General features: G+C 35.0%; 1 pseudogene; it reads right to left on the bottom strand.

The window, feature by feature from the left end:
* Positions 1–45,689: 45,689 nt before the first annotated feature.
* Positions 45,690–48,852, bottom strand: LOC140608543 (thioredoxin-dependent peroxide reductase, mitochondrial pseudogene; annotated as a pseudogene).
* Positions 48,853–72,089: the final 23,237 nt, after the last annotated feature.

Raw genomic sequence — 72,089 nt, 5'->3', positions numbered from 1 at the left:
TCAGGTGTACAATATAATGGTTCAGCAGTTCTGTACATTATTTAATGCTCATCATGATAAGTGTACTCTTAATCCTCTTCACATATTTCACCTACCTTCCCACCTACCTTTCTCCTGGCAACCACCAGTTTGTTCTCTGTATTTAAGAGTCTTTTTTATCTCTTCTTTTATTTGTTTGTTTTATCAAAATTCCACATGACTAAAATCATATGGTATTTGTCTTTCTCTGACTTATTTCACTTATCGTTATATCATGAAGGTGTATGCACATTGTTGCAAGTGGCAAGATCTAATTATTTTTTTGTGATTAATATTCCATTGTGTATGTGTACCATATACAATATCTTTGTACATTCACATATTATTGGACACTTGTATTGCTTTCATATCTTTGCTATTGTAGATAATACTGCAATAAGCATAAAAGTGAATATATCTATTCAAATTAGTGTTGGTTTTGAGTACACACTAATAGGATTACTGGGTCATATGATAATTTTATTTATTTTTAGTTTTTTGAGGAACTTACCTAGTCTTTCCATAGTGACTGCTTCAGTTACCGCCAAGAGTGCACAAGGGTTTCTTTTTCTCCACATCCTTGCCGACACTTGTTTCTTGTGCCCTTCTGACAGGTTTGAAGTGATATCTCATTGTGGTTTTGGTTTGCATTTCCCTGGTGATTAGTGATGTTTTTAAGCTGGAAAATGTATATATAATACTTACTATGGACTAAATGTGTCCCTCTCAAATTCAAATGTTGAAGCCCTAAGCCCCACTGTGATGGTAGAGATGGGCCTTTGGGAGATAATTAGATTAGGTTATGAATGTAGAGCCTTTATGATGGATTAAGTGCTCTTATAAGAAGAGATACCAGAAACTATTAGAAATAACAAATAAACTCAGTAAAACTGCAGGATACAAAATTAATACATAGAACTGTTTCTATATGCCAGTAATGAAACAGTAGACAGAAATTAAGAAAGAAAGAAATTAAGAAAACAGAAGAAAATAGAAGAAATTAAGAAAACAGTTCTATTTACAGTTGTAATGAAAGAATAAAATAGCAAAGAATAAAATAGCAAAGAATAAGCTTAACCAAGGTGGTTAAAAACCTTACCCTGAAAACTAAAACAGTGGTAAAGAAATTGATGATGACACAATAAATGGAAAGATATTCCATGCTCATGAATTGGAAGAATTAATATTGCTAAAATGTCTATACTACCGAAAGCAATCTATAGATTCAGTGCAATTCCTGTCAAAATATGAATAGCATTTTTCACAATACTAGAACAAATAATCTTGAAATTTGTATGAAACCACAAATGACCCTCAATAGCCAAAGCAATCTTGAGAAAGAGGAAGAAAGCTGGAGGTATTGCAATCCTAGATTTTGATATATTACAAAGCTACAGTAGTCAAAACAGTGTAGTACTGGCACAAAAAATAGACACAGAGATCAATGGAACAGAATAGAGAGCCCAGAAATAAACCTACAATTATGTGGTCAGTTAATCTACAACGAAGGAGGCAAGAATATTTAGTGGGGAAAAGAAAGTCTGGATAGCTACCCATAAAAGAATGAAACTGAATCACTTTTTTACACCGTGCACAAAAATAACCCCAAATGGAACAAAGTCCTAAGTGTGAGACCTGAAGTCATAAAATTTTTAGGAGAAAACATAGGCAGTAATATCTTTTTGGGTGGGGGGGAGTAATGTCTTTGACATTGGCCTTTGAAACATTTTTCTAGATATATCTCTTCAGGCAATGGAAACAAAAGCAATAATAATGTATTGGGATTACAGCAAAATAAAAAAAGTTTTGCACAATGAAGGAAACTATCAGCAAAACAAAAGGCAACCTATTGAAAGGGAGAAAATATTTGCAAATGATATATCTTTTAAGGAGTTGATAGCCAAAATATATAAAGAACTTGTACAGAGGGATCCCTGGGTGGCGCAGCGGTTTGGCGCCTGCCTTTGGCCCAGGGCGCGATCCTGGAGACCCGGGATCGAATCCCACGTCGGGCTCCCGGTGCATGGAGCCTGCTTCTCCCTTTGCCTGTGTCTCTGCCTCTCTCTCTCTCTCTCTCTCTCTGACTATCATAAATAAATAAATTAAAAAAAATTAAAAGAACTTGTACAGAACCCCCCAAATAATCTAATTTAAAAAGGGGAGAGGGATGCCTGGGTGGCTCAGCGATTGAGTGTCTGCCTTGGGCTCGGGGCATAATCCCAGGGCCCAGGATCAAGTCCCACATCTAGCTCCTGCAGGGAGCCTGCTTCTCCCTCTGTCTGTGTCTCTGACTCTCTGTCTCTTATAAATAAATAAAATCTTTAAAAAAAATAAAAAGGACCTAAATAGTCATTTTTCTAGAGAAGACATACAGATGGCCAACAGATGAAAAGATGCTCAACATCACTAATCATCTGGGAAATGCAAATCTCAGTGAGCTTATGATCTCACACTTAGAAGAATGGCTAATCCAAAAGATAAGAAATAGCAAATGTTGATAAAGATGTAGAGGAAAGGGAACCCTTCTGCTTTGTTGGTGAAATGTAAATTGGTGCAACCACTGTGGGAACAATATGGAAGTTCCTCAAAAAATTAAAAATAGAAATACCATGTTTCAGTTATTCCACTATTGGGTATTTACCCAAAGAAAATGAATACACTAATTTGAAAAGATACATGCACCCCATATTTATTTCAGCATTATATTACAATAGCCAAGCAACCTAAGTGTCCATTGATAGATGAATGGATACTGAAGATATGTATACATGTGTGTGTATAAGCACACACACAGAGGAATATTACTCAATCATAAAAAGGATGAGATATTGCCATTTGTAACAATGTGGATGGAATTAGAGGTTATTATCCTAAGTGAAATAAGTCAGAGAAAGACAAATACCCTGTGATTTCACTTACATGTGGAATAAAATAAATGAACAAACAAAAAAACCCAGAAACAGATCCATAAATACATAGAATAAACTGGTGGTTGCCAGAGAAGAGGGAGTGATGGATGGGCAAAAAGAGGTGAAGGGGAGTATGAGGTACAGACTTCCATTTATGGAATCAGTAAGTCACAGGATGAAAGGTACAGCATAAGCAATATAATCAATTGTATTGTAATAGTTGTATGGTGACAGATGATAGCTACAGTTGTTGACTCACTATGTTATACACTTAAGAGTAGTGTAACATTGTGTGTCAGCTATACGTCATTAAAAAATTAATTAATTAAAAAAAAAGACACTGGAGAGCTTGCTTTCTCTTTCCTTGAGTGCTCACAAAGGAGAGGTCATGTGAGCATACAAGGAGATGGTGGGACCCATAAACCAAGAGAAGATGTCTCAGAATTATATGGGCCCTGCTGGCATCTCGATCTTGGACTTACCAGTCTTCAGAACTGTGAGAAATAAATTTCTGTTGTTTAAATCATCTCGTCCTTGGTATCCTGTTACAGTACAAGCTGATTTATGCAGCAGCGAGCACACATCATATGAGAGTTAGGCTTAATATCTAAGCCTTAGAGATAGTAATTTCTTTTAAATACCTACGTTTATATTGAAAATTGTTACTTCTCACATCTAGTGAAGATTGTAACAGATCCATTGTACTAGATAGGCTAGACATTACCAAATTCATTACCTAGGTGAATAATTGTCAGCCTTTCTCCCTATTATCTGTCTGACATCTTTACCAGCCTTTCCCTCCCCCCTCGACTTTGTATTCATAATGAGAAATGTTAGCAATAATAGCTTTAATAATGGCAACACTGTCTTGAATTTTTATAGCACATTTCCTCTGAGAGGTTTAAAGGGATTCAGATGAATTTCCTAGTTTTCACTGGCAAGTTTCCAATAAGAGTGTCAGAATGAATGCTACCTCAGCTTCATAGCTCTCGCTGTCATCCCCTTCATGTGACTATTTGCTTCTGTCTTACACAAACCTACTCTTTCCCTTACCCTATCTCCAGAGTCACAGGAACCTATTATTCCTTAATAGGAATTCTTAAGTGTATGTGTGTTGCTTTTCACACTCCTCTCCTCCTACCTCACGCACATCTGGGGGGTTTACAATGCTCTGAACTAAAGGATATAAGATAGACATGAAATATGAAATGCAAGAAGCTTGCCAGAAGCAACACTTAACAAAAGTGCCAATTCTATATATCAGAAATCTGACTATTTTAACCTTAGCTCATGGCATAAGACAATTTTTGCATCTAGGCAAGAATAGGAGGGAATAGGATTCACTAAAACCTGTATTCATTTTTGGAATGTGTTGGATTAAGAACTCTAAAACCGGCAGTGAAGGCTAGGAGATACAGAATAATACTTACATGCTAAGAGCAGTTGATTAACTAACATCCCCCAGTGGTTTCCTTGTTAACACTTAGTCACTGGTGTCAGTGCTGCTCATGTGATTGTGAGTCTTGGGGATGATACTGGAGTAATAGAGATTGAAAAAAAGAAGAGGAACTCTTCTTTACATTTAAAAAACATATGGAAAACTAAGAATCTCAATTCAACCATATTTTTACATCTCAAAATCTTAAAAATTATGCTGGAAAAATCAGTGCAAAACAAAATACAGAATCATGAAAACGGTCATATTTTAGTCAAACTTGAAAAATTGTAATATGAGTAAGAAATGGTGCTAAAGGAATTTATTGTTATGAGATAATAAATATTTAAATGTATATATAATTCACTTAGACAATATTCAATAATTTTGATTCCTTTTCTAAAGTGAAAGTTGGATATAATTTTTTTCTATGATGCCCTAGTAGCTAATAATTCTTCATTTTTATAACAATCTTTTTGTTTTTAAGAGAGAAAGGGGATAGGGGCAGAGGGAGAGAGAGAATCTTAAGGAGGCTCCACTCCCAGCATGGAGCCTCACACGGGGCTTGATCTCACAACCTTGAGATCATGACTTGAGCCAAAATCAGGTGAGCCATCAGGTGCCCCATAACAAACTTTTGATTTAAATATCATAATTTTTTTGTAGTTAAGATGTAGATTAGAAGATAAAGAGCTGAACATTTAGGTTACTCTATAGATTTGCAGAAATAAACATTTTAAAACATTTCAAAAAATTATTAAGAAAATATTACCAATATTCCTATATACAATATTATATTTTTTTCTAGGGAATAATGCCATAGAATCAATGAAAACCATGTGGCATATATGCTCTCAAATTCTAAAATTAATTGATTAAAATATTCTAACTTCAGTACATATACTAGTTAGACCCTTATGACCAACCACTTTATTTTGACTGGTGATGTTAGTGTTATTCGTTGCATCTCTCTGATATTGCCTGAATTCAACCTATGATCTTATAGTCTGTTTATTATGTCAACTTGGCTAGGGTATAGTCCCAAGTTATTCAAACAATCATTTAGATATTGTTTTTGAAGGTATTTTGTGAGTGTGATTAACATTCATAATCAGTTGTAGGGAAGATTATCTTGATGATCTGTTTCAATCAATTGAAAGCCCTTATGAGCAGACCTGAGATTTTTTTGGAGAGAAAAGAAATTCCTTTTTTTTTTTTTTTTTTTTTTTTTACAGACTTTATTTACCCATTTGAGAGAGAGGGAGAAAAAGAGAGAGAGAGAGAGCACAAGTGAGAGAAAGCACAAGTAGGGGGGCAGTTTGTGGTGGGGGAGAGGAGCAGAGAAAGAAGGAAAAGCAGACTCCCTGCTGAGCAGAGAGCCATACGTGGGGCTCCATCCCAGGACCCTGGGATCATGACCTGAACTGAAGGCAGAAGCTTAACCAACTGCGCCACAGAAAGAAGAAATTCTGCTTGTGTATGGCAGCTTCAGCTCATGCCTTAGAGTTTCCAGGCTGCCCTCCCTAACAGTCTGTTGTAGAAATTTCAGAGTTGCCTAGTTAGCCCCACCAAATGCAGTAAACCAATTTCTTGCAATAAATCCTTTAATATATATCTTCTATATTTTCTGTTTCTGTGTTCAAACTCTGATATAACCTATAAATGGTCAAGTTTGACCTCCAGTTGCCTTTCTTTGAATAGTTTTGCCAGAACCACCTTTTAGAAATCACTATAGAGAATTACTGAGTTGTTGCTAAGAGAATTGCAATAGGAACTCCATAATTTTAATATAAAGTATCTGGAGATTTTCCTTGCTTTACACCAGCTCTGCTTCCTATGGTGGTGTACCTTGCAGCTTCTTTTGCCATCGTCCTCTTTCTGTCTACTAACCAACATAGCCTTAATGTCCCCTCACCTTGATTAAACTTTAGCCAGGTTTTCTTCCTATCATCTCCTGGCCTCCCTTTCTTAGAACATTTACTTTAAACTTGTAATTGTAAATTTTTTGTTTCTTTAAGATATAAATCTTCTCCCAATCTCTTGCCAGTTTTAGAACCCAGAAATGGCTTTCTCAGGGAGTCATCCCTTTGAAAAGTAATCATTAAGGAAGACAGAGCCCCTTTCTCGAAGTCTCTGTGGGAGGGCAGGAGTCTAACCTCTATAATCAATCAGCACACATAAATGGCCTAATTACATTGACAGCCTTCCCACAAAAATCCTTTGGTACTTTTTTACCCTCACCCCAGACTTAAAAACTGTTCCACCTTTTGTTTTAGAGAAGTAGATTTAAATCTTTCTCCCCTACTGCAATAGTCTTGACCTCTATTGCATTATACTTAAAGAAAGCCTTTCTTGTCTGTTTAAATACTTTAAGTGTTATTTTTCTTTGACATTGCATAGTTAAGATTAGAGTGTGCATTTCTCTGTTATTTGATAATTTGGGGAAGTATGAATTCCTTTATATGATACTATGATGATATTGACTTTGACATAAATATTGATATTTTAACTGTATATACTATTTATCAAAATATATTTTAGGAGTTGTATACAATATTTTGTATATACAAAAAATACATACAAATTGTTATCAGATACCTATTCTAAATGAGGACTAGAAGTAGTATATGTAATGCTATAACTACTATGATAATTTAGGAAGATATCAACTTGCTAATTTCACTGTTATTTCCCTTCAGGCTTTTTAGCCCCTACTTTCCTTTTTTTAAATTTTTTTTTATTTTTCTCTAAATTCCTACCCTGAAAACTAAGAACACAAGAAAATAGTGGCTAATAGTATTTTTTTGTGACTACATGCAGTTTTTTGTTGCTATCCTAAACAGAAAACATTTGATTGCAAAATTCTAACCCACATCACGTTGCTCTTCAGCTTTTGAAAACAGAACTTAAAGTAGAAATTGTGAAAAGCCATGAAAAGTTCTATTTGAAATTCCTGTATTTGGGAAAGTACTAAAAGAATACCCCATCTCTTTCTACCATCCAAAGAATATAATCATTTCCCTGAAATCACAAGGCTAGTTTATGGCCAGTATTGATTGTTAGCTCAATATTAACCAAACCAAGGTGGCCACTGATCAGTATAATCAGAGTTTATATAATCAATATAATTGAAAGAAATATATGTAGGACCCTAGGCCCTCACCTGTATTTTTAGAGGCAAAGCTTTCCAAACATAAACAGCTTCTTTTTACCATATGCTTATCTTAAATTTTAAGAGCCTTCTTGAAGCAAGGGACTATATGTCAATTATTATGTTATAGACATTATTTATTTTGGAATTTAACAATAGATACTGAGAATGATCTCTAAGATTTTGGATTTATAGGCTGTTTTTTGAATACCTTGTGTAAAAAGAAACTCTCACTAATTTCTCTGTGAGGCAAATACCTTTTGAAATTTTTTTCTTCATTAAATATTGTAATCTTATTCAACTATGATTTCAAGAAACCAACATATAGCATACTTTATTTATATTTCCCCCAAAGGGAGTTAATATAAATATTCCCCTACATCTAACATTAAAGCCTTAAAGTAAAAAAAAAAATGCTGTGTAGCAACATGCTGGCATTCATTCCTTATAAAGAGACAGTCACATATTTAAGTTGAAGATGTATTGAAAACAGAAATCCTAAATTTGTTCTGAGTTAAAATAAATTACAGTGTATTATGAAGCTCTCTGCTTTTTGTTAATTAAAAATTTGTTCTGAAGTGATGTCAAGATACATGACATACCACTCTCAAATATCTAATATTATGTTTGTAGGATGTAAATGTGAAAGTGAGTAGAACAATTTTAAAATATTAACCAAAAGTTGGACAATTAAAATGTCTGATTATCTAAGCGTTTAATATAAAACAGAGATAAATATAGCAAGAGAAATAAAAAGAGACCCCAAATTTTGCATAAGAAGCAAACACCAAAAAAAAAAAAAAAAAAAAAAGAAGAAGCAAACACCAAACCAAGATAATATTGTGAACAGTCTGTCTTAGTTCAAACTGTTATAACAAATATACCATAGACGGGGTAAACTTCTGGAAACTGGAAGTCTGAGATCAGCATGTGGTCAGGTTCTGGTAAGGTTCTCATCCTATCTTCACATGGCAAAGGGACTAGAGAGCTCCCTGTAGCTGCTTTTATAAGGACACTAATCACATTCATGAGGACTCCATCCTCATGACTTAAAGACTTCCAAAAGGCCTTACTTCTCAATACCATTACAATGGGGGTTAGATTTCAACATAAGAATTTTGAGGGGACACATACAATTCTAGACAAAGTATTTTTTGAAGAAAGTCTGCAAAACAAAATTTTCCTTATTTATTTTCCTTTTTAAATTTATTCTTTAATGCATTACGTTATAACTGTATCTACATAGTCACTGACTTCAACATTTTGGTTTAAGGCCCTTGTGCCAACTAAAAGCATTAATAATAAAAAAGAATTCAAAGGCAAGAAAACCATCAATTTATTGCCTCATCAGTATATTTGACATTTAGTTTATTCATTTGTTCATTTACACATTTAATAGTAATTTTTGATATTTTGTGCAGAACTCTGAGTTAGGCATTCAACAGTGATCAAGAGAAACACAAGAGATAGAATTTAAATAAATAATGACACACATAACTATATGATGATTGAATTAAGTAGTATGAAGGAAAAGTAGAGGAACTGTATATTGTTATTTTCTTTTTTTAAAAAAAAAAAAAGGTTTTGATAGAGTGGTTTCTTCTGTCTCTTACAGCCATTTTCAGCCAGTAAGGTAGCAGAACAGGTGCCTGGACTGTGAGTAGACAGAGTTTGAGTCTCTGGAATTACCTCTTTTGATTTGAGAGGGCCATTGATTAGGGGGACCAGAGGGTTCTAGGGCAGAGGCAGCCTGGCTGGTTTTGTGTCACTAGTACAGCTGGGGCAGAGGTGCTTCCAGCTCTTCCTGCCCTCCAGGGCTCATGCCCCTGCAATCTGGATCCTTGTGTGTTATTACAAAAGCAAATAGGAATTGCTAAACTTATATAGCAAGGTTAAAGATTAAGATGACTCGAGATGTTTAAGGGAAGGAAAAGTCAAAGACACAGTAAAAGTATAGAAGGAAAGAAAGTAAACTAGATGAAGTAAAAAAGGCACATAATTGCTAAAAGTAGAACATTAATAAAGATAAGATTAGAAAATTAGGAAAATATACTTTTAAAATAGTTTAATAAAACATAATAAACATAATAAAATGGGTAATATTTACATATATGATGATATTTTAATATTAAAAAGCCTCAATATGAAATCCAAAAGTACTACACCACTAAGTAAAGCAAAGGCCCACAATATTAAAAGCTGGGAAAAATGGGAAAAATAAGAACAGGCTACATAAAAGTTATAAATATAGGTAAAAGTGTATTTGTGGTAGGTGTTGGGGAAGGGGGCTGAACCAGAAGTGAGGCATCTCATAAGGCAGTGGATGAATCCAGAGCATTTTTGTTTGTTTTTCTGGGCAAAGACACAGGGACCACAAACACCTCTTTGTTCCTATGCCTTCTAGAACATTCCCAGAGGATCCTGCCCTGTGAGGTCTATCCAGAGAAAGAGCTGTGATGCTACAGTCATTTGGTGCTGAGCTGATAGGGTCCTGCAGTAGCTGGAAGACATAGCCAAATTATTTCTATTTGTATGTAAAGGTAATGCATCCATAATGAGAACTAAGTCCCAACTGTCTAGCATTTTACCTAATGTTATAGATGGTATGCACATCATAAGAGGAGGTTTATTAACCATGCAGAAAATAAAAGAACATTTGTCCTATAGGAAGAATCTATACATTTGTTCTATAGGAAGAAGTATTTGGGCAGTTGTCTTCTGTAATTCCTAAGTTGATGAACTACTATCAGCAAGTTTACATGTGATCTCCTGAGTGATGGTATTGTTCTGTATTTATTAGTTCCTTCAAAGACACAAGTTTTTCCAAAATTGCTTAATTTCAAAATGTTGAAAAGCAAATTCCTGACATGCTGAGCAGTGTCAATACCAATGAAATGTTTTTATTTTTGCCAAAATGCTTAGGTAACTCTTCACGTCTGCCTTTTAATGCCAGAAAATGCAGTTTTTCAGAGCCTTATCAAGTTCATACAAGGCAAATGTACTTTCTAGAGTGCTGAGAGAACTGTATGACCAGTGGGAAGAAACACATGGGCTGCCAAATGTTCCAGCGTGGGTTCCTACGTCAGACTCGGAGGAGATGGAGACCTGTGTACAGGAGGTTTACTGGGAAGGGCCAGGGAAAGCACGTGTCACAGAGGGAGGTAAGCAGAATAGGGCAGAGGAAATGAGCAGGATTGTGATGCAGCTACAGTGAAGGTCTCAGCACTTCTTGCAGGGAGTTGTGACTTGGCGGGCTCTTCTGAACTCTTCCTGGGGAAAAGTTTCTATCTAGCCCCACATAGTCAGCTCTGACTAGCACATGGATACATTGCAGTCACTTTACTACTTTGAGTCATAGAAGATATCCAAAGGGACTGTGTTTTCAATAAGTGTTTAAACAGTTTTTAAAAGGCCCTTATTTGTTTTCTCCATGAAAAGACATATTTTATGCCAGTTATAGTGCTAAGTGCTGGAAATCAGAAATCTATAAAAATAAGTTTTATAGAGTTCAGAAGAGCCCGCCAAGTCACAACTCCCTGCAAGAAGTGCTGAGACCTTCACTGTAGCTGCATCACAATCCTGCTCATTTCCTCTGCTCCCCTCTGCCTGTGTCTTGGCCTCTCTCCCTCCCTCTCTCTCTCTCTCTTTCTCTATCATGAATAAATAAATAAATCTTTAAAAAAAATAAAAAGTCCTTGAAACTGAGTTGGTATATCAACAGATTCTATTACTTCTGTCTTTCTTGGCATCATTGTTCACAGAGAATAGTGAGGCTATCTTTGAATTATCTGTTTTTTTTTTATTTTTATTTATTTATTTTTTTATTTATGATAGTCACAGAGAGAGAGGTAGAGACACAGGCAGAGGGAGAAGCAGGCTCCATGCACCGGGAGCCCAATGTGGGATTCGATCCTGGGTCTCCAGGATCGCGCCCTGGGCCAAAGGCAGGCGCCAAACCGCTGCGCCACCCAGGGATCCCTATCTGTGTTTTTCTATCTAACCTTGTTGAGATACGTTTTTATGGAAAAAAAATGGGAGGAAAGGTGTGAAAAATGAAAATTTATTGAGATATTTAAAATATTTATCGCTCTTTTCTCTTTAAATGTATTTTTCAATGAATATTTTTCCTTATTTTTATGTATAAGTATATATAATATAAGCAATGCAAATTTAAGATAAGTAACTTAGTATCATGCCAATTCCAGAGTTCGATTATAAATTGGTTTTAAATTTCAAAGTGTTTAAATGTTATTTTATAGTGTAGAAGAAATTTTTTCCTTACTGTATTTTTGACTTACTAATTAATTAGTTGAGTAATGACTAAGTGTCAGGTATGATGCTAGGCCCAGGGAATAAGACTCTGTCTTCAAAGATCCTATAGGGTAGTGGGACAATGGACAGAGAGGAACATTTACAATAAGGTATAGTAAGTGCTTGAGTACATTTATTCCTAAAATTTCTTCATATTACAAGTAATATTTGAAGGTGAAAAGAAAATAAATGTGACTTAGGAAAAAGACTACCTATTTTTGTCTTGTTTTAATCTTTTTTTTTAATTTATTTTTTTATTTTATTTATTTATTTTTTTATTTTATTTATTTATTTTTATTGGTGTTCAATTTACTAACATACAGAATAACACCCAGTGCCTGTCACCCATTCACTCCCACCCCCCGCCCTCCTCCCCTTCTACCACCCCTAGTTCGTTTCCCAGAGTTAGCAGTCTTTACGTTCTGTCTCCCTTTCTGATATTTCCCACACATTTCTTCTCCCTTCCCTTATATTCCCTTTCACTATTATTTATATTCTCCACATGAATGAGAACATATAATGTTTGTCCTTCTCCGACTGACTTACTTCACTCAGCTTGTTTTAATCTTGATTCTCTTATCAGTTAGTACAATAACCTTGTAACATCTAAAAGATTTGCTCATGGGTAGAGATACCCACAATCAAATACCATTAGATGGTGTGTGTGTGTATACATATATACACACAACAAGTTTTAAATTATAAACATTAGTATGGATGAGTTGATGTTAATGTCTTTGGTAAAACCTTTGAAAAATATAGTGGGAATTTAAGTATTTACAGACCATAAAAAACAAACATAATGCAAATTGGATATATGTTTATACAAATAAATTACAAAAATGGTGTTGTGTAACAGTTTCTGAACAGTATATTATAATTAATCAGTTTAAAGTACTCAACAAAATCTTGAAATCTATCAACAATCCTCAGGCCTGCTGAGTGCTTTTGAAATCTCCAGTGGTTTTGCTTAAACAGAATAGAAGGTTAAAAATGAAAGAGTGTATGTGTCCAAGAGCCAAGGTTAACTAAGAACATAATCTTGGCTGAAACTATTCTAGGTTAGACAAATTTGTACTATTGTTCTCTGTATGATAAAGAAGTCTTAGATATTTTTTAATTTTTCAGCATTATCAGAGATGGAATAGGGTGGATGTTCACTTCTGGGCTAAGAATATATAAGAAGGTAATCTACTTCCTCCTTGACTTTGCAAAACCTTTCTTTCTAAGGTTTAGATGCATCAGCTTCCCATGATTCTGGACCTTCTTGACTTCTCATTTTGACTTGTTCGTCTCAGTTTGTGCTGCTTAGGACTGGGTTTGTAACCCTTTAAGAGGAGTCTCAGATTTTTGGTCCTACATCCAAGTCTCCCAAACATCAGCTGTGAAGTGCCACTTTCCCTTTATACAGGACACCTGCATCACACTGTTTTGGTAAACCTACTCTCATGCTCCATCTGGGAAGAGGGACCATAGTGGGAGAAACCCACTAGCTTATATTAGTGACAAACTAACCAATAGTAATGGTAGTTACTACAGATTATAGCTAGCTAAGCCATTTTACATACATTATATCATTTAATGCTCACAACACCACTCTGAGATAAACTACCATAAATATTATACTACTAAAAAATTCTGACTTTATAGAGAATGAAATTGAGATTTGTGGGAGTTAAATATCATGCTAACTAATAATTTTAGGAAAATGATTATACATCTCTACATAAAGAATTTAATAAGCAATGAACAGTCTAAAGTTTCACCAGTGTTCAAAAATGGAAGATTTGCTGAAATGTTTAATTAAAAAAGAATGTATCTCTTTATTAATATGATTTTTTTTATATCAAGACTAGGGAGGAAACTTTAGAGAATCCCACTTTAGGTAGGAAAGAGAAGAGAGAATGGGAAACTTTGTTGTTGGAGGTTTTTCTTTTTAGTTTATAATCATTCTGAAAACTATAAAGGGAGAAAAAAACAAGCCAGCCTTTTCAGAGAAGCTCGTTGAAACTTCTTCAGCATAGAACTGATGAGAGCCTTTTTACTATATGAACATTTGTTGAAATTCAATGCCCCAGGTCACAAATCCTGTCAGTAAATTCCTATAGTGCAACAGAGACCACATAGAAGTGCCAACTAGTCCAGATGTCATTCCTAAATTCATTTTCTCAAACAGAGAAATGCTTAAGGATTTAAAATTGGAACATAATCTTCAGATAAGCAATCATGAATTGGCAGAATTAGAGATTCTGAGAGAAGGCCTAAAAAAAATCCTGAAAAATAAAATGAATGTTTAGAAAGCTGATTTTGGCAAACATGTGAAATTATAGGGCAGATTTTCAATCCATTTTTTAAAACATTTTGCAAAGTTATAGTCACAGATGTTTTTCATCCCAGGTTCAGACATGAGCAATGCCCAAAGCCAATTAATTATACCAGGGCAGGGAGTGCATGATGATCATGAGATGCTCGATTGGAATTAAGATAGACCATATTCATGATACTGGCGGTGATCCTTGTGTAGCCTGTGCCCAACAGATCACAGTGTTTTCCTGTACTGCTGCTGCCGTCATTAGAATACTTTCTACAGTTTCTAGCTAGGATGAGAGCCCTTTGTTTTTTAGCTGTTGTTGTTGTTGTTTTAAAGATTTTATTTATTTATTCATGAGAGACACAGAGAGAGTGGCAGAGACACAGGAAGAGAGAGAGAAGCAGGCTCCATTCAGGGAGCCCGACGTGGGACTCAATCTCTGGAACTCCAAGATCACGCCATGGGCCAAAGGCAGGCGTTAAACTGTGGAGCCACCCAGGTATCCCTTTAGCTGTGGTCTTAACACACTTCTTGATGCTTGCCATTGAGTGAGTCTGTTTCTAGTACTTTCTGTAGTTGGCTGAGGACGTGTTCAGAAATAATTTTTCACAAATGGAATGACAACATTAACCCAATTTTCAGTATTGTTTATTACTTTGTATCTCTAGCCTCATATCCAGATAATATCCTGCAGATACTGTTAGAAGGAAGTTGGAATATGTTGTGACTTTTTGCATATCTGGGACAAGGGCCCACTCCTTATGCTAGTCAGTTATTCTCAGAACAAGTTAGTCCTTTCAGTCGGCTTGGCAGAGTTCCCAGCATATCTCATGGGCTGGTCCACATTATCACATGGTTCTCATGAGAAAGATTTCATTAGGGTAAAAAATTCCAAGAAAATAAAACAATATTAGGGGTGTTAGAAAAATCTGATATTATACTTCATGGTATAGAAAGGTGACTTAAAAACATAATTCAGTAAAATTCAAGTACAGATGAAAAAAGTAGATGTAATAGAAGCTAGGCTTGATGTTCAGTGAGGAATATAAAGTATAAAATTGTGGAGTTTTAATACCTGAGAAAAGAGTTGCAACTTATGGAGAGAAAGCAGGAGTTTTTGAACTTCCAAAAACAAAAGATGATAATAGAGTCATTAAATGAATGAGATCTTAGTGATTATTAAGTAAAATTCATTACATGATACAGGAATGCCTTCTATAACATTGCTGAAACTGGTCATCCACACATGAATTGAATTTCTGCAGTCTGGGAACTTACTACTTGTAAGTAGGCCACTCCATAAAGAAAAATAATAAGGGAATATATTTTCTTCTTAATAAGGGAAAAAGAAAAATAACAATGCACTAAAGATTTTTAATGCTTAAAAGGATTTTAATATTTTTTAGCAGAAATTTCTGAGATCTGTAGTTTAAACTCGACCGGACATGACTCTGGGCCTCAGGGCAAACATGCTACAATAGGGAAAAGAGTGTAAATATATCCTAATTACATTAGTTCCACTTAAATGTTCATATCTGGATCCTCTGTATCTAAGGTTACTTAAGAAAGTACTTTAGATCACTCTAGGGACACAATCTCTTTTTTTTAACTGAATAATAGCAAATACCTAAGATGTGAAGGGATCAGAATCGAACCCATATTTCTTTCACCATAATAAAGACTGTGTGTGTGTGTGTGTGTGTGTGTGTGTATGAAATAATTTGAATCATTTTCATAGAGCTCTAAGAGGGGAAAAACAAGACCCAAGTTCTATCACTGAATTAGCTTACCGGGAATAATGGTTTAAACAAGTCAAAAAAGTTTAACACATAAGGGCTCCAGCACATGATGACACCAGAACCCTAACTTTGTTTACTATTTAAGGGCCCTCTCACAAAGGACTATACATTTTGGAGGACAAAGTTTATCAAGGATCAAATTGTCATCTTTGAAAGATAGTGAAGTAAGTTAGAATCTTCCTTAATTTGTGAATTTTATTAGTTTGATCAAACTAGAATGGTTCCATCTTATTTGACATTAGGCAAAAAAGTTAATTTAAGACTAGTTAGAGATCCTTAAATCAAAACAGACAAGGCAAACATACTGCACATATTCTTGACCAATGGAAATGTGTCATTGATGGTTTCTGTACCACTAAGGAAATCTAAATGTGTTCACAATTTAGGGTTTTCATGATTTTTCATGATTACTGACTTGTTATCTCAGCTCTTGGCAAGGCAGGCAGTGCCTATCCCATACACTTTACTTCTATTTAACTTTGAATTAAGGATTATGACTTTTCAGAGACTACTGCATTCTTTTGATATAGTTGATAGGAAGAATCAAGGGAGTAGAATGTGATGGACAATCATAAAATTTAAAGGTGAGGAGCTCTTTAACATTGGCATATGGCAATTCTTGATTCTCATAGGTCGTGATAGAAATGGGGATTATTCATAAGCAAGGTATTGCAAAGCTGTGTGTGCCCCTTCCCAGTTCAATGAAATCTCTATAGTGTTTTTTTCTGCTTCATAATGAACAGACTGCCTGCTCTGGATTATAGTGACTCTTTATAAGGAAGAGTATGTCTGTGTGGGAGAATGTTATCTCTGAACAAAACTAGGTGATTTGAACATTTGTATTCCATCCTTTGAACATTTGTATTCCATGTTTACTGGTATTTTGTTCTGACCTATTTGTAGAAATAAATTAACTCTTTATTATCTCAGATGGGAAACCGGAAAATATCCTTTCCTTTCTCCTCTTCTGTAACTCTGCATCTAATTGGTTATTAGAATATGTTGAGCTTCTTTTATATCTGTCTGCCTCTCTCTTCAATTGCTAACCCCACCCGAACTTTGGTGCTTATAAACTTTACAAGGTAATACAATAGCTTACTGTTGGTTGGGTCTTTTGCCTCCTGTTTGTTTTGCCGATCTGTCTTTCACATTGCCCCTGAGATCTTCTGAAAAGAGAATTTTGATCCAATTGCCCCTTGAAAAATAAACAACTTAGGTGTCTCCCGATGGTTGACAGAATAAAGTTCAACATTCCATTTTTAAACTATGAACTCCTCTAGGATGCATTTCCTGACAATATGTTTGGTACAAAGGTTCTTTGCTCTTAAAATTTTTTGTTTTTTGCCTGTCACAAAATTTTATCAACATGTGTTGGAGGGGCAGCCTGGGTGGCTCAGCAGTTCAGTGCTGCCTTCAGCCCAGGGCCTGATCCTGCAGACCCGGGATCGGGTCCCACGTCGGGCTCCCTGCATGGAGTCTGCTTCTCCCTCTGCCTGTGTCTCTGCCCCCGCCCCCCTCTCTCTGCCTCTCATGAATAAATAAATAAAATCTTTAAAAAAAAAGCGTGTTGGAAATCTTGATTTAATTATTGACCCACTATGTTTACATAGTCCGTCTGGATTTTAGTTGTATTGCTATTCCCAGTAGTCACTGCTATACATAGGTTTTAATTAAATATGAAAATTGGGTGCCAGAATAATCTGATCTTACTTCAGTTTAGTTTTATAATTCATGCCCTTCTATGCACATTCCAGGACATCTGTTCTTCAACCCTTCCAAAACCTCTTGGCTTCATCTCCATGTAGGACTACCTTCCCACACATAGCAAAATCTTATCTTCTTATAAGGCAGACCTCTAGTTCCACATTCTTTTTTGAAGCTCTCTCTGATCTTACTGGACTTATTTCCTTCTTTGGAGTCTAACTGCATGTTCTTTTGGGCTTTTAAACTGTCATTTCCTCTACATCTTTGAAAGTTTCTTGAAGACACAGGTGATGCCTAACTCATCTTAATTGCCTCTATGGCATAGATAAACAATATTAACTTCATGAAGAAAATGCTTACTTAGTATTTATTAAGTGGAGTTTTGATAGATCAATATTTCCCTATGAATATTCTTTGAAACACTATTTCTGCAGGATGTCAGCAGTTATTGTATTAAATGAAGTTCTTTGGCCAAAGAGGTTTGGAAAATACTGGGCTCAACAGAGTCAGATACATTTTTTAAAAAACTGAGATGCTTATTAGAGCCTTAAATGCTAAAGTTCTTTAAGGGGAAAGTATTGTATCTAGTGTTTCTGGACTTACTGGCCACAGAACCTTTCATTCACTGACTGATTTGCAACTTCAAATCCAGTGAGAACTAGCTGGCTTCTGTCTTGGAGGTCAGAACAGTTCCATATTTCAAACTATACAGCTTGGGAGTTAGCTAGTTTAAGGATTAAATCTTTAATAGAATTTGGCACATGAAAATGCAGTCATCGACTTCTGAGCTAGAAGAGGCATCTTAGGAACCTCTCAGCAAGGAAAGCACTGTTAGAAGATTTTTTTTTAACTTTCCAAATGCCTAAATTACACTTAATTATTATAGAATGTATTATGTAATTAATTATAGTATTATATAATAATTTATCATAGTGCATAGGATAGAATATAGAAATTTTTACAATTAATTCTTACTTGATTTCTCCTAACTTACTTTAGTTTTATATATACATATATATTATATGTATATATATATATAATATATACATGCATATATAATATATGTGCATGTTTTCTATAGCATATGAGGATCTTGAACAATTTTGGAGATGTAGGCTGTAGACAAAAGGATACTTTTCAGAGTCAAAATGAAAGGGACTGAATAAATAGCTTTTAAGAAAGGGATTAGTCCCACTGGGGTTTAAACACCCTCATCAGTAATATGTATTTTGACTTCTTCTGACAGATGACATATGATACCACTAATTTCTTCACATTTAATATATAGTCAGTGTTGACTGGGAATTTGCACTTGGACATAATGGAAGTTGACTTGGGAAAATAAGCTTCAATTTTTGTCATTCTCTTCATCTTAAGTTATAGTCTTTTTAAGAGCTGAACGGTATCCTTTGTTTCCTTTGTGTTTTCCGTTAACTTGAGTACTGTGCTATGTACCCAGCAGATACTTCAAAGACATTGTTAGACTGACTTGCATGTAAGTCAGCACCTTCATTAGGTTTGACATGAACAACACCTTTATGGTAAGGTAGGATAGAGTGCAGGGGTGGTGGTGGGCAGAAGCATCAGCTCCCTGGAGACTGGGAGCAGAATTTAATGACCTTGTTGAGTGAGAAACAAATATAAGAATTTCCATTAGTATACTCAAAGAACAAAAACCATATCATAAAATACAAAATGAGTAATGAGGAGCTAGATCTGAGTACCTCTGAAAACATCTAAAAGTCATAATGAATTAAAGCCACCGTGAGTTAGCAACATAGAACCTTTTTTAAAAAAGGGGCATTTTCCTCAGGATATGTTAAAAAGGAGTATAGTAGGCAACATTTATGTTTGAAGTCTATCTCATGTTAAATGATGTAATTTCATGAAAGAACTTAGAAAATGTTATGAGCTAAAGAAATATAAAATGCTATTTTTTAAAAAAAATGCTATTGATTTTTTCAACTTTGTGAATCTTCCCTGAAAGATTCCTGAAAGTGTTATGCCCAGTAAATCTCTTCATGAGTAATGGCACCATTTGCAAGCTGAGATCTCAAATTCTGAAGTATAATACTGGTTATAATGCAGATAAAGTATCCTTTGTGTTTTTAACCATAATAATATGACAGTCACCATACTGGGAAGATGTTCCCATGTGAAGAAGAGAGAATTCATTCTTGTCCTTGTAATACTTTTCGTGTGTTAAGAGTAATATTCCCATACTGTCAACCTGTATGTAGCTTTGTTGCTGAATATTCATTTGATTTTAGTTACACATGCTATGGAATTTCAAAGATTTGTAATATTTACAAAAACCCACATGCCTATTTTGGAAAATTTATATTGAATATTATATATGAAATAAAAAGTTTCATACTCTGCCATTAAGCCATTGAAACAATTTAACATAGGTGAGAATTATAAATAAATTATGTAACTGGAGAAAAATACCATAAACACAGTTTTACTGTAGTTTTATGGTACTGTGTAAAAGGACTCAATTTGTCATCAAATAGTGGGGAATGTACATATCAAATAAATTCTAAAGCTGAAAAGTAAAAGTTCCCTCTTTTATACAAGGCACCCAAAAATGTAGAGAGATTTTGGACAATATAATTTAATGCAGTGATGAAAAATATTTCAGCTTTGTACCTTATAAGAAGAGAATACACATTTTCAAATTGTACCTTATAAAAACTAACTCCATACCATAAACCCAAACAGCCTGTAGAGATTCCCACATCAAGAGAAATTAGAGCCCCCAGTTCTCAGGTCCAGCTGAGCTCTCTGTTTCCAGCCCCCTTAATTTATCTGCCGCAGGTCTAAGCCATCTTAAAAGAGTATCCATAGCCAGTTGAGCTGCCTACTGCTTGTTAGGTTCTCTGGAAGCAAATACCGAGATGGAGTTAATGATGAGGGTAGTTAGTAGACTTCAGCAGCTCTGTAAGGCGGGATGTGGGGGTAGTTTATTGGGCAGAGGAAGAATCTAAACTGCAGTAAAGGTCTGACAAAGCTGTTGCCAATGAAGTGTGAAGCTCTATAGTGAGTTTTGCCCCTCCAATTTGTTCAAGGTAGAGCTAGAATGGCCAGACCTTCATGTCCTTCTCTTGCTCAGGCATCAGATGTAAGTTGTTCTGGAAAGGATGTGACCTCAGATGAAGTAGCTTTCTGTACCTGAGGTGGACTCTCTGAAGGAGCTGACAGCTAGAGGTGTCTACGGACTGCATAATTTATAACTGGGTAGCAAATCGTCCTTTGAAAACACAGTCCTGGTAGTGCCTCTCCTTAGCTGCCTCACTGTCCCCCACTTGGAGCAGAGATAAGTTGCCCTGGGATGGATTGTTATACAGCAGTATTAACTGTACTATATCACACACAAAAAAAATCTAGGTAAATAAAGTTACAAAATGAAATAAATAGCAAAGCCTATTACTTAATTTAGGTATTCATTTATTTGAACTCTGTATGGGTGTTTATTTGGTCTCTGTATATAATGGAAGGAATCAAAAAGAGAAAATGTCAAGGGATAAAAAACTCTTTAATGTCAAGCTATCATAAAATTAAGGTTTGAACAATAAGTGAGACAAAAATGGGCAAAGAATTTCTGTCCTTTAACATATGTTCACATAAATGAATGAGATTCTTAGTACAGAAACATGTCAGAAAAGATATACATACATATAATGAATATATGAAAAATATTTCATCTCATGAATAAATAATTATAAAAACTATAAGAAATACCATTTTAACTTATTAAAAGTATTAAAAGAAACTGATAGTCCATGCTTATGTTGATGGGATAAGGTCATTCATATAAACCCTGATGAGAGAATTTCTAAGATTCTTCTAGAAAGCTTTTTGGCAATGTGCATTAAATAAGTCATAAAATTGTACATTCCCTCTCACCAGCAATTAAATTTCCAAAACCTACCTTGGAGAAATCTTCCAGTATTTATGTCTTAAAATGTTCATCCCAGCCTTTTATGTTTGTTAATAGCCAAATAGGGGGATAGTTTTAGTAATTGATGGGATAGACATTATATGGCCATTAAGCATGCTATTTAGCAGAAATTTTAATAGTGAGAAAAGGTGTTTACTATGTTCAATAAAATGCACAAAATCTATACAATTATAAAATCTATACAAACTATGAAAAATGTTTATAAATGTTTGAAAATGTAGTGATTTGTCCAAAATTGCTTCTACTCTTAGGAAGATTCTTAAATAGTATTAATTTCTACCCACCTTGGACAGGGGAAAGATTTTCTCTTTAAGCTCCCACCTTAATACATGACACTCGTGTCTTCACTGTGGGGGCACTTACAGGTATTCAGGACTGTTGGACATTGAGTCGTTCTCAGGCAATAATTAGCAAGTGGTTCACCCTCAGGCACCTCCAAGTACTGAGTTTCTTTCACTCACCCTTTTGGGTCTTGCGGCCAAAGGTCCCTTTCCTATTTTTGTTTTTTAATATTTATTTATTCATGAGAGACAGAGAAAGAGAGAGAAAGGCAGAGACACAGAGGAGAAGCAGGCTCCATGCAGGGAGCCTGTTGTGGGACTCGATCCCAGGACTCCAGAATCACGCTCTGAGCCAAAGGCAGGTGCCAAAGCGCTGAGCCACCCAGGGATACCTGCCCTTTCCTATTTTGGACTTCCTTTCTCTCCCCAGTTCCTTCAGGTCCAGGGATCCCCAGCTTCCTCTTATTCCTTTCTTTCAATCAGTTTTCTCCCCTAAACTGGATTCAATCAAAGTTAGACTGATGTTTTAATCTTTTTGCTTCAGTGACAGCTTGCTCATCACTGAGTAGCATCATTCAGTGCTACTGAGTATATAGGAGATATACATATCTAAGTGCTTTGGTCTAACAAATGTTTTTGTTTTGACAAATTCACATTATTGTTCTAAGACTTATGCTGGTTGGAGGAGGCTAGATGGACTGAAAATGAAATCCACCTGAAATCCTGCAGTTTCTACTTGCAACGCTATAATTCTGGGAACTTTGGAAAAGTGCATTGTATTTAGATTATAACATGGTTTGTATTCAGAGAATTCAGAAGACTTCCAGAAAAGCATTGTAAATCACACTGAATATATGTCATCTGAGTTGTAGAGAAATGTCTCAATTTACTTCCTGAGACCTTGATACTCAATTTCTCCTCTAATTTGTTTGATGACAGATATAGGCAGTGCTATGGCCTCTTACACAACTGAAAAGGAGTAGTCTTCTTTTTTTCAGAAATCCCCCTGTGCTTGACTCAAACTTTCTCTGTGAAGAAAAGAGATAATGGAAGTATGGATTCTTAAGGCTACTTTAGGTGGCGTTAATGACTGTACCATACCAACCTTTTAAGCAACCTCTCTATTCTAACTTCTCCAGTAGAGGAAAAAATCAACAGAAGCCAAGTTGGCAGCAAAGAAAGCATTTCTGCCTATGACAATGTGTCTGGGACACAAGCCATTCACCTTGAAGCACTGGTCTGTTCATTTGTGGATGGCTTAATCGATGGTCCTTTTAACAGCTAGGTCTTTTTTCCGTGGTGTGTAACCCAGTGGCTCACCCTTGCCTTTGTTTTCTGTATGTCTGTCTTTATTACTCATTAAGAGAAGGAAAGCTGTAGACCTCCACTTCTAAGGGCATTTCCTTGTCTCACAAAAGCTGGGAAGATACGGAGCAAAGGTTGGGAATAAAATAAACTATCAAACCATACAAAGTATTTGAGAAAGTATGATACAGGGAACCAGAGCTTAGTTCCTAAGAAAAGCCCTGCTACTTTTTGTAGGTGTCTGTGTTCGTCAGTTAATTTCTTCTGGGCAGCTGGGCTAAGTTTATGAGATTGTCTAAACATGGGTCTTTAAGAACACAAGTATACAACTATCTCACCAGCAGTGTATATCCTTTAAATGTCATTAAACTTAAAATATGAAATCATCGTTTAAGCTTTTATGCAGAAATAAGCAAATGATCATTATAAGAACCAAGGTCAAGAAAATGTTGGATTTTTTTGCACCAATCAATAAAAGTGAAAATGGAATAATAACTTTAAAACCTTTAAAGAAAAAAGAGTGTATTTTTTTTAAAGATTTTATTTTGGGAGGGGGAGGAGAGTGTGTCGAAGAGAGAAAAGGAGAGAATCTCAAGCAGACCCCTTGCTGAACTGGGAGCCCAATGTGGGGCTCTATCTCACGACCCTGAGATCATGACCTGGGCTGAAACAGAGTCAGATGCTTAACCAACTGAGCCACTCTGGTACCCCAAAGTATATTCTAATAAAGCTCTTTAGCTGTGCTATCATTCACAGGTGAGGTCTACTAAAATAGATACTTAAAAACTTTCAGAATACTTACTACATATATATCTTTTTTTGGTAGCTATTACTAATGGAAATCTTAGTATTCCAGAAGAAAAATGAAATGGAGTTAAAGTAGTTGAGTATGTGGAAAAGGGGGGAGAACTTGATTAGGGAGGTTGCTGGAATGTGGTTTTAAGATTACAAAAGAAAAGAACCATCCATTTAGAGATAATATGATAAAGGGTGTATGTGGGTATGGGTTGATGTTTACTGACATGACCATGGTAAATGAATTATTTTTCATTCGCTTACCTGTTAAACAAAAGCAGAACATAAAAGGTAAAAAAAAAATAATTATGCAAATACTGAACCTTATTACTTACTACGAAGTAATAAGCTCGAAGTGAGAGAATGAGTTTCAGAAAGGCAGAAGTTTCCCAGTTGATTTTTTTATTTAAATAAGGGGAATAGGGGTACCTGGGTGGCTCAGTCTATTAAGCATCTGCCTTAGAGTCCTGGGATTGAGCCCCACATAAGGCAACCTGCTCAATGGGGAGCATGCTTTTCCCTCTCCCCCTACTCATATTCTCACTTGCTCTGCTCTTTCTCTCTCAAATAAATAGATAAAAAAATCTTAAAAAATAAAGGGAATAAAAATAAATTTGTGCTTATGTGGTTATGAATTAATAATTATAGAATAAGTAATGTCTGCCAGATGTTATATTAATCTGAATGATATTAAAATATTTCAGTTCATCCTAAAACATAAAAAGAGAATATGATCTGTATTTCAAAACCATATTAGAAAAGAGCAACATATTTGAAAAAAACTTGAAGAAAGATGACATAGCATGGAGCTATTAAAATTGTGGGGATTATATAAAACTGTTGAAAATGTTTGCATAATGTTAGGTAAAATATAATACTGAAAATGAATTATTATGTAAATTATGTAAATATACATTCATGTGAAAGATAATATGAGCATATTAGGATTATTAGGATAATGTCACTAATAGAATTAAAAGTATTAAATTATTTTAATAATAAATAATTATTTTAATAATTTAATAATATAATATATATTTAATAAATAATTAAGTTATTTATTAAAAGTATATTCTCACAATTCTTTATTCTAAAGAATAAGTTGATTTTGTAATAATTTACTTGAAATAATATATTTTTTAATAACATGCCTGTCTCTGCAAAGATTTTGCAAAGGAAATGTTTTATTTTTGTTTTGTAAACTATTTTAATATTCCTGCTTTACTTTTGATATGTGATAAACTAACAAGTTATACAAAAACATCACCTGTAATACTTACTTTGAATATGTGATTAACAACTTAATACAAAAGCATCACATGTTATATTATTTAAATGAAACTGTGTTTCTGGTCCATGATGGAATTGAATTTTGCCTCAAATAATTATCAAATACTCAAAGTGGTTACTTCTGTGACTCTTTGAAAAAACCTTCTTTAATAACCATGGATATTTGCCTCATGTGAAGTTATTGCTACATCACTGGAATAATCTACCTGTCTTCAGGTTGCTTCAATATATGTTACTTTTCCCAGGATTAGTAGTCTTAGTGTATGTTTACTGGAGCTGAAATAGAAAGTGCCATCAAACAGAGTTCAAGAGGCTTATTTTCATTGAAGTCTCCCTGAGGATGGGGACCATTCCTGTATTTAATGTTGTTCATGCCATTGGAGCCACAGCCTCAGTAAGTCAAAGAATATTGAAGAAGCCCTGTAGGTCAGGGTAAGGACAGGCAACAGGATTGTTCAGTGTTGTAATGCAGCCATCCCATTTCAGCAGCATTGGGAAGTGTGGCCCTAGGTATGAGATCTGTAGATCTGATGAGGAATTGTGCTATTGCCTAGAGTCCATTTTTGATGGAATACATTTTCCTTGAAGAGGAGCCCTTTTTTTTCCAAGTGAAAATAATTATTTTCAAATGATTAAGTTCTAAATTAGGAAGAAAATGTGGATAGTATGTAGCACTCATTTTGTTCAGTCATGATCAATTACCCCAGTCCCTAGCACATCCAAATGCTGCTTTTAATACAAAGCAATGATTGAGGTCACTGGAACTCTGCTGATGATATGCAGAACTCAGAGTTATCCATGTTGGAACCTCAATGAACCTTCAAATCAGAAATGATATGAAAATGGAGAGTAGGTAAAGTTAATATAAAATAACATTAACTCATTTAACCCTTTTGAGAGCCCTGTGATGTATATATATAAAGAAGCATGGCTTGGCATATAGAACTTGAAGGTCCTTTCCTCTGCCTCCTAAAATAGACTCCATCAGGGCAGGTTGAGGTAATAAGGTCCTCTTCAAAAAGTAGTTTTATCTGACACATACCTACCATTTCTATTAGAGAAAGTAGTCTTATATCCTAAGAATACAGCAAAATAATATAGTCCTAACGGTTTAAGCAGGCCAGCTCCCTTCTTCTCATGACTCAAAAATATGACTTTTAATTTACAAATTCTTGGGATAAAATTGAGATTCAGCTTGCTTCTCTTTAGGTACTATAGTTTAGAAATTTATTTCTAGATAAGTATGTATCTCAATCAAAATCTCTATCAAAATTATTTTTAGGTGTAATAGAGTTCAATATGTAATGATTGTATTATTAGACTTATAAATAAATATTTCTTACCTTAGCATGGGAATCACACTTGGAAGTAACAAGGTATTTGAGTCTGATAGTTTTAATCTCAAGCCATAACTTTTTGCCATAGATTATCTATAAATATGGCATGTGTGCACATGCACATACACACATATGTAAATGTATATGTATATCTGTTTATCACTTGGTCAGTAAGTATTCTTTGAGAGCCTGGTAGGCATTGGTAATAAAGAGGATTCCCATCCCAATGGAACTGCATTCTAATAGAGAGAGAGAGAGAGAGAGAGACAATAATCATGTCAAAAACAAGATATTTCAGGTACTGATAGGTGCTCTGGAGGGGACAGATATGGTGATATAAAGAGTGACTATTGAGGCATGAATGTGTTATTACAGCTGGGGAGCAGTGAATACTTCCCTGAGGTGGTGGAGGTAGATGTGAGTTAGGATCTTAGTGGAGAGAAAATGACAGCCATACAAGTCTGGGGGAAGAGTTCTGAACAGAAAGGACTAGCAAGTGCATAAACATTGGGATGGGAAAGAAAATTCAGTGATTCTGGAGCTTTATATAAAAAAAATTGGAGAAGAATGAAGTTGGGGAGCAATGAAGTTGAAGCAGTGGGCAGGGCCAGATTATATTAAGCCTTTTAAAGTCAATAAATATAGTTGAGACCCTAAAGTGTATTGGGAAGCTGTTGCAGGGATGTAGCAGGTGAGGAATATGATCTCACTTCCAATTTAGGAAGATGTCTGTGATAAAATTCCTCCTACTCTTTGTGTTTCAAATTTACTAGTTTGGCAAGGTCTGCCAATTTTATCTCTGTGATTGCCCATTCACCCGTCTATTTTCGCCATTCCCACTGTCACTATTTTAGTTCAAGTCTTTATTTTCTTGAGTTATTACTATGACCTACTAATTTGCTTCCCTGCTTCCGGTCTTTTCTGTTTCTGATACATTCTAATTTCTCTTGTTAGATTCCTTTGTCTTAACTCATTAGCCTGGCAATGCTTTTAGAGTTAGGTCCTGTATCCCTATGGAGAAGGCTTTCAGAAAGAAGTCCTGTGTTTGTACCCAGGGGCTTCACAGGGTAGAGCTAGCATTGTTATGTTTATTTGAGGAATTGAATTTCTCAAAAGGGAGAGATTCATTTTTAAGAAGAATTTCAGCTCACTGGCTTGATCTGAAGATAAGGGGTCAATATTGGAAAAGAACGCTAATATTGAATGTAGTTTAAGCATGCCACAGAAGTTTCCCTTTAGCTCAGCCTCCTGGACTGAAGCAAAATTCCCAAGGGAAGTTGAATGTCATAAACAGAAATCCTTTAAAAGAAAATGAAAAACACACTGTAGCAATACTTTGTGTCCTCATTAAGGGTATGCCATGAACAGCCCTTATTAGAAAACCTGTGGATCCCAAAGACAAATCCTGGTAACAAAAGTGAGGTTACAAAGTGCTCAAGAAAGATTAAGCAGTGGCATCTTCTGACTGTCTAATGGAGAAAATCATCAGCAGTTATTGTAATGATTCTAATAGTTTTAAGTTTTAACTTTACCAGATACAAACTTTATTCAAATTTGGGCCAATCTTGTACAACTCAGTGAGTTATTCAGGGCACTGTTTGGCTATTAGTGGAAATCATCACAGACAGACCCATAGATAAGTGGATGAAATCAGTGGAGAACACATTGTGCTGCGGGTTTATATTACAGCAATTAATCTAGCATCTGGGAGGAACACAGACTAAGGCCTTAACATCATTCCTCCATCAGAATCATTCCTCATTTAGCTCATTTGGGAGGCCTCGCCAAAGCTTGAAAATAAAGGATCGTAGATGAAAGTTGCCACATCCTGTTGAGAATGGGCAATTATCCTTTATTCGATTTCCAACTTTCCTTGTAAACATGCCAACAGATAAAATGTTGGTTTGAGAGTAGGGCTGTTAGAATTAACGTTTTCTCACCACATAAGTAAAGCATGTGTCCTTAGGCCTCATTTCCTGGAGATGGCTATGGGCCTACCAAGCAATATCTTTCAGTGCCTACTTCTCCATGACAGCAAGTAGCCATTATAAAAGGGAATAACATGTCAAGTCTGGACCACTAGCCTATTTTTGTGATCACACCATACTGATCACTTGAAGATAGTTTTAATGTTTTCCCTTGGAACATTGGGTTCCAAGCATGGGAAGATAGGGCTTTTGCTTTCTCAGGTTTTGTCTACAAGGGCCTGTGCTCATTACTGATTGTCCTACACAGGAATGCTGATGCATGGTTGCCACAGGTTGCAGCCATATGGGCTATGTAGTCAGCCATACAGAGATATTGGGGGAATAGGTTGGCACACGGGAATCCAGGGGTATTCTTTAGAATAGATTTTGAAAATTTTGAATCACAATCCTAAGTCTTGACTGCCAGTTACTAACTAGTTTTGTGTATCTTCAAGATTGCATTTATTTGTATTGTGATAAAAAACACATAAAATTTACCACCTTGACCATTTTTAAAATGACAACAGTTATTGCTGTTACCTAGAATCATGTTGTTTTGGGACAAATATCCAGAACTTTTTCATCTTGCAAATCTGAAACTCTATACCAGTTATACAATAGCTCCTCATTTCTCCATCTCTTCAGCCCCTACTAATAACCATTCTACTTCTTGTTTGTATAAATTTGACTATTTTTGATACTTCATTTAAGTGGAATCATCCAGTATTTGGCTTTTTTTTTGATTGGCTTATTAACGTGATGTCTTAAAAATTCACCATGTTGTAGTATGTGGCAAGATTCTTTCCTTTTTAAGGCTACATGATGAACAATGTTCCAGTGTATATATATACCACATTTTATTTATCCATTCATTTTGTTATCTGTAAAATGGGAAACAATCAATTATTTTTACCTCAGAATTATTTTTTATTATATTTTTTGTATATTTTTTATTGGAGTTCGATTTGCCAACATATAGCATAACATCCAGTGCTCATCCCATCAAGTGCCCCCCTCAGTGCCTGTCACCCAGTCACTCCAACCCCCCCCCCCACCTCCCCTTCCACTAACCCTTGTTCGTTTCCCAGAGTTAGGAGTCTCTCCTGTCCTGTCACCCTCTCTGATATTTCCCACTCATTTCTCTCCTTTCCCCTTTATTCCCTTTCACTACTTTTTATTATTCCCCAAATGGTTGAGACCATATAATGTTTGTCCTTCTATTGACTTACTTCACTCAGCATAATACCCTCCAGTTCCATCCACATCGAAGCAAATGGTGTGTATTCATCGTTTCTAATGGCTGAGTAATATTCTATTGTGTATATAGACCACATCTTCTTTATCCATTCATCTTTCGATGGACACCGAAGCTCCTTCCACAGTTTGGCTGTTGTGGACATCGCTGCTGTAAACACTGGGGTGCAGGTGTCTCGGCGTTTCATTGCATCTGTATCTTTGGGGTAAATCCCCAGCAGTGTAATTGCTGGGTCGTAGGGTAGCTCTATTTTTAACTCTTTGAGGAATCTCCACAGTTTTCCAGTGTGGCTGTACCAGTTCACATTCCCACCAACAGTGCAAGAGGGCTCCCCTTTCTCCACCTCCTCTCCAACATTTGTGGATTCCTGCTGTGTTAATTTTCCCCATTCTCACTGGTGTGAGGTGGTATCTCATTGTGGTTTTGATTTGTATTTCCATGATGGCAAGTGATGCAGAGCATTTTCTCATGTGCTTGTTAGCCATGTCTATGTCTTCTTTGGTGAAATTTCTGTTCATGTCTTTTGCCCATTTCATGATTGGATTGTTTGCTTCTTTGCTGTTGAGTTTAATAAGTTCTTTATGGATCTTGGATACTACCCTTTATTTGATATGTCATTTGCAAATATCTTCTCCCATTCTGTAGGTTGTCTTTTAGTTTTGTTGACTGTTTCTTTTGCTGTGCGGAAGCTTTTTATCTTGATGAAGTCCCAATAGTTCATTTTTGCTTTTGTTTCCCTTGCTGTCATAGATGTATCTTGCAAGAAGTTGCTGTGGCCAAGTTCAAAAAAGGGTGTTGCCTGTACTCTCCTATAGGATTTTGGTGGATTCTTGTCCACATTTAGATCTTTCATCCATTTTGAGTTTATCTTTGTGTCGGTGTAAGAGAATGGTCTAGTTTCATTCTTCTGCACGTGGCTGTCCAGTTTTCCCAGCACCATATATTGAAGAGACTGTCCTTTTTCCAGTGGATAGTCTTTCCTGCTTTGTCGAGTATTAGTTGACCATAGAGTTGAGGGTCCATTTCTGGGTTCTCTGTTCTGTTCCATTGATCTATGTGTCTGTTTTTGTGCCAGTACCACACTGTCTTGATGACCACAGCTTTGTAGTACAACCTGAAATCTGGCATTGTGATGCCCCCACCTCTGGTTTTCTTTTTCAGTATTTCCTTGGCTATTCAGGGTCTTTTCTGATTCCACACAAATCTTAAGATTATGTGTTCCAACTCTCTGAAGAAAGTCCATGGTATTTTGATAGGGATTGCATTAAATGTGTAAATTGCCCTGGGTAGCATTGACATTTTCACAATATCAATTCTTCCAATCCATGAACATGGAATATTTTTCCATCTCTTTGTGTCTTCCTCAATTTCTTTCAGAAGTGTTCTGTAGTTTTTAGGGTATAGATCCTTTACCTCTTTGGTTAGATTTATTCCTAGGTATCTTATACTTTTGGGTGAAATTAATTTCTCTTTCTTCAGTCTCATTGTTAGTGTATAGAAATGCCACTGATTTTTGGGCATTGATTTTATATCCTGCCACACTGCTGAATTGCTGTATGAGTTCTAGCAATCTTGGGGTGAAGTCTTTTGGGTTTTCTATGTACAGTATCATGTCATCTGCAAAGAGGGAGAGTTTGATTTCTTCTTTGCCAATTTGAATGCCTTTTATTTCTTTTTGTTTGATTGCTGAGGCTGGACTTCTAGTATTATGTTCAATAGCAGTGGTGAGGGTGGACCTCCCCATAGTGTTCCTGATCTTAAGGGAAAGGCTCTCAGTGTTTCCCCATTGAGAATGATATTTGCTGTGGGCTGTGATGCTGAGGAATGTTCCCTCTGTCCCTACACTCTGAAGAGTTTTGATCAGGAATGGATGCTGTATTTTATCAAATGCTTTCTCTGCATCTATTGAGAGGATCATATGGTTCTTGTTTTTTTCTCTTGTCTATCACATTGATTGCTTTCTGAGTGTTGAGCCAGCCTTGCATCCTGGGGATAAATCCCACTTGGTAATGGTGAATAATCTTCTTAATGTATTGTTAGATCCTATTGGCTAGTATCTTGTTGAGAATTTTTGCATCTGTGTTCATCAGGGATATTGGTCTATAATTCTTTTCTGTTGGGGTCTTTGTCTGGTTTTGGAATAAAGGTGATGCTGGCCTCATAAAACGCCTTTGGAAGTATTCCATTCCTTTCTATCTTTCAGAACAGCTTTAGTAGAATAGGTATTGTTTTTTTTTAAACGTTTGATAGAATTCCCCTGGGAAGCCATCTGGTCCTGGACTTTTGTGCCTTGGGAGGTTTTTGATGACTGCTTCAATTTCCTCCCTGGTTATTTGTGGCTTTCCAGAAATGCATCCATTTCTTCTAGATTGTCTAATTTATTGACATATAGCTGCTCATAGTATGTTTTTAAAATTGTTTGTATTTCCTTGGTATTGGTTGTGATGTCTCCTTTTTCATTCTTGATTTTAATAATTTGAGTATTTTTTTCATTTTAATAAGGCTGGATAATGGTTTATCCATCTTATTAATTCTTTCAAAGAACCAACTCCTGGTTTTATTGATCTGTTCCACAGTTCTTCTGGTCTCTATTTCATTGAGTTCTACTCAAATCTTTATTAACTCTCTTCTTCTACTTGGTGTAGATTTTATTTGCTGTTTTTTCTCCAGTTCCTTTAGGTGCGAGGTTAGCTTGTGTATTGAGTTTTTTCTAATTTTTTCAGGGATGCTTGTATTGCTATTTATTTCCCTCTTAGGACTGTTTTTGCTGTATCCCAAAGATTTTGAGTGGTTTTATCTTCATTTTCATTAGTTTCTATGAATATTTTTCCCCTAAAGATTGTATTTATTTATTCATGAGACACACAGAGAGGCAGAGACACAGGTAGAGGGAGAAGCAAGCTCCCCACAGGAAGCCCGATGTGAGACTTGATCCCAGGAGCCCGGGATCACGCCCTGAGCCAAAGGCAGACACTCAACCACTGAACCACCAGGCACCCCTCCATGAATCTTTTTAATTCTTCTCTAATTTCCTGGTTGACCCTTTCATCTTTTAGCAGGATGCTCTTTAACCTTTAACCTTTAAACTTTATTTTGAGTTTCTTCCAAATTTCTTCTTGTGATTGAGTTCTAGTTTCAAAGCATTATGGTCTGAAAATATGCAGGGGACAATCCCAGTCTTTTGGTATCAGTTCAGACCTGATTTGTGACCCAGGATGTGGTCTATTTTGGAGGAAATTCCATGTGCACTTGAGAAGAACGTGTATTCTGTTGTGTTTGGATGGAAAGTTCTGTGAAATCCATCTGGTCTAGTATATCATTTAAAGCTCTTGTTTCTCTGCAATGTTGTGCTTAGAAGATTTGTCATTTGTAGAAAGTGCCGTGTTTAAGTCTCCTACTTAAATGTCTTTACTTTGGTTATTAATTGATTGATATGCTTGGCAGCTCCCACGTTAGGGGCATAAATATTCATGATTGTTAGGTCTTCTTGTTGAATAGACCCTTTAAGTATGATATAGTATCCCTCTTCATCTCTTACTACAGTCTTTGGGACAAACTTTAGTCTATCTCATATGAGGATTGCTACCCCAGCTTTATTTTAAGGACCATTTGAATGGTAAATGGTTCTCCAACCTTTCATTTTCAGGCTGGACGTGTCCTTAGGTCTAAAATGAGTCTCTGGTAGACAGCAAATATATGGGTCTTGCTTTTTTATCCAGTCTGAAACCCTGCCTCTTTTGATGGGATAATTTAGCCCATTTAGGTTCAGAGTTACTATTGAAAAATAGGAATTTAGTGTCATCATAACACCTATTCAGTTCCTGTTTTTGTGGATTATTTCTTTGGGCTTCCTCTTTCTTTTACAGGGTCCCCCTTAATATTTCTTGAAGAACGGGTTTGGTGGTCACATATTTATCCAGCGTTGCTGGATAAAGTATTCTTGGCTGCATGTTCTTCTCATTTAGTGCCATGAATATATCCTGACAGCCCTTTCTGGCCTGACAGGGCTCTGTGAAAAGGTTTGATGTTAATCTAATATTTCTCCCCATATAAGTTAGGGATCTCTTGTCTCTCTTTGTTTTAAGGATTTTCTCTTTATCTTTGGAATTTGCAAGTTTTACTATTAAATATTGAGGTATTGAATGGTTTTTATTGATTTGGGGGGAGACCTCTCTGTCTCCTGGCTCTGAATGCCTGTTTCCCTCCCCAAGTTAGGGAAGTTGTCAGCTATGATTTGTTCAAATATGCTTTCTGGCCCTCTGGCCCTCTTGGCACTCTCTGAAATCCCAATTATATGTAGATTTTTCCTTTTGAGGCTGTCATTTATTTCTCTTAACCTTTCCTCATGATTTTTCAATGTTTTTCTCTTTTTTTCCTCAGCTTCCTTCCTTGCCATCATCTTGTCTTCTGTGTTGCTCACTCTTTCTTCTACCTCATTAACGCTCATCGTTAGGACCTCCGTTTGGATTGCATCTTATTTAATTGGTTTTTAATTTTGGCCTGATTAGATCTAAATTCTGCAGTCATGAAGTCTCTTGAATCCTTTATGCTTTTTTCCAGAGCCACTAGTAGCTTTATAATTGTGCTTCTGAACTGGCTTTCTGACATCAAATTATAATCCAAACTCTGTAACTCTGTGGCAGAGAGTGCTGTTTCTGAATCTTTCTTTTGTCGTGAGTTCTTCCTTCTAGTCATTTTGCTTAGTGCAGAGTGGCCTCTAGTTGTATATACTATAAATCCCTCTGACTTCCCCCTGGAGCTTTCAAATGCTGATTGGGTCAAGAACTTGCTCTTCCCCTATTCTTCCAGCTGGTCTTCTGGGGTAGGGTCCACTGTGCTGATTCTCAGGTGTGTGTACCTTGTGAAAAGCAAAAGCCTTTCTCTCTGTAGTGTTCCAGCTATTCTCTCTTTAAATCTCAAGTTGGATTTGTAGGTGTTCAGGATGGTTTGAAAGTTATCTAGGTAAGTTGGTGGGACCATGTGAGGTGAGGACCCATACCCCTCTGCCATCTTGCCCCACCTTCTACCTCAAAGAATTAGTATCATCTTTTAGTATAAATGCTGAAGCAGTGCATGCTTTTTACTCTTACTTTGAAAAATTATGTTATAGCACAAAGTATTGGTCAAAGGTTTATGAAATCTGCATTTGAAGTTTGGCTCTGCTTCCGGTTTTTGCAACACACCAATAGTCTGTATATGGCTCTTATATCACTTAGGAGGGGTAGGATCTTAGCTGAATCTCAGTCTCTTCATCTATAAAAATTATTGAGTCTAAACCAGGTGACTGAAATAACTGAACTTTAAAATCAATTTAAAAAACTCTGTCAATAAACAGACATCTTATGCCTTACTTTGGTATTTTTTTGGTATTTAAAAAAATGTTATGTGACTAAAAATAAGGTACTTTGTAGTTTTAAAATCTACTTTTCCAAAACTGTATGTTCCAACCACTCCCTTCTTTTCCTTGTCAAAGTTTAATAACAGACACTGTCCACTACATGCCCTCAAAATATCCTATAGAATTGTATTAAACTTTAAGGCATATTGGAGAATTCTATGACTTGTACTTTTGAACTTTAGGTAGTTTCCCACTGCATCAGTTCTTCTGGCATTTTCAGGATCTGTGCCAAAAGTGCGATTGGCCTGCCACTAAGGACTTCTCTTAACTATCAAAATGATGAGCTTATCATATATAGAGAGAGGTCTATATTTTGAAGAACTGTGGATACTAAATATGTAACATTAATAAACATTACATTCATTTTTGTTTAAATTGAAAAAAATAGAACAATGTTAGCAAGTTTGAAAATACCAAACTAAGAAATATGCTGCCTGGCTAAACGTCTGATGATTAAATGATTGAACAAAAGGAGACAAGAACTAGGAAGATACAGAAGTTTACTGATCCCTCTCCCTTCCCTGTTCCAGGGTGCCAGGTAGCTTCATCACCTTGTCATGAAGTTATTTAAGAGCAAGATTTATGGTAGAGATGGAGCAGGCCACGGTCATCAAAGGAGTGTGAAGTAAGAAACATATCAGAATAGATGGAGCTTTCTGATTACAGTTAGATTTTTATTAAGGTTGATTATCAACACTTCAGATTAAATTAAATTAGAAAAACTCTGATTTCTCAAAGACAATGTTAAGATCTAGCAATCTTAGAATAACTTCATTTCCAATTTTATGCCATTGGAATTTTATACTGACAAATTCTTCAATAAAAACCTAAACTCTTAACAATTTATAAAGGATGAAATGTGTTTTTTTTTGTGAATATCTAAATGTTTGGCCATCAAGAATCTTAAAAATAATGATGTATATAGTTTTTTACATATTTAAAATTAAGGCTGTGTATCCTATCAATAATAAATTATTTACATTCTTTGCTGTTATTATCTGGATATGCAACTATTAAAAACATAGACTCACTAGAGAGTATTTTGATGAAACAGAATGAAAATCACAACAAAAACTTTAATAAGATATTTTAGACAAGGCTTTTTATTGTATCTATATGTAATCTCTATCCTTAGTGAATATGATGCCTAATGCCATTCAATTATAAGTGATGAGAATGCTAAATAAAAATTCCCATTCCATATGAGTTAAAATTATAGGTTCATATGACATAAATCTTTATTTTGAACAGAAAGGCATACCCAATTTTTATTAATGCAAAATTATTTTCTTCCTGTTACTTTAAAATAAATATTAAATAATAGGAGTTTGAGGGAGTATCAGATTATTTGTTGGTGCTGATAGTAAACATGTTGCAGTCTGGTTACAAGGACATTTTATAGATTCCTGTGGTTTCTGTCCATACATGAGAAGAAGACTGATCAGGTAGTTACAAAGAAACATAGATGAAGAAACAATTAATTTTAGCTGATAGTGAATATAGTAATTTAGGAAACCTTCATAAAAGACATAATGCTTGAGCTTGCTTTGAATTGTGACAGTGTTCACTGGGCAAAGGGGAGATGTCCATCACAGAGGATGCAGTATAAGTGCAAGGCACACAAGTGTGGAGCACTGTGGTTTGTGTGCACACAGAAATGAGGCAGGGAAGAGATCAAGAAGAAAACCAGATGATTGATGAATAATTAGAAGTGGAGGAAGGAGAAAATGCGATTAAAGATAATGCTAAGATTTTAAGTCATTCATTTGTCCTTAACAACATTTTTGATTGCTGTACACATGTGTACTACAGTGTTTTGATCAAAATCTTATAAAGGCATATACAAACAGGAAATCTCTTGTCATCAAACATTAGGAAAGAAAATATTTATAACACTGATAATAATCATGTTAAATAAAATCTCTTCCTGAAAGAAAAGCACAAATCAATTTTAAATATAAGGGGTAAGCAAACCTTGTGGCCTTTATGCATTGTTAGAGATGCTGTCTAAACTATGGCAATCAACAAATTCTGCTCTAATCCAGGAAATGTAAAATCAATCTTAAGCCTTTTAATGCTTTATTCAAGTGTGTGTGTGGAAAGTCGCAGAGGAGGGAAAGACAGGAGGGAAGGAGGGAGAAATGGGAGAGAGATTTTAGACATATTCTTTTAAGAAGGACACGTCAGGTAGATACAACATGCATAATCTGCACAGAGATGAGCTTCATTGTACGTGAAAATGCAGGAATTATTTAATTGGTTAAACTGTAAATAGAAGAAGTATATAAGCAATTGAATTTATTTAGAGGTTTTTTTTTTATAGAAGTAAGCATCCATGATAGATAGTTGAAGAGAAATAGAGCAGAGTCCATTATAACATTGCTGTTTCTTCAATAATAATATCAGATATAACAAGGGTTTCTTGCTCCCTCCCTATTTCTGGTAAGGGAGTATAAACTTCACCACCACTCCATATGTACACTAAAATGTCTTCAGCTATTTTTGCAAGTCCCCAGAGAGGATGAGTGTTCCTGAATAGATGCTCTCAATTACTATGTGTTTCTTTTTCTTTTGGTCCATGTTTCTTTTGGAGATGTCACCAAAAATTTATGAAGGTGTATTACTCTCTTCCTGCTTCTTGATTTGTTTCCTGTTACTCCTTGTTAATACACTTCTGTACCAAGATCTCACTGGTTTGAAGTTGTTCTTTTAAAGAGATTCCCCCCAACACACATCTGTGTGTTTTACCCTATCACAGAGGTCCCAAATATGTATCAGTTTTATTCTCTAAAACTCACATCATGCATGAAGAATTATTTCAGCATCAAGATGCTTGAACATCTTTTCCTTGTACATAAACAGGAGTTCAGGAAGGTTGGCCTGAAAGCTAGGACTCTACCTGAAACAAGGCTTGCTTTTTTTTTTTTTTAATTTTTTTTTTTTTTTTTTAATTTATGATAGTCACACAGAGAGAGAGAGAGAGAGGGGCAAAGACACAGACAGAGGGAGAAGCAGGCTCCATGCACCGGGAGCCCAACGTGGGATTCGATCCCGGGTCTCCAAGATCGCGCCCTGGGCCAAAGGCAGGCGCTAAACCGCTGCGCCACCCAGGGATCCCAAGGCTTGCTTTTTATGCTAAATCTTTTCTTGTCTTTGAATTAAGGTTTAGAATTTATAAGTAATTATTTGACATTAAACTTTTTAACAATCCTATATAGATAGGTAGGACAGATAATTATCATCACCATTTAATAGACCAGAAACCTGAAACTTGGAAAACTGTATTTACTCAGCAAGTAATTGCATAGCTGAAACTCAAATCCAAGTTGTCAGAGTCTAGATCTGGTCCACGATTCTCAACTGTCTCCACAGTGATGAAGATATGCTGTGTGTCAAATGCCATCCATTAATGTGTAACAACTGCAATCACAGAATGAAATTACATCCTTAGCTGAAAGTAGATTCCCCTTACTGCTTAGGGGTACCTTATCAAAACCACAATTTCTCTCCCAACAAAAATACACATTAGTGGGCAGCCCTGTGCAAATATACACATCACATTCTTTTTTTTAAATTTTTATTTATTTATGATAGTCACACAGAGAGAGAGAGAGAGAGAGAGAGAGAGGCAGAGACACAGGCAGAGGGAGAAGCAGGTTCCATGCACCGGGAGCCCGACGTGGGATTCGATCCCGGGTCTCCAGGATCGCGCCCTGGGCCAAAGGCAGGCGCTAAACCGCTGTGCCACCCAGGGATCCTACACATCACATTCTTTTGCAACTAGATCCAAAGATTTTAGGGATGTCCTTAACCACAGAGCTATATTTATTTTATTTTATTTTTTAAAGATTTCATTTATTCATGAGAGAGAGAGAGAGGTAGAGACATAGGCAGGGGGAGAAGCAGGTTCCCTATGGGGAGCCTTATGCGGGTCTCAATCCCAGGACCCCAGGATCATGACCTGAGCCAAAGTCAGGTGCTCAACCACTGAGCCACCCATGTATGGGACAGAGCTATATTTAAAGGAATGTCTGCATGTTGCATACTGATCCTGTTCTCTAAGGCAGGTTTTATCAAAGAGGTTTTACTGTGTGTATTTCAGTGCTAGTGTATATATTTCTTTTGATATCAAAATCGTTTATCCAAGGCATATGTCCTTATTAAAAAATATTAAAAATGCATAAAAGTGAGTCTACATGGTGAAGGAGAAATTTAATTGAAATACCCAAAGTTCTATTTTCTTGAAAGTTGTATTAACAAGTTATGGTTTCTTATCATGTTTACAGTAATGAATTGAACTGTTGAATAATATGTGTATATTTGAATTAAATTATATATATAATCTATATATATTATATATGTACATGTATATATACAAACATATATTTAGTTGCTTCTTCAGATTACTTAGAGCAAATTTGAGCAAACATTTCTTGCACAGACATTTAACAAAGTATTTTTAATAACTAAAAGATTTATGTCTGCACGACCTGTCTAGTCAATTGAATGATTGATCAATATCTGATTGATTTCAGTAACCTGTGTGAATCTTATGAAGGATGGTAGTAGAGGTAAAGGCTCAACCTCTGTGGTTTTCAACCTTGGTTGCCCTTTTGAATCACCTGAGGATGAACTCCAATTTTAGGAATTTTGACTTGACTGTGTAAAGTGTGGCCTGAACAATGGGATTTTTAAAAAGCTTCTCTAGTGGTTCTAGTTTACAATCACTGCCCTAATGCCTTTGTTTTCCCTTAAATGGGAGAACTCTTAAACAGCACAAGAAAGAGTATATTATTTATAATCTGTCAAGCTAGGACAAATTGAGATTATTTTTGAGGAGAGGAGCTGTATTTAACAAGAATATGGGTGACCAAAGTAATAAATTCAGCCCACTCTTTTATAAATCTTTTTTCCTTCTTATAAATTACATACAACAGATAAAATCTGAATTGATAAACATCAACTATATGCTGATTATGTAGTCTATGCAATTAACCTTTCTGCCTTGCCTGATGAGTTATAACCATGATTATATTTAATCAGAATTATGGAATGTAGTTTCTGAAAGTCTCACCTGAGCCTTTTGATGCATCTCCTTATTCTTAACATGTCACAAAATATCTTGTATGTGAGGTTACATTTTTGAATCATAGTTTAATAAACACAATCAAAAGTCTTTTTTAAAAAAAACCCTCAAGGCCTAATTCCTCACCAGAGTAAGTTTCAGCTTTTTGAACCATGTCTAGAGTGGTTTAGGGAGCTGGAATAAGAGGGGAGGAAGAGGAAGAGCTTTAGAGAGCCCAAGGAATGTGGATCTAGTTTAATTTCTTAACTCATATTTATAATGATGTCTTTCCTGGATATTTCTTCTTCCTGCACCCCCATTTCAGGAAATATAAAATTAGCAATTGAAGATATGTGCAGTTACCTGAGGAGTAAGAAGAGTAGATTTAGAAGGATGATCTCGGGGCTGATTTCTGCTAAATGATGTTGTGCCTCTCTCCACTCCTGCAGTTAGCCTATGCAATAACTAGCAGAATTGTACCTGGAAAGACTGGGAGCAAAGGGCTATCTCTGGAGAAGCTTTCAATTTTAAATGTAGATCATTAGATCAGAAATGGAGTGAAAGTGAATAAAATCCAAATACATTTTTATCATTTACATATGCCTCCAATTCTTTTTTCTTCCTGTCCCTATACTACACTGTAATGCTAGTTTGTTTGTTTATTTTTTTGATTATAGGCAACACACAATGTTACATTAGATTCAGGTGTACAACTTAGTGATTTGACAAGTTTATGCATTATACTATGTTCACCACAGGTAGGTTGCCATCTGTGCCATTATATCTCTACTACAGTGTCATTGGTTGTATTCTTTATGGTCTGCTTTCTATGTCCATGGTTTACCCATTCCATACCTGGAGGCCTGTGTCTCCCATTGCCCTCACCCATTTTGCTCAAGCCCCCTCGCTCTCTGGCAACCATCAGTTTGTACTCAGTATTTACACATCTGATTTTGCTCTTTTCTTTGTTTATGCATTTTTTTAGATTCCATTTATGCATGGAATCTTAACGGTATTTTGTTTTCCACAGTCTGCCTTATTTTACTTAGCATAATACTCTCTAGTTCTGTCCGTATTGTCACAAATGGCACAGTCTCATCCTTTTTTTATGGCTGTGTCATATTCCCTTAGAACTATAATGCTAGTTTAGCCATTAAATCTTTTTCTTAAAACCTGGAATTTCATTTTAAGAATGTTGGGCAATAGGGGCACCTGGATGGCTCACTCGGTTAAGCATCCAACACTCGATTTCAGCTCATGATTTCAGGATCATCAGATTAAGCCCAGCATCAGGTTCTATGCTCAGCAGGCAGTCCGTTTATCTCTCTCTGTTCCTCTTACAATCAAAAGAAAAGAAAAGAAAAGAAAAGAAAAGAAAAGAAAAGAAAAGAAAAGAAAAGAAGAAAAGAAAAGAAAAGAAAGAAAAAAGAAAAGAAAAGAAAAAAGAAAAGAAAGACAAAAATGGACAACAGATACCCTCCCTCAAATGATGGTATAAATCCAGGTTTTTAAAAAAAAAAAAATCCAGGTTTACAAAACTGATGGAAATGATTAAAAGATAATTAACATATCAAAGACTATACAATCATCAGTGTAATAATTATGGAAATATGTCAGCATTCAACCCTAAATGTTAATAACTATGCTTAATAATAATGAGAACATTTATTGAACTTAAAGGGCTAAGCACATTTTTAATTTATGTGCATTACTTTATTTAAACCTCATTATAAACCTATATTCTGTAGGACTTGTCACTCCCATTTAACAAATGTAGAGATTGAGGCATAGAGAGAGAGAGAGAATCTGCCCAAGGTCCAGGCCAGGCTATGAACTTGGACATTTTGTTTCTGGAGTCTACATTGATAATCCCTACACAATATAACCTATATACAAAATAGTTTGAACCAGTTGGAGAAAAAATGGAAGAATTTGTATTTCTGAGAAGATTGGTCCATTATAACAGCAAGTTAAGTGGTGGAACATCAAGTATCTCATTCATATTCCCCCCTTAAGAGAACATAAGGGACCTATGTTACCAGGAAAGACATGAAAAATGATCCTTACTTCCTTAGATAAGTAGGACTGAGAACTGGGACTGGGATGCTCCCCAACTTGCAGTTGATAAAGTAGGAAGACACAATAATTTAGGAATAACTGTTTTAGGATTGACAGCAGTAAACAGAGGAATATGAGCAGAGAAAAATAATTCTACATCAAACAAAAGTGATCAGTGAACTTATCCTTAATGTAGAAATTTAAGCAAAATAAGAGAGAAAAAGAATAGAGATGGAGTTCCTCAGCACTGGCTCCCATAGCCTTGTGATCTTTCTCACTCCTGCAGGCAGAAGAATATGTAATCCATCAGCAGTTATTCCAGAAAAGGCATGAAACACCACCCAGGTAAATGAATTAAGGAAAATCCACTAGAACTATTTTTTAGTTCTTTTGTCTTTGTTTTTATTCTGATTAAAAATATTTCTATTGAAATATAACAAACATAGAAAATTATCAAAAGAACAAAACAATCAGTAAATTATATGAAGTGAAATTTTCATATAACCACTGCCTGGGTCAAGGAGTGTAGTGGTAGCACCACACATATGCTCCTTGGACTCTCTTTTGACTTCTAACACCATATATTGGTTTTGCACATTTTTGTGTTTTATATAAATGGAACAAGATGTATGTATCATTTTGTGACTTGATTCTTTTACTCAACCTTATGTTTGTGAAGTTCATCCCTGTTGGTGCTTGTAGCAGTAATTCATTCATTGTCATTGTTACATATTGTGGAAGATTCCTGTAATGGTAGCTCCCAGTTAATCATGATTTTCTGTTTACATGCCCTTCTGCGATGTGCTATTGGCTGCTTCTCCTATTAAAGGATGAAGACTGTTTTTTCACTGTCTGAAATCGCAGCTGGCTTTATGAATGTTTTGACGTAGATTGTGTTAGAAATGATATTATGCAAATTCTAGAAGCTTAGTCCTACGAGTGCTTGCAGCTTCCTCTCTTGCCTTCTTAGATCCTTTTGTTATCATGCTGTGAAGAAGCCTAGAGTAGCCTACTAAAGATGAAAGGCTCTACAGGATGAGAATAGGTTATCTCAGTGATAGCACCATGTTCCAGGGACCATCTTACACCTGCATACCTAGGTGAAATATCAGATGACTGTGACCACATGAGTGAATCCAGACACATGGGTAGAACAGAAACCCCCAGCAAACCTACTCATTTTCCAAAAAATAATAAATTATGGTTTTAAGCCATCTAGTTGTTTGTTATGTAGCAATAGAAAATGGAAATAGCACATGTGAAAATATTAGTTTGTTTATCCATTCTATTTTAGTGGACATTTGGATTGTTTCTAGGTTTTGGATATTACAAGTATTTCCACTATGATATGTTTTAGGAAACACATATATGCATTTCTGTTGAATAAATACCTAGAGATATACTTGCTAGGTCAGTATTCATAGACACTGACAAAGAGTTTTCCAAAGTGGCCATATCAATTTATATTCCTATCAACAATGTAGGAGAGTTCTAGTTGCTCCCTGTTATTATTCATTTTTGGCAATGTCTCTTCACTTTAGTCATTTTAGTCTGTGGGTTGTAGTACCTCACAGTAGATTTAATTTGAATTTCTCTGATGACTGAAGAATTGGATCTTTTTCATATGTTTATTGGCCCTTGGGATATCTTTTTTAAAATAAGGTATTTGGTTAAAGTCTGTTACCCATTTTACCATTGTCTGTCTTTTTCTTACTAGTTTTTAGAATTTCTTTATATATTCTAGGTATAAGCCTTTTGTCAGTTTCATGTGTTAAGAACATCATTTCCCACCTACCTTGTGGCTTGTCTTTTTATTCCTGTAGTGGTGTCCTTTGAGGGTTTGGATCACACTACCACTTAGGTCAGCTGAGGTGATACCTGAGAGTGAGAAGAATGTAAATGGAAAATGAAGAAGTGAGAACATTTGTGACAATATGATCCTAAGATCAACACTGTTATGGGGCTGTGGTTCATGCCACTGACCTTCCTCTTTTGGATTTTTCCTTAGGAAGAGAGGCCTGTGGACATGGGATAAGAGTTGGACTAAGGTAGCAATGAGATGTGCCTCACAGACCTCCAGCCACAGGGAGCGTGAGTAATGATGTTAAGTACGTTTTCTTGTTTATTGGCCATTATATATCTTCTTTTGTGTACTGTCTATTCAGTTCTTTTGCTCGTTTGAAAATTGAATGTCTTTTTAAAATGATATATACTAGTTCTTTATATATTCTGAATATGAATTCTTTGTTGGATCAATATACAGAAACTTTTTTTTACTAAGTTTGTGATTTGTTCTTAACAGTATTTTTTGTGTGTGTGGGGAAATGATTTTCATTTTAATGAAGTCCAATTTAACTTTTTTTCTTTTATGTTTAGTGCTTTTTGCATACTGCCCAATGATTTATCACCCATCCAAAGTTCTCGAAAAAATTCTCTTAAAGGCTTTAGATTTTAGCCTGTACATTAAACCTTATACATTAATCACTAATTTTTGTATATAAGTGTAAAGGTTCTCTCAGCTATGTAGTTGTTTCAGAATAATTTATTGAGAAGACCAATTCCCCAACCATTGAATAGTATTGGTCAAAAATTATTGATATTATATATGTATGTGATATTCTTTTGGACTCTCTTTTCTGTTGACCTATTTCTCTTGCATCAATACCAAACTGTTTTATTTACTGTATATTTATAGTAAATCTTAAATTGATGCTGTAAATCCTCCAACTTTGTTCTTCTTCAAAATTTTCTTGGATTCTCTGGATCCCTTATATAACCATATGATTTTTAGAATCAGTTTTTTAAGTTCCATAAAAAGTATACTATGAATTTAATTAGGATTTCATTAAATACTTGTTTTCTTTTAAGATATGTTTATTATGTACTTTACATTGAGCACTTCAGAAAAGAAAATAATTACAATGATTTCAAAATGCAATTCCTGGATTCAATAAATGTCCTTTATAATTATGGCCAATCAATATCTAGAGTTGTATGTAGACCCTAATCCAGCTAGCAAATAAATAAAATAACTATATTAATCTCCAGGATTAGAAACATGCATTATTTTTAAAGTCACTTTCCATTGTGTTTTTTTAAAAACATGATTTACATTTATTTTAAGTACATATACATTGATTATAAGAGTTAAAGTAGACTGTTAATGTTAACATCTTAAAACTATGATCATTGTTATCCTAATAGAGAATTCAGTTTAGTACAAAGAATTCAAGAAGAAAATTCAAGAAGAAAATTTAGCATCTTTCAAATGCTAAAAGTGAGTTCCAACTGTGGTTCTTTTCTGATGTGAGAAGCTGTAGGCACGCATCAGATGATCTACTGATTTACCTTCTGAAAGTATCTTTGGAAGCAGTTGAATTTGGCTTGATTGTAGGAGAATATCATGTTCAGTTTGCTGGGCTGACTTCTCTATTGGTTTCACAAACTGGAATGCCTTCACCAAGCAGAGTCTCTTCCATATTTTGGTCCACTGGGAGATCATTGGTGTTCAAATACTGGATGACCTCATTGGGATCAATTATGAAGAGATCTCTTAGAGCAACACCAGGTTCTTCTAACAGCACACCATAGTCTCAGGAAATCTGACAAGACTGTGATGTTCATATGGCCCAAACTGCTATTATTCATTGGTGTATTTAGCCAGGCAAGGTTGGTGGGAAGTGGGAATACATCGAAACTGCAACAGCTTCACAGTTAACATAATGAAATTCACTGGCTTTGTCACTAAAGCAACAATTTTTGTAGGACACACAAAGGTAAAGTCCAAAGGATAGAAGAAAAGCACCAATATTTCCCCCTAAAGTCATCAAGGCTTAGGTGTTTGAACTTTGTTTACAACTGTGTAACAAAGAATTGTATATTAGGTTTCTGATCAATATGGTGTGCTAAGCTAATGTAGAAAATCATACTCTTATCTAAAACACATGTTGATATATTTAACCATAAACTTTCAAAAATACACGTCAATTCTTGAAAGCATTAGGAAAGGCTCTAGGAACTAGTAATAAAGATTATAAAGCCATAGTTGCAAGTGAGGGAAGCAAAGCTGAATGGCTTTAGAACTGAACATGTGCTACAGCTGCTAAGGTTCCAAGACCTGGACTCAAATCAGAGCTAAAATCTAGGCTTGTGTGTGGTAGGGAGCTGGAACTGAGCTTCTTGCATAAAGCTGAGACCCATCAAGTGTTGATTAGTTCTTGAAATAGAGGCTAGAAAGACTATTTATAGACTGGGAAGTGCCTTAGTGATCTGGGTCATTACAAAAATAAATATATTAAATTCACGTATGTAAAAGAGACTTGACTTGGTCAAAAAACACTGTGCAGATATACTTTATTTATAACTAGACACAAAACATTATATCATGATCCAGAAAGGTAAATTTCTGGAAAGGACATACTAGAAAATACTAGTCAAATAAATGCTTATTGATTAACAAACAAAAAATATTTAACATGCAAAGCATTAATAGGGATGAAAAAGATTGCAACATAGAGATAAAAGGAATATTCCACCAAGAAGCAATAAAATTAAGTTTTATGTATGTATCAAAACCTCCCAATATTTAAAGCATATTTAAATATTAAATATTTAAAGGATGGAGATAGTCAAAAGGTACAAACTTCCAGTCATCAGATAAGTCTTAAGGATGTAGTATACAGTATGGTGACTATAATTTACAGTGCTGTATTCTATATTTGAAAGTTGCTATGATGGTATGTCTTAAAAGTTCTCATCAGAAAAAAATTTTTGTAAAAATAATATTTAAAGCAAAAATGGACAGAGTTATAAAGAGAATTCAATTAATCCATAGTTATGGCAGGAGATTTGCATATGCCTTTTTTTAGTAACCAATAAATCACACAGACAGAATGTTTTCACGGATGCAAGTTTGAACAATTCAGTTAACAAGTTTGATCTAATAGATATGAGATATGTGTGAGACCTGATGCTTATAGTTCCTGACCATAAAAATAGAGAACCCACATTCTTTTCAGCTTCTCAGACATTAGTTTTTCTATTGTGTTAAAGTGTTTCAAAAGTGATAGATTTCCAAAATAAAATGTTGTGTATACAAAGTACAGCATGCGACTATATATATTAATAAAGATCTGAAAATGAAAACTTAATATGCATATAAACATATGTAATAAAGTGCAGAAACCCAGATGAGGTGGATGGTAGTTGTCTCTGAATAAAGAGAGAGGAGAATGAGACCCGAGAGGTGTATGAGGGGGACTTAAAGTCTGGAATGATTAGCTTCTTAATAATAATTTTAGAATGATCTAAAGCAAAGATAGCAAGATGCTTTAGCACATTATTAATCCTGGATTGTGGTTACATGGGTATTCGTTATGTTATACTGTAATTTTCTGTATGTTTGGATACATCATAATATTTAAAGAGAATGATGAAAATCTTTTGGAAGATTTTTTTTTAAGATTTTATTTATTTATTCAGGAGATACATAGAGAGAGGTAGAGATGTAGGCAGAAGGAGAAGCAGGCTCTTTGCAGGGAGCCTGATGTGGGACTTGATCCCAGGATCAGGATCACTCCCTGAGCCACCCAGGCATCTGGGAGGATTTAATTGGTCTATAAGAACTTGCTTTTGGAATGGTATGTCCTAAGTCTTATCTTGATATATTTATATAAGCTTGATATTATGAAATCTGATAAAATGTAATATCAAGAAGATCTTTATATCAACAGCAGAGTTTAAGAAAATTTCATGGAATTTGTCTAAAAATTGACTGTATAGGTAGAACAGTTTAAGGTTATTTATCAAAATACCATAGTCTGCCTTCCTATCACTAAGACTAGAGATGATTGCTTTGAATGAGATGAAGTAAACCTCAATATCCTAGAGTTGTTCCAAGGATTAATGGCAGTAATATACACCAGGCATGTTATATAAATCAACAACAAAATTATGCTGTAAAGATGCAGTATCCAAGCAGAAGATACACATTAATTAAAATGTTAGGAAAAAAACATAATTCAAGCTGGCTTCAATATATTCTTGGGGACATGTGATACCAGTAGTCAACCAAGCAATACATAAAGAGTCCTATGGGTAAGCTACTGTGACCCCAATATTTCATAGCAGCCATGTTTTCATTCATGTGTGAAGGTAATCTAAAAATAAAAAATATGCAAGGAATCCTAAAATATATCACCCATGTGTTCTTTCTAAGAAACTTGCCTGAACAAGGAAACCTTCATCAAAAAAGAATAACTTTGTTTTGTTTAATGTTCTATATGTTGTGTTTATTTTACCCAACATTGATATTGCTATATTTGTTCTCTTTTTGTTTGTGTACTTCTGATTTTCCCTGGCCTACTCTTTTATATTCAAACTATGAATTACATTGTTTTATATCATCTTGTATACAGTGTATGGCTGGAACTTGTTTTACCTCTTTCAATTTAGGAGTCAATTTCTTCTAAAGAGTGGTTTTTATCTCTCTTACCCTCATTTCTATGAAAGATGTTTTGACTTAATTCACTTGAATCAGTGTTTATGTATGATTCTATTTTTGGTTTTCTTGCTGTATTGTTTCCTTTCTGTTGGTATATCATATCTGTTTCCTTTGTGCCCCCTCCCAACTCTTCCATCATATCTCAGTAACTTGAAAATACATACGGAAGCATATTTTTAGGTCTACAGTAATTATATCCATTAATTTAAATATTCTTATTTTACAGCTTGAGAAATGAAATGACCTCTATTGACCGTCCTCTTGTAAAAGATGAGGAATTAGCAAATGCCTATTTTTGTTTTCTTTTTTTCTTGCCATTTTTGTTAGCATATAATTAGTGTTTTTGTTTTCATCTTATATAGCTTTTATTCAAATAATGATAATTGCATTCTTGTTCATAGAAAGCTATATTACATCAGTAACTTGGGCTTGAAGAACAAGAAGATTTAAGAAGGGGACAGAATGATTTGAACAATTATAATAAATATATTAATTAATAAAATGTACCATACTTAATCCCCTTTAAACAGAAATCAACTAGTTTTAAGGGCTATGAAACATTTACAAAAATGACCATGTGTTCGGGCACAAAGAAAACCTTAATGGGGCTCCTGGGTGTCTCAGTCAGTTAAGTGTCCAACTCTTGGTTTCTACTTCAGTCATGACTTCAGGGTTGTAGGATCAAGCTTCTTGTGAGACTGCACACCCAGTGCATGGAGTCTGCTGGGGATTATGTACCTCTACCTCTCCCTCTGCTTCTCCCTCTGCTAGCTTGTGTGTGCTCTTTCTCTCTTAAATAAATAAATAAAAATAAATAAATAAATAAATAAATAAATAAATAAATAAATAAATAAAATCTTTAAAAAACCGAAAATCTTAATAAATATTTTAGATTGGAAAGAGTGCAACCATGTCTTCTGATCACAGTGGAATAAAAATTAGAAGTCCATGATCAAAAAAGAAATAAACCATGAAAATTATTTTTAAGTATTTAGAAGAGTAAATAATATTTAGAAAAATATAAACTTTTCAAACATTTAGAAAATAAATATAAACATTTTAAAACTTCTCCAAAACAACTCCTAAATAGAAAAGCAAAATATGAATTAATGAGAATGAAAGCACTGTTTATCATAATATTTATAACTTTTGACATCTTCAGTATATAAAACAAGTATATAAAACATAAAACATATTGTTTTATGCTCAATGAATTAAGCATCCAATTTCAGAAGTTAAAAGAGACAAAATAAGTCTAAAGAAAGCAAGAAAGAACCAAAGGTACATACAGAAATCAATGAAATAAAACTAAGGAAAGTAGAAGAAAATATTAACTAAAAAGAAAGAAGAAAATATTAAGTGAAAATAGTTGCAGATTTTTTTATTAGGTAGAAAAGGTAAGATTGATAAAAATAATATTAATAAATTAGGCACAGATCTGGTCTAAAATATGAAAGATGAAAAATGAACAATTCACTAGGTTAATCAAGATTAGAATTTTAAAAAAAAAACTACAAATATACATATGTAGAAAATGAGTAAGGAAAAATAACTGTAGATAAAGAGGAAATAAGATTTATAAAATAAAATTTTCAATTGTATAATAATAACTTTGAAAATGTTAATGAAAACTATGCAAAGAAATAGAAAAATAAAAATACCCAGATTGGTTCAAGAAAAAACACAATTGACAAATATCAATAGGAATTAGAAACATTGTGTAAAACGGTACCTCAGGAATAATGAACTGAGATGATTTTATGGGTGATTTATTTTAAATATTCAGGTAAAAGATAACCTTGATAATAAGTCTTTTGCAATATTAGAGAATGAGGAAATCTTCTGACTTGTTTTTAAAAACCATCATAATATTGATACTTATATTTGACTATGATAATCCAAAAAAAGAAAACTATGCCCTATTCCAATTTTACTTGGGAATATCAATGTAAAAAAATCTTAAAGTAGTATGAAATAGAATGCAGTAGTATATTGGAATATACACCATTACCAAAATCCCCTCGTGCCTGAGTGCACTTGTGGCTTGATGTTAGATAGTCCATTACTACAATTACTCTAGTAACAGGTAAAAGCATGATAGTTGTCCCCAAAATGCAGTTGATAAGATTCAGTGTCTACTTCTAATAAATGCTTTTAGTAACATAAGAATAGAAGGAAGCTCCCTAAGTGGACTAAGGAGCATCAGAAACCAGCAGCAGACATATTTAACAGTGGACTCCAAGAGGGTAATTTTAAAATCAGGAAAAAGACTAGTTGGAATTTAGTTTACTACTAAGAAACACCCTAAGTCCTCTGGAAATAATTAGGTTTAGAGGAAACTCCGGTATGCATGTCTAGAGAAGGGGCAGAGGTTCTATAGGAGCTAGTATGAAGTGGACATTTCTGGGGTCAGTTTTCGAGAAGCACCTAGAAGAAAGTTTCCCTGAAACTCTTCCAAACACTAGCAAATCTCTGAAATCCAGAATGATGAAGTTTGCTACATCACTTAGATTTCCAACAGGTAACTTCAAATTCCTAAGCTCAAAGTAATCACTGCCTGAAATTCCACTACCTGGAGATCTTTTGAACAAATATTTATGCATATACCTAGGTGGCACAGGAGAAACTAACTCCTAATTACTGACATTGCGTTGATGAGTCTTTCAATAGGTTATCACATCAATGACACATTTAAGGGAAGGCGACAGTGGTAGCTTGTATTTATTGAATGCTTATCCATATGCCAGGCATTTTTCTGATATTAGGCACATCACTTCATTTAATCCTCACAATAACCATATTACATATTACATATGGAGAAACAGAGGTTTAGTGTTGAGATAGAACTTAGCCAAACTACATGGCTAGTAAGTAGTAGCGAGCAGCTGAGTGTCCAGTCTGCTGCTCTGAGTTACTACTGCACTGCCCTAGTCTTTAGAAGTACATGTTCTTAGTGCAAGGGTTTCTGACCTCCAACTAAATTGATTCAGAACTGATTTTAGACTGAAAGTCACTTATGTGCCAAGGCATCTTGAATCTTCTGTAATTGATAAAAACATGAAAATGTTTTCCTTGCCCTCAGGAAACTTATTCTGTAATAAAGGAGGTACACATGTGAATAACCAAATACACCCAAGGGCAAATGTAGGGTTTTTGACTATGGTTATGGGTGGGTCAAGGCTCCTCAGATAACATGTTAGGGATGTGGAGGCAGAGAACCTTCTTTGGAGTAGCCATGCTTTTGGAATTCTGCATTTTCCCTATAAGGGTACGAATCTCTGGTGATATTCTATGAAATATATGGTGAGTTCTTAACTTTCCATCTGTTTTGAGTTTGTATCATAAAAAGTCAAAGGAACTGTTCCCTCAACAGGTATTTTATTACTTCTATTGCCAAGGGAAGAAGGACTTTGGGAGAAACTTAGTAAATACGAAATAAAATGAGTAGCATGCAACTTCTGACCCTCTACTCTTTCAAAGAATGAAATGAGTTGATATCATCACAAAAAGAAAGACACCTTAATTTATTCTCTAATTTGGATAATCTACTGGGAGAAAACCTTCATAGTCATAGATAGGAAGGTGAGAGAAATCAGTCCTGCTAGAATTGCTCTTTCAATTGTCAGCATGTTTTAATGAAATGCCAGTCTTTTCATGCCAAATCCTGAAGGAAACCTCTGGGTACCGATTGATGAAATGATTTCACTCCCATTTGAGTCTCAAGTAAAATAAAGCCTCTCCCATTTTGCAGAGCACAGCACTCTAGAAGTTCAAAAGGTAAGACATACTTTCAGTATGTATAAATTGCGGAGTACATTTGAAAATAAAATTTTTAATTATGTTTGACATCTGAGGCCCAGTGCTGTCATCCTGTAGGAAAGTAACATCTGTTTTGACATCTCTAGTGGAAGAGACTTTAAATCAGTTTTCATATTACTTATCTACTAGCTAATCAGATTGGATGCGGCATTCTTCTAACCAATTCATTCACAAGGAAGAAAGAAAAGATATGCAGAGGAGTAAGGCTGGGCTTAAACTAATATGATGAATTTAAATGAAAAATCTAAACTCCTTTGAATATATTCTAAGTTTTAATTCAGTGCAAAATTTGAAAATGTTCATTTAATCCTATATGTGCAGTTTTTTTCTTATTCCTTATGCCTTTTACTTTGACTTAAAATCAATAGACCATTAAAGCATTTTTTTTTCCTCAAACCATTTGGTTTTATCTCAAGTTCAAGGTTTTAACTGGTTTGCTACTTTTAATAAGTACTTTAAAGATGGCTGAAGCAGATTTTTTTTTTTTTATGTTTTGTGTTTTAAATTGCAGGTATTAGAAAGGCATCATGTTATATTGTTTCTTTGATGGTTGTATATATAGTCTTAATATCTGTTACCTCATCATATTTAAGATTTAAAAGCATGGTGAAGGAAAACAGCTCCCTCTAGGAATCATTACTTCCATATCTTCCATACTCATGGAACTTTCTTAAAGATATGCTTACATAATTTTATGTATCTCTTAAGAATAAAGTAAAAAGAGGTTTTTACTTGAATAACTCAGGATTTCCCTTATAATTATACTTGCATTATTGGGATAAAAATCATATTGCCTCCATGTTCTTTTTCTTTTCATATGGTAGGCACAGGCTTCATATTTCTACTTAAAAATTTACCTATAAATTATAAACTGATTGGTTGAGTTACAAAAGACACACACCAAATTATTCTAACTGGCCAACTCATTCAAGCAATTTTGTCACTATAGATGCAGCTTTAGTTAAGATGGAAGCTCGAAGAAGCTTACAGATGATTTTATTAGAAAATATGTGGGAGGGTAATCCTTTAAACAGATTAATACTAAAAGGGACTTGCATGTTCTTCAAAGACAAAGGCAGAATTTAAAGAAACTAAAAAATAATTGAAGTAATTTTCACAGTAAATGTGTATTTACTGGAAAATATATTTGAATGGGTGAAGATGTGCCATGTTTTAAGATCTAATTTGCCAAACAAGCAAAAAAAAAGATAAAAAATAATTACTAATCAACATTAAAATAAAGGAAAGGTTTAATATCTTTTCTTTGTCTTGAATATGTTTATTAGATACACTGGTGAAGACAGTACAGACCTCCTTTTTATTAAACATTAATCATGCTTAGATGAAGCTGCTAATTTTTTTTTTTTTTTGAAGCTGCTAATTTTAATGCTAGTGTGAAGGTCAATAACAATGGTATTTTGACAAATCAGATAATTTCTAAAGGACAAAATAGGGACATGGTCAAGACTTTCTTTTTATTTATTTTTAGGTGTTATTTATTTATTCTAGAGAGAGAGGGAGACCATGAGTGGGGTGGGGGGTTGGGGGGAGGAACAGAGGGAGAGGGACAAGGAGACTCTGTGCGGAGAGCAGAGACTGAGGTGGGGCTGGATTTCATGACCCTGAGATCATGACCTGAGCAGAAATCGAGAGTTGGATGCTTAACTGACTGAGCCACCCAGGTGCCCCTAGACTTTCTTTTTAATTTATAATTATGATGATGTGTTTGAATGAATTGTAAACCTAAGTCCTTCCTTCTCTGTTATTACCACATCACAGAATTCCCTACTATATCTTCAAAGTACAGAAATTATTTATTCATCATAATTGCAAAAATTACTATAAATGTCTTAATTCTCACTAGACCTATATTGCATGCACATTCTCATAGGAAAATGTCCATCCAAAAATGATTTAGAATTCAAAACTACATTGAAATAATCTTATTTTTAAATTATTGGTTATTTTTTCTTGTTAAATATGAAATATTTGTTGATTTAAGGAATACAAAAACTAGCATTTTTCTATATACAAATCATCTCATTTTATCTTCATACAGTAAAAATAGTTTTAATTCTAGCTATTTCTGGGAGTACCACAGATAAACTTCAAATAAAAAAATCATTTTTGATAGGCACCACACAACTTTAATAGCCCTGGTCTGTAAGATATTTAATTTAATTTGCAGTCATTTTATCTGGGAAGACACACTTGGAAGTTACATTGGTGAAGGCTAGACATTTTGTGGGTCTTTTTAAAGTGGCTTTTTTTTTTTTTTTTTTTTATGGCTAAGGTGAGTGTTGGATATACCTTCTTTGACTTTTTTTAGTACCACTACAGCAACAATAATATTAAATAACTTGGTTTTCTCCAGAAATTAGTCATGAATTGATCTTCTTTAACCAAATTTCCTAACTTACAAAAGCTATATGAACAATGGATACAGGGGTCAGGAGTGTAGTGGTAGTCTAGGTCATATACTCTATGGAGAGATCAAGGTTTCCAATTTTCTTTCTCTGATATTGTTTTGATATAATCAAAGATAGTTAATTTCTCAGTAACTTAAAAATACTTTTTTTTTACTTGGGGATTGAGGTTTTTTATTAGAAAGCATAAATGAGTGATTAATGAATTGTGACAATGGCAGATTTAGCTATTTGTTTCTTTTTACTCAACTGTAATCTGTTAGTGTAGTTGAGAACCTAATGGTCCTTCCATTTCAGAAAATTCTCTTCATCTTGGAGTCCAAGAGGGATGAAAGTGAGGACTAAGAGGAAAGAAACATCAAGTGTGAGATTTAGGGCATTTCAGGAAGGAGGGAAGTCTTTTTTACATTTCTTTTTTTCTCCCCTTGCCATTTGAGTTTTGGAGAACTCAAGTTTTGGAGAGACAAAGCTAAAGTGATGCCTAACAGAATGGACTTAGAAAAGGATATTTTAGGCCCGTTTTTGGTTTAAGCTTTGTGAGAAGAAAGCCAAAGGATGGCGGCCACAAGGTCTTGAGTAAGAAAAAAAAGCTTTCAGGTAGGGTAACTTGCAGACATTTGGGTGTAAAATCCTAATTGGCATTTTCACAACTGAGGACGTTGGAGAATTTGAGGATCTGGAGACTTTTAAAGCCTTTCACCTATTTTGCCTGTTTACCCCCTGCCTTCCGCTGGTTTCACACTGTGGCGTTGGTGAACAAATACTTTAAGGCAAAAAAGTACTGTCGGAATGTATAGTATCTAGTGTTCACAGAGCCTCAGAATTGCTTTTGAGGATTACCCTATCCTATTTCTCCTCAAGTGGTTGTGGTAGTAGACAGGAATCTAGTAATACTTGATTTAAATTAATTAAAATAGAAGCAAGCAACCTATTACTCTCATATATAGTACAATACAGTATGAATATTAAGTTTTGGGCACATTTTAGCCATTCATATGTCTCTTCATTTAAAAAGGTATTTCTAATTTGGATTCAACATGCAGTTTTATTTAGCAGGAAAATAGAAATTGTGCCTTCTCAAATTTTTGGCATTTTAATTATAAAAGAGAACCAGGCTAACATTAGTAGCTTAAAAAAAGGTCAACAGTATAATTATTCCTTCAGTGTTATTTCAAATTCTGAGTGAAGCAATTAATATTCTATTTTTTAAGACATTTCTCTTTAGGATACATATACTTTGAAACAAGTGACATTTGTAATTTTGCATTGGACATTTGCACTTTATATAGGCTATATTTAAAATAAATAATACTCCAATATTTTAGAGTTTTCTAAGATTTTTTCCTTGTATGTATTGTTTGATGTATTCTTTTCTTTTTTAAAAAGTCATTTATTTATTTATTTAATTTATTTATTCATGAGAGACCAGAGAGAGAGAGAGAGGCAGAGACATAGGCAGAGGGAGAAGTAGGCTCCTTGCAGAGAGCCCAATGCAGGAGTTGATCCCAGGACCCCGGGATCACGACCTGAGCCAAAGGCAGTTGCTCAACCACTGAGCCACCCACGTATCCCAAGATGTATTCTTTTCTGATTCAGTGAAACTTTATTGTATTTGAATGTGATAAAATAGAATTTAGACTATTACACTCTGTCCAAATAATTGTTATAATCAGTAATTAGGGAATTAACTTGATCAGTAAATAGCAAAAGCAAGCTCAAACCTCCATTTTGACCATTGAATTATGTGTTTTTGTTACTGATTGGATTTGCCAGATAATTTTAAAAAAATTATAGGTATTTATTCCCTTTCTTTTCATTTTTTCCTTTTTTTAAAAACTTAAGTTTAATTAATATACAGTGTTGTATTAGCTTCAGGTTCACAGTATAATAATTCAGTGATTATTTTTTAAATTTAATTTATTCATTTATTTATTCATGAGAGACAGAGACAGAGAGAGAGGTAGAGACATAGGCAGAGGGAGAAGTAGGCACCCTGTGAGGAGCCCCATGCGAGACAGAATGGGGCAGACAGAATGGCAGATGGCAGATGCTCAACCACTGAGCCACCCAGGCAGATGCTCAACCACTGAGCCACCCAGGTGCCCTCAACAATTCTATTTATACTTTGTGCTCATCACAATAAGTGTACTCTTTTTTCAAGATACAGCATTACATTACTTTCAGGCATACAACATAGTGATTCAATAGTTCTACACATTATTTGGTGCAAATCTCAAAAGGTGTGATTTTAAAGCCTTTGACCTATTTTGCCCATTTGCTCACCTGCCTTCCGCTGGTAACCATCAGTTTGTTCTCTATATTTCAGTCTGTTTCTTTGTTTCTCTGTTTTCCTTTGTTTGTGTGATTTATTTCCTAAGTTCCACATATGAGTGAAATCATATGGTATTTGTCTTTCTCTGACTGACTTATTTCACTTAACATTATATTCTGACTCCATCCATGTTGTTGCAAATGGCAAGATTTCATTCCTTTTCATTGCATTGTAACTATGTATGTGTATACACACACACACACACCCCAAATCTTTATCCATTCATCTATTGATGGATACTTGGGTTGCTTCCATAATTTGGCTATTGTAAATCATGCTATAATAAACATAGGGGTGTTTATATCCTTTTGAGTTAGTGTTTTTGTATTCTTTGGGTAAAGAGCCAGTTGTACAATTACTGGATTGTAGGGAAGTTCTATTTTTAATTTTTTGAGGAACCTCCATACTGTTTTCCACAGTGACTGCACTAGTGTGTATTCCCATCAACAGTGCATGAGGGTTCTTTTATCTCCATATCCTCACCAACACTTAACTGTTTCTTGTGTTGTTGATTTTAGTGATCCTGAAAGGTGTGAGGTGATAGCTCATTATAGTTTTGATTTGCATTTTCTTGATGATGAGTAGTGTGGAGCATCTTTTTTGCGTGTCTGTTGACCATATTGTATGGCTTCCTTGGAAAAGTATCTGTTCATTTTTTCCACCCTTTTGAAATTGGATTATTTAGGGGGTTTTTGTTGTTGAGTTGTATACATTCTTTAATATATTTTGGATATTAACCCCTTATTGGATATATCATTTACAAATATCTTCTCCCATTCAGTAAGTTGTCTTTTAGTTTTGTTGATTATTTCCTTTACTGTTCAGAAGCTTTTTATTTTGATGTAGTTCCAAAAGTTTATTTTTTGCTTTTGTTTCCCTATCTAGAGACATATCCAGAAAAATGTTGCTGTAGCTGATATCAGAGAAGTTACCAACTGTGCTCTCTTCTAGGATTTTTGTGATTTCAGGTCTCACATTTAGATCTTTAAACCATTTTGAGTTTATTTTTGTGTGTGGTATAAGAAAGTGGTCCAGTTTCTTTCTTTAGCATGTTGCTGTCCAGTTTTCCCAGCACCATTTGTTGAACTGACAGATACAGAGTATCTTTCCATTTGTTTGTGTCATGTTCAATTTCTTTTATCACTGTTGTATAGTTTTCAGACTATAGATCTTCCACCTCCTTGGTTAAGTTTATTGATAGGCATTTTATTACCTTTGGCACAATTTTAAATGAAACTGTTTCTTAATTTCTTTTTTTGCTGCTTTATTATTGATACCTAGAAATGCAACAGATTTTTCTACATTGGTTTTATATCCTGCAAACTTACTAAATTAATTTATCAGTTCTAATAGTTTTTTGGTGAACTCTTCCTGGTTTTCTATATATAGTATCATGTCATGTGCAAATGGTGAAAGTTTCACTTTTTCCTTACTAATTTGGATGCCTTTTCTTTCTTTTTCTTGTCTGGTTGGTCTGGCTAGGACTTCAGTATTATGTTGAATAAAAGTGGTGAGAGTGGACATCCTTATCTTGTTCCTCTCTTAAAGGAAAAGCTATCGTTTTTTACCATTGGTATGATCTTATCTATGTGTTTTTCATAGATGGCCTTTATTATGTTGAGGTATGTTCCCTCTCAACCTATTTTGTTGAGGCTTTAAATTTGAATGTATGCTATACTTTATTAAATGCTTTTTCTGCATCTATTGAGATGATCACATGGTTTTTAATTCTTTTTCTTGTTGATGCGATATATGATGTTGATTGATTTGTGAGTATTGAACCACCTTTGCATCATCCCAAGATAACTCCCACTTAATCATGGTGAATGATTTTTTTTGAATTTATTATTGGATTTAGTTTGATAGTATTTTGTTGAGGATTTTTGCATCTATGTTCATCAGAGGTATTGGCCTATATATATATATATATTTTTTTTTTAATGTCTATCTGATTTTGGTATCAGGGTAATTCTGGACTCATAGAATGAATTTGGAAATTTTCCTTCCTTTTCTATTTTTGGGTTAGTTTGAAAAGAATAAGTACTAACTCTTCTTTAAATATTTGGTAGAATTCACCTGTGAAGCCATCTGGTCCTGGACTTTAGTTTGTTGGGAGTTTTTTGATTACTTATTGAATTTCATTGGTGGTAATGAGTCTGTTCAAATTTTCTATTTCTTCCTGATCCAGCTTTGGAAGTTATAGATTTCTAGGAATTTATGTTTCTTCTAGGTTGTCCAATTAGTTGCATATAATTTTTCATGGTATTCTTTGAGTCCTTTGCATTTCTGTGGTGTTGGTTGTTCTTTGTCCTCTTCCTTTGTGATTTTGAATGCTCTCTTTCTCTCTCTCTTTTGACGGGTGGCTAAATGTTGATCGATTTTGTTCACCTATTCAAAGAATCATCTCCTAATTTCATTGATTTGTTGTATTGGTTTTTTTTATTGTTAATTTCTAGTTTGTTTATTTCTACTCTAATCTTTATTATTTTCTTCCTTCTACGCTTTTGGGTTTTGTTTGTTGTTTTGTTAGCTCCTTTAGGTGTAGGTGTAGGTTGTTTATCTGAGATTTTCTTGCTTTTTGAGGTCAGCCTATTTTGCTATAAAATTCCCTCTTACAATAGTTTTTGCTGCGTCTCAAAAATGGACCATTGTGTTTTTATTTTCATCTTTCTTCATGTAGTTTTTTATTTCTTCTTTGATTTCTTGGTTGCTGTATTCATTGTTTAGTTGCATGTTATTCAACTTCCAGGTATTTGCTCCTTCCAGATTTTTTCTTATGATTGATTTCTAGTTTCATAGCATTAAGGTCAGAAGAGATGCAAAATTCAGTCTTTTTGAATTTATTGAGAGTTGTTTTGAAGCATGACATGTAGTCTGTCCTGGAGAATGCTTCATATGCACTTGAAGAGAATGTTTGCTTCACTGTTTTAGGAAAGAATGTTGTGAATGTATCTGTTAGATCCATCCTACCCAATGTGTCGTTCGAAGCCACTCTTTCCTTATTGGTTTTCTGGTTGGGTAATCTATCCATTGATATAATTGGGGTGTTAAAGTCTCTTACTATTCTTCTATTACTATAGATTACTTCCTTTATATTCGTTATTAGGTACTTTATATATTTGGTGCTCCCATATTGGATGAATTAATATTTATTAATTATTATAACTTCTTGCTGGATTATTCCCTTTATTTTTATATTGTATCCTTCTTTGTCTCTTATACAGTCTTTTATTTAAAGTCTATTTTGTTCAATATAAGTATTGCCACCCTGGCTTTCTTTTCACTTCCACTTACATGATATGATAAATACTTTTCCATTCCTTTACTTTCAATCTGCATGTGTCTTAGGTCTGAAATGAATCTCTTGTAGATAGCATGTACATGGGCCTTGCTTTTTATTCCTTCATCCTATGTCTTTTGGTGGGAGTGTTTAGTCCCTTTTACATTTAAAGTAATTGTTGGTAGTTATGCACTTATTGCGATTTTTTAACTTGTTTTAAGGTTGTTTTAGTTCTTCTTTATTCCTTTCTTCTGTTGCTGTTTTCTCTCATAATTTTCTCCAGATATCCTAAGTGATAAGCTTGGATTCCTTTCTCTTTATTTTTTTGCATCTATTACTTTTTTTTTTTTTTTAAGTAAGCTCGGTATCCAACGTGGATCTTAAACTCATGACTCTGAGAACAAGAGTCACATGCACTGACTGAATCAGCCAGGCACCTCTATTACTGGTTTTTGATTTGTGGTTACCATTAGGTTTGTATATAACATCATCTTCACATAGCAGTTTATATTAAGTTGATGGTTGCTTAAGTTTAAACCCATTTTTTACCTCCTCCCACTGTGTTTTAGGTTTATAGTGTCATATTTTACATCCTTTTATTTTATGAACCCTTGATGAATTTTTATTTTTTTTATTTTTATTTTTATTTTTTTTCCTTGATGAATTTTTAGAAAGATTTTATTTATTTGAGAGAGAGAGAGAGAGAGAGAGAGAGATAGAGATAGAGAGAGAGAGAAGGAAAGAACAGGAGCAGGGCCAGAGGGAGAGGGAGAAGCAGACTCCCCACTGAACAGGGAGCCTGATGTGGGGTGCCATCCCAGGACCATAAGATCATGACTTGAACTGAAGGTAGATGCTTAACCACCTGAGCCATCCAGCCGCCACACTGATGAATTTTTAGAGTTATTTTAATATCACTGCTCTTGTGTTTCCTATTTTTCTTACATCTACTTATAGTCTTTCTGTTCCACTTAGAATCTCCTTTAACACTTCTTAAAGGCTGGTTTAGTGCTGATGGATTCTTTTAAACTTTGGGAAACTCTCCTATTTTGAATCATAGTCTTACTGGATAGAGTATTCTTGATTGCAGATTTTTTCTTTCTGCACTTTGAATATACCTTTTTGCCTGCAAATTTCTGCTAAAAGATCAGCTGATAGCCTTATGAGGTTTCTTGTATTTTAGCTGTTTTATTTTCTTTTAAAATTCTCTTTATCCCTGCTTTTTGCTATTTTAATTACTGCATGTCTTGGTGTGGATCTCCTTTGATTGATTTTATTGGGGTCTCTCTTGTGTCCTCTGGATCTGGATTTCCGTTTCCTTCCCCAGATTTAGGAAGTTTTCAGCTCTTATTTCTTCAAATGAATTTTCTGCTCCCCTTTCTCTCTTTTCTTTTTCTGGGATCCCTATAATATGAACATACTACACTTGATGTTGTCACTGAGTTCCCTTAATCTATTCTCATTTTTTATTGTTCTTTTTTCTTTCTTCTGTTCACTTATTTTCTGTTACTCTGTTCTAGATCCCTGGTCTGTTCTGCTTTTCCACAGTCTATGACTTATTTATTCCCTCTAGTGTATTTTTAATTTCATTCAGTGAATTCTTTAATCTCTAATTGATTCTTTTTCATATTTTTCTATCATGTTGTTGAGAGTCTCATGGAGAGACTCCAGTTTCTTTTCAAGTCCAGTGAGTATTTTTATGAGTATTAATTTAAATTCTCTATCAGGCATATTGCTTATCTCCATTTCATTTAACTTTTTTGCTATGATTTTGACTTATCCTTTCATTTGGGACATATTCCTCTGTGAACTTTTTGTCCAACTCTCTGTGCCTGTTTCTGTGTGTGAGGATGTTAACTATATCTCACTACCCTTGAGAGTAGTGGCCTTATGAAGAAGAGGTCCTGTAATGCTTTGTAATGCAGTGTTCTCTGGTCACCAGAACCTGGTGCCTCAGGGGTGTCTCCTATGTGCCTGTGCCCTACTGTTGTGGCTGAGCCGTGTTTGCTTTCAGCTCAGTCATCTACACTGGTTCTCTCTGCCTGTTGTAGGCAGGGTTTGGTCCCTGTGTTAGTGTATTAGTCTGGGACTGCTTTGGGCTTGAGTTTCGTCAGGTCAGTCATTTGTTAGAGCTGCAGTAACACTGAACTGCAGGGCATTCTCCAAGTGCTGCCCTCTGAGAAGCTTTCATTGGTGGGCTGAGGCCACAGTCTGTGTGTGTGGTTTTCTTTTCTCCCTGGGGCAGGAGTCACTTTGGAGTGGTTCCGGTCTCTATCAGGGGTATTTGCACTCTACCAGGCTTGTGGCACCACTTTGAGTGATCTCCTGCCAAGGGCATGTTGAAGGGGGCATTCTGCAGGAATACAGGAGGACCAGGTGAATGGTGATAGCAAGGTGCATGCCATTCTGTTGCTGGAGGGAACCTGCCACTGCCCTGGAAAATCCCTGATGTGGTAAGGCCTGGATGGAGGGAGTGGGTCTACAGAAGACTGGGGTTGAGGAGTGCTGTTAGCAAGCTAGGTGGAGAGTGGTCATACCTTGCTGGTTCTCACAGGTATCCATGTGTCGAGGCCAAGGGGTGGAGGAGGGAAATGGTGCCCGTCAGCATTTTTGGGGGGCAGGGGGAAAATTCTCCCAAAGATCCCTGCCCTTCCAGCACATGCTCTAAAATTAGTAAATAAATCACCTTCCGGTATCAGTATACCCCAAGCATTTTTCAAACTGCTGCTTCTATGCTGTATCTCAGCAGGGCTGTTTGTTGTACTTTCTCTTTAGGAATAGAGGCATGGTTTCCCATCACCTTTTGCTCTCCTAGAACCCAGCCACTGATTTTTAAAAGTCCTAGATGTTAAGCCAGACTGATTGTAAGAACTCACAAAGTTAGACCTCTCTGGTTTTCAAAGACAAATATTACAGGGATTCATCTTCCCAGTGAGTTTCCTGTGCCTGCGGTGCCTGGTGTGGGATTTGCTCCTATCCTCTCCACACCTGCTGTGGTGTCCCTGCCTCCTGTGGGCAGTTGCAGGTATGTACCTCTTTTGCATATAGCAGATCCCCACAGGATCTCCACCCTTCCTGCTCTCTTCAGTGTGGCCTCTTCTCTACATTTAGCTATGTAGAATATGTCTTGCTAGTCTTCAGGTCATTTTGTGGTTTATTTATTCTGATGTACATGTTATTCTAGGTGATACTGGGGAATGAGGTGGTCTTAGGATCCTCCTACTCTGCTATCTTTTCTGAAAGTCATGACAAGTATACTCTTAATTTCCGTCACCTCTTTCACTCATCCGCCCACCTTTTTCCCCTCTGGCAATCACTAGTTTGTTTTCCATATTTGCCAGATAATTTTTAAATCGCCATGTATCTTGTATCTTTTCACTTTCTTATTATATTTCATAAATGTCAAATTATAGCAAAAATATTCTCCTCTGTGTTAGTTGATTTATTTTCCCTTATATTTTCTTCCAATATTTTAAAAATTGAAATTTCACATAGATATCATTTTGTTTGTCTTTTTAAAAATAACTTACTTTTAAAACTTCTAATCACTCTTTCTATGGAAATGATGATAAAAAATTGTATATATATTCATGAGTCTGCCTTGATATAAATTGACAATTGAGTAAATTTTTTAAAAAAGGGAAGGAATAGAGAATCTTATGTGTCAAATTCTAAATAATTATGTAGATACTCCATCTGCAAGTAGGTGTAGCATGACCTCCCATGGCTTAAATATGAGCTGAGGATGATGACTTTTTTCCAAAGAAAAAAGAAGGAAAAAAGGAATAAAAAGGAAAAGAGTAGGGACACCTGGGTGGCTCAGCAGTTGAGTGGCTGCCTTTGGCTCAGGGCGTGATCCTGGAGTCCTGGGATAGAGTCCTACATCGGGTTTCCTGCGTGGAGCCTACTTCTCCCTCTGCCTATGTCTCTGTCTCTCTCTGTGTCTCTCATGAATAAATGAATAAAAAAAAATAAAGGAAAAGAGTAACTTTATAGAGGAGAAACCTGACAAACCAGTATCTCAGCCAGGGGTTAGGGTTAAAAATCCACCGTGTTAAGTCATGTTGATGATTTGTATTCTTGCTGTCATGTAGTGTGAATGGCATTTTACTTCTGTAGACTTCTATAAAACTCATAATCCAAATCTAATCATAAGAAAAAGATCAGAACAATTTCATTTGAGGGAAATTCTAGAAATTCCCTGGCCAGTACTCCTCAAAACTGTCAAGTTCATCAAAAACAAGAGAAGCCTGAGAAAATGTCACAGCTAAGAGCAACCTAGGGAGAGATGACAACAAAATATAATGTGGTATCCTGGAATATAAAAAGAACATTAGGTAAAAGTTAGGGAATATCAATTACAATATAGTTCTTAGTTAATTGAAAAAAATGCATTGGCTAGGCAATTCTTCCTAATGGTATACCAAAACTTATTCCTATTTATAAAAATATATAAAAATTTATTCCTATTATAGTACTTTCTAAGTCATTCAATTTAATTCAGTGTTATGCTAGAACAAAGAAACTGATACCATGCTCAGATAAAAGACAATCTGTAACAAATGCCAGTTCCTTTCTTCTTTTTTTTAAATTTCACATACTAAACAAAATCAATTAAAATACCATTTGGTATACTGGAACAAGAAAAGGACCAAACATCTGAAGACTGTAATGGAAGAAAGCTAATGTAGAACATTTGTAAGTCAAAGACAGAAATACATATATTTATAATAATATCAGACATCATACTTAGAATATAAGTTACTTGGGATTCTGTATGTAACATATGTCTTGGAAACAGTCTATATGAAGATATGTCAAAAAAGATTATGCCTGTATGTAATCATGCACAGTTTTGAAAATTGCATCTGCCATGATTGAAGACAGACCATTGGGTGATGCCTACCATATAGGAAAATGGTCAGCAAGTGTGTTATAATTCTAACATAACTGTAATCTCCAAGTTTATTAGAAGTTTGATTAAATTTATTCATGACCATTGGGATAAATGAAAATGTGTATATTTTCCATTTTGTATCACTTGTGGTATCGTCTTAAGAAGGATAGCACCTTCTGGAGGAACTGTATGACTGGAGCATAATTATTTTTATTCTTTGTAGACTGTAGTGCATACATTAGCAGGCATATTCTCTGGTGAATGGCAACATAATATAGAAAAAGAGGGCTTTGGAGAACCATATGGAAGTTCTGTGTTCCCATAGCAACTTGAGCTTACATTGAAAGGATCTTGTGTATATGACTGTTCTCTCTCTGTTGTATAATGGACTTAGTACAGGAACTGTATCCTGTTTTTCTTTCCTTGTTGCCTACACAGTTATTAAGATGAAGCATTCTAATCTTATGTGATTTTAGAGTCAGATGAATGGACGCTAACGTAATGTAATCTCACCTCCACTAACTACCTAACACCGGTATGATAGTATCAAAATTACATTTCCTAATTCATAGACATGAGATCATAAATTTGTAATAGTTTGGTTCAGAGTAGATGCTAAATAAACATTTGCCTCCTTCCAACCTAGTTGAGGTCTAGATTCAATATGATCTCAAGCATTGTTTTTTTCCCATTATTTAAAAAATTATTTAAAAAGTTTTTCCACTATTTAAAATTATTTTAAAAATTTAAAAATTATTAAAAAAATTTTCTATTACCATTGTTAGAATCAAACCCCAGTTTTTTAAGATTTTATTTATTTGTATGATAGACAGTAAGAAAGAGAGCACAAGCAGGGGGAGCAGCAGGTAGAAGGAGAGGGAGAAGCAGTCATACAGCTGAGCAGTGAGCCCAATGTGGGGCTCAGTCCCAGGACCCTGAGATCATGACCTGGGCTGAAATCAAGATTTGGATGCTTAACTAACTGAGCCACGCAGGACACCCTGGCAGAAGATATTTTTAATGGTTGATAACAGCCTTGGATACAAAGGGAGACTGGATTAAAAATCTTTGTATGGCTTCTTTCAGGAAATGTAACTGAATTCAGTCAATCACTTTATTTTCCTAACTTTATAGAAGTTTCAGTTTCCTTTCTTTTTTGATTTTCCATTTATTATTCTCTGTAATAAATACAAGTGAGAAATATAAAATATAAGTAATAAAATTAAAATATGAAAGTTGTGTATAGAATGACTTCCATCAGTTAAATAAATAATTGTAAAGTGTGAAAGATAGACTTTGTAATGTTAGTATAATAGACTTATGTTTTTTAATATTAAGTTTTCTGTGCTACTTTAAGCCAAAACACTCAAATTTTTTGAAAAAGATTTTATTTGTTTATTCATGAGAGACACAGATAGAGAGGCAGAGACATAGGCAGAGGGCTTCTGTGGAGAGCCTGATGTGAGACTCGATCCCAAGACCCGGGATCATGGCCTAAACCAAAGGCAGATGCTCAACCAGTGAGCCACCCAGCTGTCCCAACACTTAAAATTTTTTATTTGTTATTTATTTCTGAGAAAGAATTGACATTGGGAAGATCAGTTTTCTCTTTAATCAATAACTTTTTAAATTACTCCTCAGCCTATACCCTTAACATTATTCTATATGTCTTTACATGCTTCAGTCAGTCTGCCTGCCTTATTATAACTGGATAACATTGCTTCTAGGGTATCATAAAATTCTTCTGGAGTAGAACTCTTATATGAAATATGGAGGGCTCAGTAGAGAGGCATAGGGAGTGATGTCCTTGTTATTGGAGTCTAAAGGACTCACCTAGAGGCATTAAAAATGTATTTCCTTTCCAACACTCTGATATATTCTGATTTCCAAAGAGACAAATCTCTGGACTAAATTTTTTTTATCATCTGGCATTTTGCTAGTCCTACTCTATCCAGAGCTCATGTTCTTAACGTGGTCTAGAGACATAATTCATCAGGGAAAAAAAAAATCTTTATTTTTTTACTCTAACTAAAATTTAGTATTTAATTATGAATGAAAGTAATCAATCATGGTGATATTAACAGTAATTATGATTGTCACCATTATAAATCAGATATTTTCATATCACATTATAGTTAGTGTAAATATCTCAATATGTTTGTATTCTTTATTTACTACTTCAAAATGCAGTATTTATTAGATTCAGTATTAGGTCTTGTGATTTGATGGGTTACCAAGGAAGATGGATTAATTAAGCCACAGTTTGGGATAAGAAGGCTAGAAAATGAGCTCAAGAGGCATTTTCTATTTGATTTGTATTATCCCATTTCTTCAGTTAGATGAGTTCATGAGTGTTCATTTTATTGCTATGTTTTATAACCTTCTTATCATTCTCAGTGTTCTTTGGTATGTAAAAATATATATAGTTTCTAAATCTTCTTATGATATCTCTGTTAGATGCCAATATTGCCTAGTATACTCCCCTCTTTTCTGAAAAATATCTACCCACTTCCTTGCTCAGCTGGTAGAGCATCATGTGACCCTATCCTGTGGGATAGGTTGTTGAGCTAGAGGTGAACTCCTGACCTATGGACTAATCTATGATGTTGCTCAAAATCTTGAGTTTTAAGGATGTGGTTTGAAAAGAAAAGCTGGATAGAGCTGCCTCTTGATTGATCAAAATCTTGAATTAAGACACAGAAAATTTATGTTATAGATAGTTGAACCTAAAGGCATATACTTGTCATGAGACACAGTAAGAGGGACTCATGATTAGCAGGCAGGCAAATGAACCCCTAAAACTATTATGTGCAGAAGTTTATATGATCCTTCAAGTACGCTTATGGCTCAGGGTGCTTGGGTGGCTCAGTCAGTTAAGCATCTGCCTTTGGCTCAGGTCAGGATCCCAGGGTCCTGAAATCCAGCCCTGTGTCAGGCTCTGTGCTCAACAGGAAACCTGCTTCTCCCTCCCTCTCTCCATCTGCCCCTCCCCCTGTTTGTGCTTTCTCTTGCATGCTCATTCTCAAATAAGTAAATAAATCTTTAAAAAGTAAAAATTAAAAATAAAAAGAAAACTCATTAAGAGTATCATTTCTGTATTTTCATAGATAGGAGTCTTTTAGTCCAAAGAATTGAAAAGATCTCAACTGATCTTCCTTTGGAAATTTTCTCTAAGAATTTCCTTCAAAAAGAGGAAGAATGGCTTAAGAAGGACAGAAAGACAGGCAGATCTGAACCCGAGCCTATTCACCTCTACCTCACTGTCCCTCCTAACCTGTCTGTATTCCCCTACTTAACCTGTTTTCACTTAACTGCTCAAGTACTTCATAAGCCTTTGCCCCTGTTTCTTATCCTATGGTAGACTACAGATCCGAGGTGCGAGCCATGAGCATTCTTTTTTTTTTTTAAGATTTTTTTTATTTCAGAGAGAGAGAGAGAGAGAGAACGGGAGAGCATAAGCAGGGGGAGCGGTGGAGGGAGCTGAATAAGGAGCCCAATATGGGCTCAATCTGACTGAGCTATCCAGGTGCTCCTCTTAATGAATTTTTAATTAATTTGGAATTTTTCTTAAAGAGTGACTCAACTTCTAATTGTTCAAAAACTGTTCATTACTGTGGAAAGTAGTTAGAATGGTTAATTCTCAGCAACTAATTAATACTTGAGCTGAAGGGAAAATCTTTTTTTAATTATAGAAATAATATATAGAGAATGATTTCAGTCACTAGGCATATTAGGTGTGTTAAAATGCTAGTGACAATTCTTTATTCTTTTTCTCCTCAATCATTGGTCTGGGAAGCACTACTAGCAACCTAATGAATTATAATGTGTTTGGATGTGCATTTCTTTTGCAGTGATTTGTGGTTCCAAGTAACATTCAATGCCTCTGATCACACATACTCAAAAACCAAAACCAAAAATCAACAAATAAATCACAACAAAATTGTCCTTTTTGAGTTGTGAATTCCATTCAACCAGAATGAACTGTGAAGCAGAAATAGAACCATGTTCTAGCCTCTAAATGTATTTTTCTTTTCTTTTCTTTTATTCTTTCTATTATTTATTTATTTATGAGAGAGAGAGAGAAAAAAAGAGTGTGTGCCCTTGCATGAAAGGGAGGGACAGAGGGAGAGGGAGAGAGAAACTTTAGCAGACTTCTCACTGCATTTGGAGCCTAATTCAGTACTTGATCTCAAGATCCTAAGATCATGACCTGAGTTGAAACTGAGTGAGACTGAGCCAACCACCCAGAGTCCCCTTAAAATATATTACTTTATTGCACATACTGCTTCTTATTTATTGCCTTTGTTCTCTCAAGGTTTTTGTTTCTGTGTTTTTTGTTTGTTTGTTTTTTAGTCACTCATGGGGCAAGGGAACTAGAACTTGCAAAAAATTTTTAAATGTTTTTATGAATGTGTAAAGAGCTTATTGGCCCTGTATTCTCCAACCAATATTTTTAAGTCCCTTTTGATTTGTACACTTACATAACTATTCAGAGAAGTTATTATCTTACTCATAAAAAGTATTTCACCTTATTATGCTAGGAGAAATTATCATTTAATACTTAAGGAGGGGGACAGGAATTAAGATGGCAGAATAGTAGGGGAACTCTGAACTTGCCTTGTCCCTTGAACACAGCTAGATCAAATCCAACTATTTTGAACAATCAGGAATATGATCTGATGATTAAGAAAACAATCTGCACAGTTGGAAAGAGAGAACATGGCAGATGAAAGACTTATAGTTCTTTTACTTGTTTGCATTTTTGTTCTTTTTCCTTTTCTTTTGTCTTGGATGAGGCTTTTCCCCCCCTTTTTCTTCCCAGCTTATTTTAACAAACAAATTGAAGCACCTAGTTAAAGGTCCAAACACTCCCACTACAAAGCAAGGAGAAACTCTGCAGAGGATGGGCCAATGGGAAAGAGTAACCAAAACACAATAGCAGAGTATACACAGCATACATCAGAAAAACTTCCTAAAAATTTTGTTGTTGTTATCATTGTGTTTGTTGGTTTTTTTTTTCCCTTTTTCTTTCTTTTCTGTTTCAGACAGAATGATGAGATGGAGAATTCCCTGGAAAAGAAAGAAGAGGAGCTAGTTCTCACAGCCAGGGATTTAATCAATACAGTTATAAGTAAGATGTCTGAACTAGAATCTAAAACAACAATTATAAAGATACTAGTTGGGCTTGAAAAAATATAGAAAACATTAGAGAAGCCCTTACTATAGAGATGAAAGAACTAAAATATAGTCAGGCCAAAATAAAAAATGCTATAACCAAGATGAATTCCCAAGTGGAGGCCATGAAAATGATGATGAATGAACAGAAGAGTGAATCAGTAATATAGAAAATAAAATTATGGAAATAATAAAGATGAAAAGAAAAGGGAAAGAAAACTCTTCTATCATGAAGGTAGACTTAGGGAACTGAGTAATTCCATAAAATGAAATAATATCCATATTATAGGAGTCCCAGAGGATGAGAAGTGGGATAAAGGGGCAGAAAGTTTCTTTGAACAAATTATGCTGAGAATTTACCTAATCTAGGGAAGGAAACCAGCATTTAAGTCCAGGAGGCACAGAGAACCCCCCTCAAAATCAATAAAAAAAGATCAACACCTTGATATATTATTATGAAACATGTAAATTACAAACTAAAAGAGATAATCCTGAAAGCAGCTCGGGGCGAGGGGGGGGGGCAGTGGGAAGGTCCTTAACCTACAAGGGTAGACACATAAGACTGGCAACAGACCTGTCCACAGAGACCTGGCAGGCCTGAAAGGACTGGCATGATATATTCTATGTGCTAAATGTGAATAATATGCAGCCAAGAATACTTTATCCAGCAAGGTGATCATGCAGAACAGAAGGAGAGATAAAAAGTTTCCAGAACAAACATAAACTAATGGAATTTGTGAACACTAAACCAACTCTGCAAGAAATATTAAAGGGGATACTTTGAGCAGAGAGAGAGAGAGGCCAAAAGTAACAAAGATCAGAAAGGAACAGAGATAATCTACAGGAACATCGATTGAACAGATAATACAATGCAACTTAACAGATATTACAATAGCGCTAAATTTGTATCTTTCAGTAATTACTCTGAATATAAATGGACTAAATGCTCTAATCAAAAAACATGGGATATAAAAATGGATTAAAAAATAAGACCTATCGATATACTGCTCACAAGAGACTCATTTTAGACCCAAAGACACCTCCAGATTGAAAATGATGAGGTAGAGAACCCTAAAATTTGTATGTCCATTCTTGTTAATGGACATCAAAAGAAACCTGGAGAGGCCATCCTTATATCAGACAAACTAGATTTTAAAACCAAAGACTGTAATAAAATATGAAGAAGGGCATTATAGCATAATAAAAGGGTCTACCCAACAAGATATAACAATCATAAATATTTATGCCACTAACTTGGAAGCAGCCAAATATATAAACCAATTAATAACAAAATTAAAGAAACAT

Source organism: Canis lupus, chromosome 18, assembly GCF_048164855.1.
Source record: "Canis lupus baileyi chromosome 18, mCanLup2.hap1, whole genome shotgun sequence".
In the NCBI taxonomy this organism is placed as follows: Eukaryota; Metazoa; Chordata; class Mammalia; order Carnivora; family Canidae; genus Canis; species Canis lupus.
The sequence above is the reverse complement of the archived record's forward strand: the minus strand, read 5'-3'. Positions and strand labels throughout refer to the sequence as shown.